This window comes from Polyodon spathula, chromosome 6, assembly GCF_017654505.1.
Source record: "Polyodon spathula isolate WHYD16114869_AA chromosome 6, ASM1765450v1, whole genome shotgun sequence".
NCBI classification, from domain to species: domain Eukaryota; kingdom Metazoa; phylum Chordata; class Actinopteri; order Acipenseriformes; family Polyodontidae; genus Polyodon; species Polyodon spathula.
Window position 1 is genome coordinate 38,286,293 of NC_054539.1, and position 72,089 is coordinate 38,358,381.

General features: G+C 39.2%; 1 protein-coding gene across 10 annotated transcripts; it reads right to left on the reverse strand.

Moving 5' to 3' along the window:
* Positions 1 to 8,723: 8,723 nt before the first annotated feature.
* On the reverse strand, positions 8,724 to 48,355 carry LOC121316551 (mu-type opioid receptor-like). 10 transcript variants are annotated; one of them, XM_041251593.1, is made up of 4 exons: positions 48,092 to 48,355; positions 10,985 to 11,334; positions 9,685 to 9,687; positions 8,724 to 9,391 (listed from the first exon to the last, which is right to left on the reverse strand). In XM_041251593.1, the coding sequence occupies exons 1-4, from the start codon at positions 48,331 to 48,333 to the stop codon at positions 8,865 to 8,867; spliced, it is 1,122 nt and encodes a 373-aa protein (XP_041107527.1). In that variant the 5' UTR covers positions 48,334 to 48,355; the 3' UTR covers positions 8,724 to 8,864. The 10 variants fall into 10 exon arrangements, with proteins under 10 accessions (XP_041107527.1, XP_041107525.1, XP_041107524.1 ...); XM_041251591.1 differs by lacking the exon at positions 9,685 to 9,687 and adding an exon at positions 10,761 to 10,765 and having other exon boundaries at positions 8,724 to 9,382; positions 10,975 to 11,334; XM_041251590.1 differs by lacking the exon at positions 9,685 to 9,687 and having other exon boundaries at positions 8,724 to 9,397.
* Positions 48,356 to 72,089: the final 23,734 nt, after the last annotated feature.

Consider the following 72,089-nt stretch of genomic DNA (forward strand, 5'->3'; position numbering starts at 1 on the left):
AAACCCACAAAAATAAATAACACAAACATCATAATATTTAATCAATATTTAAGCAGCAGCATCAGCATTAACAATCAGGTTAGCCACTTAACAGTTTGTTTCTGCTATTCTGAGAACCACTTTAATTTAATGGCATGGCATAGGGCATAGAGATGACCTAAACTGCACAAATACCTTTTTCATGATTTGTGCAACTTTTGCATAATATGTACACTTTCATAATAGATTGAGCAGGAACTGTGCACCTTTAATTGTATCTGTACAACAGTGCTACTGTATTCAAAATGTTCATTTGTATTCAGCCTATTATCATCCACTTCAGCTGACCATGCATTTATAAAATGTTGTTTGTAAATAACAAGTAATCTTACACTTTTTTTGAACAATGATGGTCAATTGTAACAAACTTCAGAATGTAACACTTACTTCTGTACCAAGTTGAGTATTACTGTAGCTTATCCCCAGCGTAATATCTTAGTCCCAATTGAAATGAAAATACCCAGTGAAAGAAGTTCGGAAACAACTGATCCCCAACTTCAGTTCAGACGCCACGGTTCTGCTTTCTCTGTGGATATTGGCAATGGTGGGGCGGCCACAGGAGAATAAGAGGAGTGCTGCATCCTTGTACTGCATATTTCAACTATAATTTTGAAGCTCTATTATTTTACGCGTTTTCTTAAATCTTAATTCTATTTTTGGGTATAATTATATTACAGTAGTATATTTCATGTGAAAATTAATTTTACTGTATGTTTTCAAATAAAACATATTTTAAAATATGATATTAAGTTACCCTTTCAGCACTGAAGAGAGTGAGATACAGGTGTCAATTAAACTTCTATAACACTCAATGTGAAGATTCAGTAAATTAAGTTGAAACAAATAATTAACAAAAAATTATAGAAAAATGTTTTTTGCTATTTTTTTTTAAGTGAGCTACTCATATTATGCCATACACAGCACTGCAGATTAATTTATAATGCATTACTTATCACAACACAAGTTATAGACGCTGCGCACATATCAATCAACTGTAGAGCTGGGTCAACCCTAGTCTAGCCAGTGCTTAATTTGTGCCTGCACCTCTTACGTTAAAAATCTCATACTTTGCATTATTGTCAGTGCTTGCTCCCCCGCAGGGTCATTTGTTTTCCTACCCGTATTCCTTAAGAGACAAAGGAAAGCTGGTAAAGTGACGAGAGCGTGGTTTCAACTGAGAGACTGCTGATATTGGATACAAACTGCGTTGCTGCATTTGCAGTGATATGCCCAGAGTTTTGATGCTGGGAGGGAGAGGAGGCAAGAGTAGACAAAAGCATAAACAAGACAGGGAGAATATAAAAATACAGTTCATTTTTACCTCAGAATCTAATAAGTTGGATTGTTATGGTTACATTGTAGTTTTATATTAGTCTGACAAATAGACCTAATATAAACCACCCACTCGATATATCATTGGTGTCGGGTCCAATACAAATCAGCTATATATCGAGGGCCGCGATATAGCGAGAGACCCATAGCAAAACAAACAGGTAAATAAAAAATACTGTTCAACCGCTCCCTTGTTTTATCGTGGGCGTCAGGGTCCAATATAAATCCTCTACGCAACACGCTTTTTCTCATTTTTCAGCACATCGTTTTAATTCATATGGTGGAGGGTAATTGCTTCTCATCAACTTAAGTCTAAAATTAATTTCATAAATCTTCCTCTCCATTCTCAAATGCCTAACCACTGCATTAAAATAATCCATTCACAACACAGGAGGTTTGTTGCTAGGGAGCCGACATCACTCTATGACTTTTGCTAGTGCATTGCTTAAAAAACGCTTCAGCAAATATATATTTAATTTGCTTTGTGTTATTTTGCAATCTGTATGTATATAATAACTGTATGATATTGACGCTAAGTTATTAATTGTTCTATATATTTTAGTTTGTGATGTGCAGTACACAATAAAATGAACATAATTCTAAGTGAAATTGTCTATGTATATTGCAGCTAAGGCAAGAGCAGTTAAACTGTAAAAATGGGAAGCCAACTCCAGCATCGCGATATATCCGAATCTGCAGTATAACGAGGGGCGAAATAACAAGTGTTGGGTGTATATTATCGTAGTTTTCGATATTCTAGAATATTATTTCTCAAGAAAATATTTTAGGACGTCAATACTAGTTGTTTTTTGTTACTTAAGGCGTTTAACATTTAAATACAAATAATAATAATAATAATAATAATAATAATAATAATAATAATAATAATAATAATAATAATAATAATCTGTTTCCACATATTACTAGGGAATGCTATTTTCTTTTAACAGTTTACATCTTGATGGTCTCCTAGTACAGCTCTTTGAAAATTATAATGTCAGTATTTCCAGTCTCTATTTACAGTGTAGCACGGAAACTGAACCACGTCAGTCCAAATCCTTTTATCTGTGATTATCGTTTCTACTGAACTGGCCTTCTGTAAACTGCCTTGTCAACAACAAACGAGTCTTCGAAACATGAAAATGTAAAATAAGATACTGAATAAACGTCAACGATACAAAAAATGATTGGTATTTATGTAATGTGCATCCTAAAATATTGTCTTGAGAAAGAACATTGTATAATATTGAAAACTACAATACTATACATATATCGGATTTATCTATTACACTGTTCTAAAAGAAAATAAACAATACAACTCATTAGATTCTGAGATAAAAATGAACTAGTATTTATAATTAGATATTCTCCGTCTTATTAAATGCCATCTACTCCCTCCCTGATTCAAAACTCTGCGCACAATCACTGCAACCGCAACCTTTCAGTTTGTATCCAATCACAACTGTCTCTCGGTTGAAACCACACCCTCATCACGCCCAAAGCTTCACTGGGGTGTGCCTCTTCAGGAATACCGTCAGGGGAAAAGAATTATGCACCCACCCAACACTCAAATTAAAGCTGAGTTTAACTCTTAACACTTTCTTTGGTTTCATTTAAAATTTTAAATCTCTACCCACTTTCCTTTAGTTACTGGTAGGTATGTATTTTTTATGCTGCACCCAAAACTAAAAAAAAAAAAAAAAATCAGTTTGTAATATTTAAATCTGAAGTATAATTGCAGATGAAGATGTTTGTTTTTAATCATTGTAACAGTTTATGAAGCAGTTGTCTTGTATGTCAGTTTTTGTAATGCTTGGTCACGCGTAGGGAGCCCTGTATAATATGCTGTGGTGAATATACATAAATCAAAATGTTTTGGTGCATTCCTGGAAAAGCTTAACTGTATGTTGTATATACAGTAATGTGTTGGTTAAAATAGTTAGAAGCCTATCTAACAAGGAAACATTCGCCCCTTTTTTATATACTGTAAGCTATTTTAAAATGCTACTGTAAATCATGCAAAAAACAACTCAGAACAATAATAAGCACTCTTGCTTATAAATATCTTTTAAAAATTATTATTATAATTTCTAGCTTTATTATGTTTAAACTGTTTTATTCTTTTAAGTTCATGGGGCGGGAGCCAGTGCTGCGAGAGGAAGGGAGTGTTTTTTGCAACTTAGGATTGGAGGCTTAGCCTCTAGACAAGGGAGAGAGTAAAGGAAGGGTCGGACTCCAATCTAGAGAGCCTTCCCTATGGAGTCCAGTCTAGCCCTAATGGCCTCCGTGCCCCTGAAAAGACGGTCCTCTGACTCCTTGAAGAGTCGTAATAGGCTTGGCCTCACGACTGGTTCCCAGTTAGTGATCAGGTTCGACCCTCAGAGGACGGAACGGCTCATAAGAAGCCATGACGTAAGGAAGAAAAGAGAATCTCAAAGAACATAAATAATTGTTAATTATAAAAGTAAGAGGGCTACGTCCCAAGAGGGTAAAGAAGGAAGTAAGACAGAGCCTTCTTTCTTGTGGCAAGATATAGTGCATCAGCTGCGAAAGAATAGTGTGGCCAGTGGTCCCCTCTGACCACATGAAGACCCTACAGAGTTACTGGAACTCCAGGTCGGGGAAGTGAGAGTCACTATCCCGCCCTGTGAAGACAAACAAAGGTCATGTGCCAATGTATAACATAAAAGCAAGAAGAGAAAAACAATTTCAAACAAAGTAACTAAAAATAGATGGTTAGGGGAACAAGGTATGTGTCGGCCATCTGCTGGGCGGAGAGGAAAAAAAACCTTCTATTATGGGAAAACCTCTGGTGGTTACACAACTCCAGTCATTCTCCTAACAGTGGAACTTCTTAACTCATAATAAATGACTCGTTCCAGACTCGTACCACGTCTCTCACCATGTATTAATGTTGTAGTATTTGAGAGGATGAGCGAACATATTAGATGGGAATTACCATTAGCCTTGACTGTGGAAATGGCTGCCATGATTGGAGGAAAGCTGGAGCGTTGAAAGCTCTGGAGGAGGGTTTCTTGCTTCTGAAATATATTTTTACGTTAGAATCCAGGTATTTGCAGTTGAGACGAGAGCCAGAAGGTGCAATATGAATATTCTGCCTTTGGAATAATGCAAACTGCGAAATTGAAGTGGCAGAGGGGAGATAACAGGTTGCGTTTAGAGATTGATTTTGAGACTTGGACGTTGTTAATGAGCTGACAAATGCGTTCCAGGATTGTAGCGTGGGAGGCTGGCTTCGGATGGGGCTAATCCTGAAGACAGGGAACGGAGCTGGTAAGGGGCTGGCCATTAATTCTTTGCCATCTAGACTTGAATTAGAGATTCTGTGATTCTGGGTTCGGAGGAAGCAGAATGAAGATATTTGCAAATTAATGGAACAGAGGGATATTATGAAGGGGGCCAACCTAGGATTTTAAAGTGTGGCAACTCTGTGACCGCAGTGCGGTACAGAGCTGTATGTGTGTGTGACTGCAGGGGGTGCAGAGCAGTGTGTGGGTGTGACTGCAGGTGGTGCAGAGCTGTATGTGCGTGTGACTGCGGGTGGTGCAGAGCTGTATGTGCGTGTGACTGCGGGTGGTGCAGAGCTGTATGTGCGTGTGACTGCAGGGGGTGCAGAGCAGTGTGTGGGTGTGACTACGGGTGGTGCAGAGCTGTGTGTGTGTGTATGACTGCGGGTGGTGTAGAGCTATATGTGCGTGCGACTGTGGGTGGTGCAAAACTGTATGTGTGTGTGACTGCGGCTGGTGCAGAGCTGTATATGTGTGTGACTGCGGCTGGTGCAGAGCTGTATGTGTGTATGACTGCGGCTGGTGCAGAGCTGTATGTGTGTGTGACTGCGGCTGGTGCAGAGCTGTATATGTGTGTGACTGCGGCTGGTGCAGAGCTGTATGTGTGTATGACTGCGGCTGGTGCAGAGCTGTATGTGTCTGTGACTGCGGCTGGTGCAGAGTTATATATGTGTGTGACTGCGGCTGGTGCAGAGCTGTATGTGTGTGTGACTGCGGCTGGTGCAGAGCTGTATGTGTGTGTGACTGCGGCTGGTGCAGAGCTGTATGTGTGTGTGACTGCGGGTGGTGCAGAGCTGTATGTGTCAGTGACCGCAGGGTGGGGCAGAGCTGTATGTGTGTCTGTGACAGTGGGGCAGTGCAGAGCTGTATGTGTGTCTGTGATCGCAGGGTGGGGCAGAGCGTAAGTGTTTTTGCCTTCGGATCAATGGGGAGAGGGCAAGATGTCGGATGGTAGCTTGTGATTGGGAGCCTGAAGCAGATGCTGTAACCAGGTTGTACTCTGGAATGCTGATAGATGGGGGTGGAAGGGGCGAAGCCCTGGCTCGCACTCCCTGAACTCCACTAAAGTTAATATTTAAAGGAAGGCACACTTTGGTCGTTGCTGTTTTGTAAAATATCTGTGACAGAACATGTACCCAAGTAATTACTGTATATGTAGAACCAACTGTGCCCTTTATTGATGTGTATGATATGCATAGTAGTATTTCATTTGGTTCCCTTAGATCGACCATTAGCTACCTGTGTTCTCGTATTGGAAACAAGTTTACACCAAATTGAAAAGGTCCATCTTGGAGGGGCTGCTGCACTGCAGATGTGAGATGAGGTTATTTGAACACAACCAAAAAAACAATTAATTTACAATGGAATAGCACACATCATAATTAAGTAATAATTAACATTCTAGATCAATTTAACACGATGTAATGTTCATTTCAGGTTTTTTAAATGAAAATGAAGTTTAAGGACAAATCAAAATAAAATAAAAAAAATGGAATCACCTTTCTTAGAACTTCATATATACAATGAGATGCACAAAAAAGCTTTTCAGTATATGTTGGTTTCGTTTAGGGATCCACTATCATTTTTACTGAATCACCATTCCTTAACTGTTACTTATTTACAGCGCTGTTTAAAAAAACAAATATGTAAATTACATTTTAAACAACCACACATAGAAAAAATACTGACATTATCATTATAAACCTGTTTTACAAACAAATACAAGGCACCCACCATGCAGGTATATCCTGACCACAAAAATAGCAGGCATAATTTAAAATGGATGGAAATAATCATATTGTGGTAAATAAGTGCATATATATCTGAATAATGTTTAAAATATGTTACAATATAATCATGTCATGTCATTTAAAATTGCAAGAGACATGCTTTACCTACTCCTAAGTTTAAAATTCAGTTTACCCTTGTTATACTGCCTCGGTTATTTCACTCTATTATTCCATAAGCTATTCATTTGGAACAGATGTGCAGCAATATAACCTGCATAATTTGCATTTGTTATGCTACCCACCTTTGCGGTTCACCATCTGTCAAGGCACCAAGCCAAGCAAATGTACATTAATGAATTGTAGTCTTACTCACTTTAGTACAATACACTCATGACTACTTATTCTTTGATATATGATCCTCTATACTGTTTACTTTACACGACACAGCAGTGTCATTTTTGTACTAAAAATGAAATATTCTGATTGCACACTATATTGCCATTCAGTCCTGTACTTGGCTGTATAATTATGGATGACTCTGTACTCTTAAGTCAATGCTTAAGTCTATTTCACATCCTTATTCTGATATACTGTACATTTAGTTATAGTTTAATTAACTTTGTACTTGGTAGTTTGGTGTTGCTTTAGGGCACATTGCAATCTAGAGACTAGAATACACACACACATACAGAAATTAAGTTTCAAGACCTGCATCTTCAGTTCTATTTATTATTGTTTTTCTTACCAGTTACCTTAATGGAGCTGTTAAGAACTGTCATTACAGGCAGACTGAAACTACAGTGGTTGTGCCATGCCTTTTTATAACGGTAAAAGATTGTCTTGTGCACACTTTTCCTCCTTTGCTCCTATACCTAAAATTTGACAGCAGTTTACCATGATAAAAGCATATGAAGGAGTGAAAGAACAGTAAAGGCACACATGGTACAATCGCAGATTGTTAAGCATAGTAAAACCATGGTTAACCACTATAAAGCACACTAATAGAATGGTAAACTATTAACTTGCTGTGCAAATTTGTCATGGTAAACTTTCATTTAAAAAAGCTAGTATTACTGCACATACAGTCTTAGCATAAACATTAGATAAATTACAAAGAGAGTTGGTTTAAACAAAAAACTGGACTGATAGGGATCAAACTACCATGTATATAGAACACATACTGTAATTAGTTTCAAAGCATAACTTTTTTCAAAGCTTAACTGTTCAGGTGCAAAGAAAGGTTCTGGATTACAGCCATAAGCCAAGCAGTTGTAACTCTATTTGTACCCCATGGAGATTTTTAAACAAAGGACAATTGGGAGTTTTATTACATGTAGCATTGAGACTCCTATATACTATTAATTCTCAGCTACCGATCCAGTTAATACAATTTAAATTATTTTAACAATGTACATTTGGGATAACACAAAGCCAAAAAATGGCTACATGACATTTAACATTGTGGTAACAAATATTAACTTACAGGTAACCTACATATTTGAAAAATATTAAAATTAAAATGATAAGTTAATGGTTAAAATGCAAATAATGTATTTCTGTCCCTTAAAGAAGAACTGTAAATAAAATACTAGGGAGAGGTTGAGAGGTCAGAGCTGCAGCAGTAAACACAGTGCTAGAAGCATGGCACTGAAAGGGGATGAACAAAGTTAAAGGAAATGAAATAAACCTCTCGCTTCTAATAAAACGTTTTAAGGTATAATGTTTGCTGAAAGAACCTGAACGATGGCGAAAGAAAAAGGGGATATCTGCATTTAAAGAAAACTTGCAAAATACACAGACTGCTTGATAAGTAAATAACTTTTTTTTAGCTTTATAAAGTTAATTTTCTGTTACAGGGTAACTGAAACAGACCTGGCACTGTTCTATATTTTGTTGCCAACAAGTCACCTTTGGAGTACAAATGTCTGACAAACTAACATATCTTCCAGCTTCAATGGAGATGTTAGGATTCAATAGGAGATGTTCCATTCCTCCATACTAATGCTCAAAATGACAAAAAGCCACCTAACATTGCTTGTATCGTGTTTTCAGCCAATCGCCTCTCTATAACGCCTGTCTCTCAATTAATTCACTATCAACAACTGAGAAACATATTTAAAATACTAAAAAAAAACTAAAAAAACAAAACAAAAAAAACTCTACATTTACTCAGTAAAAATATCATATCTTAAAAACAAATTAAATGTGACATTAATAATCTCCATGGGTTATACATTTGTAAAACCTCTTAGTCTCGGAGGATGCATTATTTAGATTCGGTTGATGCCTCAGATTAACAAGACAGGAGATCAAACTAATGCATCCTCCTTGAAACAGGGGTATATTATGTACAGTTGTTTTACTGTCAAAGCCCCGTTGTGACTTGAGTGACTTCTGAATTCAAGTCATCACTGGCATGGAAATGTGAGGGCAGGGATGACATCTCTACAGCTAGTCATACCTGATGGTTAGTCCTATCCACAGTCTGTGCACTGGAGTTGTGGTCTCGGTTCAGGTTACGGGTTTGGACGGAGTTCTGCTGCTCTGTCATTGAGGAAGTAGGGATACAGAACTCTTGGAAACACCTCTTGAAGTTCTTGTCAAGAAAGGCATAAAGGACAGGATTGAGGCAGCTGTTGGTATAACCCAGAGCAATACAGATGTGCCAGGTCACTGACTGGAACAAGGAGTTTGGGACAGTGACTAAAGCTTGGATAATGACAAAGATGTGGATCGGAGTCCAGCAAACAATAAACACAGCCACAACAACCAGGACCATTCTGGTGATTCTCCTGAGGTTCCTGTCTTTCTCCTTGGAGCCGGACAGCATGCGCACACTTTTTAAACGAAGAATCATGAGCCCATAACAGACGGTTATGATGAGGACAGGCATGATGAAAGCAAAGATGAAGACGCAGATCTTCAGTAGGTTTTCCCAGTACCAGGAAGGGTGGGGGAATTTCAGTATGCAGTCTGTAACACCTGCAACTAAAAATTGCAACAGCCAATGAATATACAATACATTAAAAAACTATGCCACCTGGCCCAACCTCAACCATAGGGATTTATGTATATTTTGTTAAAATAAACTAGCATCTGTGCTGTATAAAGGCAGCTTTAGTCCAGCATAGACAACATTCTGAAACTGGAGTATAATAGTACAATGACAATTTCTTAAGTTATCAAGAGAAATGCTGCAGTAGTTTTAAATAACGAATGTTATTCACATTGAATAGCATATTGAGTGAAATCTCTGAATGACAGAAACAGTAAACCCTCTGCAGAGCACATTGTACAAACCTACAAAATTCATTGCTATTCAGTCACCAAGAGACTTTATAACCAGCCACCCTATACATTGTAAAGTGCAACAATTATAAGATCACATTTTTTTAACATGCACACAGAAGGAACAACTAATTAGCATTTTCTTTTTAGAAAAATGATATCTGGTACCATACAAGGTTATAAGAAATTAAACTTCTGTCATGAACCAACTGTTTGCCCTCATGATTTATATGCTCTGGCCCCAGTGATTTATGTGTTTACTTTGTTAGCTATAACCACTTTAAAGGGGAAGTGTTTTTTTTTTTTTGTCACAATGGGTTCAAGTCAATAAATAATAAGTAAATAGAAAACTAACACTCTTATCTTTAGTAGTAAATTATATTAGTTCCAAATATTATTCTCCATAGAAGGTTTATGTCACCAAATTAATGATCCACAGTGCTTCAAATAGCATCTCCAATCTTTACAACAGCTATAGCTTAAACTGTGCAAGATCTAAACAATGTTTTAGCTGTTCATTTGACAATTAATTATAACATCTTTGCTTCCTGATAAGGATATATATATATATATATATATATATATATATGTTTTAATACACACAATTGTGTGTTCTCAGAGAGTAGTACCCGTAAAAAGAAGTTGTACTGCCACTGTAGTGAAACACCATGTGAGTGGCTTTAATATGATATTTACAATCATGAAAATGGCTGTTAATCTGTCGGACCTATTTCTGAACCAGACCAACACTTTTGTGCACAGAATAAGCTGCAGAAAAGGAAAGGTTGAGCTACTAACCAGTTCTCCTTTGTCTTTTACCAAAATGTGAAGAGAACCTGTGTAGCCATTTTAGAGCTATGACACTAATGGGATTTTTGGACCAAAGGCTGTTGGCTGATGAACCAAAGTTCATTCAACACATTTCCAAAGGCTCGAGGACAAGAACATTGTAAGAAAACATCATGGCTAATTCACGTTTTTAAATTTAAACAATGTTTCTTGTTAGTTACATTGTTCTTGCCTCATCAAGATATAAGCAGTGTTTACAAGGCAACAGTGGTACATATACTGTAAAGTAATTTGGATTTTCTGGAGTAAAACACACAAGAGGATATTGCTGTTTAATCATAGTTCCCAGAATTGAATACAACCTTTATAAAAAAGCACTTATAAACTCAAATGATACTAATATTAAATTCAGTAATATGTTTTTCAAACCACATTCATTCTCTGAACTACTTTGTGGATACATGGAATAAATTCATATAAAAAAGTACTTGCCATAGCTGTCATTTGTTGTTGTCGCCATTATCATCACAGGCAGTCCAATTGCAGAAGATAAAATCCAACTGCAGACATTAATAATTTTTGCATTTCTTGGGGTGCGGAAATCCAGGGCTTTGACTGGGTGGCATACAGCAATATATCGATCGACACTCATGGTGGTCAGAGTAAAGATGCTTGTGAACATGTTGTAGTAATCAATAGACATTACAATCTTGCACAACATGGCACCGAAAGGCCATGTTCCCATAAGGTAGTTAACACTCTGGAAAGGTAAAGTACTGGTGGCTAAAGCATCCGCCAAAGCCAAATTTAAAATATAGATGTTGGTTGCTGTTTTCATTTTAGTGTACCTGAAAAAAGAAAAAAGGTTGATCAAAATTCAATGTGATCCCCGGTACAGAGCAAAGACCACATGACAGTGTCTTGCAAAATACGAACTCCCTGAGTTACATATATTTACTGTGACTTCATTGTTTTGTCAAATTAAGACATAATACACTATGTTTTTTTTTTCTTTTTAGGTTATAAATAAAACCCACTACTCTTCACTCTTGCCAATTATTTTTGTTTCGGAAAAAGATTCCAGAGTCCCCGTTCAAATCATGTTGAAACAAAAAAGCTTTCAATTCAATACCAGCTGGAAACAATTTGATTGAAAAAGCCAAAATAACAAATTAGGGTTATCTCACAGTAAATACACTTAACATTACTTATTTCTTATTATGTTGTCATTTTAAAGCCATGTTAATCTGGAATGTTTTGTTTGTTTCAGAATATATATATATATATATATATATATATATATATATATATATATATATATATATATATATATATATATATATTTCTGTGTTTAAACCCTGGGAAAGAGTCAAGAGGGGGAGTAGTCATCTTACGGAGTTTTTTTTTTTTTCATTTGCAACAGACTGAAACATTATCTAGTGTTAGAAACTGATAAATACATTTTTTTTACCTATGAAATTACATTTTAGTGACAAGTCTAGGACATGTAAAAAGAAAGCAGTACCTTTGTATAGGATTTGTCTCTATTTTACGCTTCAAAGCTGTAAATTAAAGCGGTAGATCGATATCTAAGAACTTGTTGTGACCTATTGCTACTAACACACAATCAATATCCCAAGACACTGACAGCAAGTCTGTAATCCTGAAAATCTCTGGTTCAGTTGAAAGGAACTTAATGCAATGAAAAATATAAATTAAATAAAATACCCTTACTCAGTTTTACAGACATGCGTGTTATACAACATGAACAAGTAAAATAATAATAATAATAATAATAATAATAATAATAATAATAATAATAATAATAATACTGCAGTTGTCTGATCAGGAACTGGGGTGTCTTTTAAACTAGATAAGTCAGCTATTGTGGGGATTTGAACAGGTAGATTGAACAGATAAACATGAACAGATACATTCAGGGTTCATACATACAAATTTCAAGGACCATTTTGACAATTTCAAAGACCTAATTTAAGGAGTTTGACACTTTTCAATGTTGATAACTAACACCCAACTGTAAAAATAAAGCTTTTGACAATAAAAAGACCTAATTTAAGGAGTTTGACAATTTTCAATGTTGATAACTAATAAAAAATAAAGCTTTGCATCAAATGTAGAAAATAAAGCTTTTGCATTATTTTATTTAACAGTATAATAATAAAAATCTAAGTTATACTCACTTTGAATGTAGCTAAGCTCTGGACCAGTAAACGTTTTTATTCTATAACACTGAGTCAGTTTTGGCACCTACAGGTGAGTGTTTCATTCTAAAAGCAGTACAACAATTCAGTGTTTTAATCAATTTCCGAAGCAATTCTCCAAGAATTTTGTGTCTCAATCATAAGTGCCTAACTGTTCAAATGTGGACGAAAAACACAAACACTAACTGCCGAGTGTAGAGGCAAATGCATTATTTTTACAATTAAGAAGCTTTGAAAAACCAAGCAAACCAAGTTTTAGTAATTGCAAATCTACAAAATTGGGCAGGTGTTTCATCAGGACTAATACAAATACATGCAAGTAGCACCGAATGACACAACCAGTACCAATGGCATCTCGGCACAGTGCTACATTTAGTTATTATTTGGGTTCCAGGGACCAGGTTTGTTATAAGGAAGGGCATTATAGCGAGTGTGTACTGTATAAGTAAAAATATTTTAATTATCTTATGAATTCAGGCGCCTTTAAAGTAAAGTGGCACTTGCTGCAAAAAACAACTGCGACTCTTGTTGTTTTTTTTATACACAAATAACTTTACTTGAAAAACGTCTTAAACGGTGCAATCAAATTCCTTAGTTTGATTGAGTGAGCACATAAAGCTTGATATTGTAACATATGTGAGGTCTGTGAAGTGCAGGAATGCTTGGGGTAGGAGGGGCTGTGTTTCACATCAGTCAATATGGGATAGTGCACAATCAGACGGGTCGAACAGCCTATGGGCGACAGGCACGGACCACAGGAGCTGCTGGTGATTGGCCATGGATTGGGACATGGGCTAAATACCAATGACAGGGGAGTGGTTGTTGTAAAGCAAATAAATAGAGAGAATAATTCCACCCTGAGATTCCTTTTAAAAAAATAATTTGTTTTAGCGGCATAGGTCGTGGCCCACAGCGACCTGTTAATTGTTAGTTAACAATTGTCAGATTGTCTTCGATTATTTATATTAGTGTTTAATAAATATTGAGTCTGGCCCTGAATCCGACTGTAGGCTCTTTCTTATAGCGTTAAGGATTTTGCTGCATTGGTGTTCAGAAGCGGGGTATTATGGAATGAGATGCGCTCAGGAGAACGTATCTGGACAGGGCTAGAGAAGACGCCAATACAAAAACGGGGCAAGGTACCAGGAGAGAGCAGGGCGAGGAGAAAGACGGATCAGACAGAAAAGGAATACAGGGAGAGAGAGCACTCTGATTACCAAGCCATAGTCCAATGGCTTGGGGAATGTTTTGACAGAAGGACTATAAGACCAGAGCCCTGAGATGGGCACCTTTATGCTAATCGGAGGGTACAGGGGTCCAGTCAGCATGTGAAAACACCAGATTTGATGGGACTGGGAGCTGGGAGCAAGGAGCCCTTTAAAGACCAAATGGAATTGATAGCTAGTCTCCAACGCTGTGGTGAAGAGGAGCGTGCCTACAGTTAGCGGCAGCACTGAAGGGGGACTCGCAATTGGTAGTCCTGAACTTTGCGTCTGCACAACACGGGAGTTATTCAGTTCTCACAGAGATGCTCGACCACCGCTACAATGGCCTGTCAGAACCGAATGGCCTCATTTTTGACTTCCGTCGGTGGTTACGGCTACCTGGGGAAAAGCTGGAAAATCTAACCTGCAATTTGGAGAGGGAGAGACGCCGGGCTTATGCGACCCCCGGCGTACAGGAGGCTAATGCCCGCTACCAGTTCGTGGAGGTGCTCGGACCGGGCCACCCTTGAGAGTGTGGCAAGTCACTGCTGAAGAATGGGCAAGCAGCGACCCCACTGGCCACTGCTGATTTGGTTTCCCTTGTACGTGCCCTGATCATGAATAACAACAGGCCCCAGTGCTTCAAATCCAGGCTTTGTTGGAACTGTGGACGGAGTGGACGTATCCAGTTCCCTGGTTCCCGAGGGCCCAGCCATACCGACTGTCCTACCAATAAATGGGACACAGCAGGCCTCACCCTGTTTCCATGGTAACTCCCGTTACCCGCAACCCAACCGGATCTACATTCCACCAACCCAGTCTCCCTCAACCCAGCCATTCCGGCGTTTTCCAAATCTGATAAGCCTACTTGCCTACCCTACCCAGTCGGCCGCCCCATCTACAAACCACATTATGCCACAGTCTGTCAATCAGCACCCCTAGCGCCGACTTTCATCATTGGAAGGACGTTACTGCCCAATTTCTGCCACATTCCTGTGCAGATAGAAGGGGTGCCATGCATAGCGCTAGTGGATACGGGGTCAATCGTCACTGTGGTGTGCCCTAATGTGGTTCCAGCGACACTCTGCCTGGAGCCTACAGCAGTAAACCTGAGGACAGCGACGGGAGAGCTCACCCCCATGAAAGGAAAAGCTCTCATGTCCATTCAGCTTCGGGATAAGCTCTTTTGTCACCCGGTGTGGGTAGCTGCTGTACAGGACCCATGTATACTGGGGTTGTATTTCTTCCGTAGCACCGGCAGGCACTTAGACCTGGCAACTGGAGCCTTACAGGTTAGGGGTGGGCCCACACTCCCGACAGCGGACCCCAGGAGAGATCCAGTGACAGGACAGAGAGGTGAAGGGGAGGGGAGTCCCCTCATTCGATCACCCCCCACCATCTCATCCCAGTAGGCAAACACAGAACACACAAGAAAGGAACCCAAAATGACAGCTTGCGGCTTCAGAATAGGCCACCATAGTTACTAAACAACCACCTTGAGTCATCCCCACCAGCTTCCCTCCAAAGTCCATCAAACCCAACCTCCCAACATGGCACCACAACCCCTGCACAAAGACACTGTAAGTGCCACTCTAACTGCAGTGACAGCTATCTGGCATCACAACTGCGAGGGGCTTGGCCTGGACCAGAAGATCCAGCTGAAGCAACTGCAGTTGGAGTACAGGGGCAGCTTCGTAATCAGCGCAGAAGAGACAGGATGCACCCACCTGGTATAGCACACAATCAACACGGGGGCAGCAACTCCATTTAAACTGAGGCCTCGCTGGTTATCACTAGCCCGACACGCTGCCTCCGAAAGGTTGTTAAAATGTTCCGAAGGATGGCATGAATTAAGTAACAAGAAAGAACTCATACCAACACCCTCATATCAACGAGTCGTGGGACCTTGTGGCAGGTTCCTCCTGGTTCTCCTCCATCGACTTGCGGAGTGGCTACTATGAAGTACCTCTGGCACCCGACGTCCGCCCAAAGACAGCCTTTGTTTAGAGTCATGCTCTTCGGGCTGTGCAACGCCCCTGCCATTTTTGAGCACCTTATGCAGAGGGTCCTGGTTGACGTACCACCGCAGGAGTGCCTGTATTTCCTGGTCTGATGTCACCCACCAAGCCATCCATGACATATGGTGTCGTAGGTGGAGAAGCACTGCGGGTAAATTTTTGATTTTTTTTAATTTGGAAAAGAAAAAGTAAAAAATGGATGCGAGTATGCTGGTTGCCATGATGGATGTCTGGAACCAGCAGAGGAGGAGGGCAAAGAAGGAAAGGCAAGATGCCAGGGCCACGCAGTGGCAGGAGGAGAGGAGGCAGCAGTATGCCAACCTTGAGGAGAAGATGAGGAGGATGTTCAGGCTGTCGTTGCCATGGTCGGAGTGCCCTGCATTGCCGCCACCACTGCTGCTGTCTCCAGCCTTCCAAGAAGAGGAACAGTTGCCAGCCCGAATGGTGAAGAAGGGGAGGACTCTCCACTGCCGGAGGTGAGCAAAGGAGTCGTTGCCATCCCAAAGGCCACTGGGAGAAGCCCCGCTGTCTCCAGCACCACCGGGAGAAGCCCCGCTGTCTCCAGCACCACCAGGAGAAGCCCCACTGTCTCCAGCGACCGATGGAGAGCAGCACCACTCTCCAATGTTAGAGGAAGACTATCTGCTGCTTCCACCTCCACCACCAGAGGGAGAGTAGCTGCTTCTACCCAGACCATACAGGGTTGCCTGACCTGCACTGTCTGGGGACGCCATTTTGTCACTGCCTGAGGGTCCTCTGTTGCTGACCCCCGGGGATTTGTTTGCACTGGAAGAGGTTCCTTCCAGCGCTGTCAGCATTTCTTCTACCAACGTGGCCACTTCTGGTGGGGACTCACACTGCAGCCACCAGGACTGCCACCAGTCATGCTGTTGCTGTCTCCGCAGTCAGGAGGCCGGTTCCCATAACCTTTATTACAAAACCTGTGCGGAATGTGGTCGATTGGATGAACGATGGGATGGGATGGTTTGGGATGAACTGGACAGAAGGGTGAAAGCAAAGCAACCTACAAGTGCAACACATTTGTGGGAATTTCTGCAACAGTGTTGGGAAGAACTTTCCGAACAATATTTGATTTCCATTGTAGAAAGAATGCCACGAGTGTGTTCGGCTGTTATATCTGCAAAAGGTGGCTACTTTGATGATTAAAAAATTTAGATTAAATTTTGTTAAACAAAAATATTCCATGATTTCTTTTTTATCTCCAATTGTTTATTTGTTCTATGCTTTAATTTCAGAATACATTGAAACGTTAAACTGCGTACATTTCAATAAAAACTGGAAAAATGGAGGTGTTCTAAAACTTTTGACTGGTAGTGTGTGTGTGTGTGTGTGTGTGTGTGTGTGTGTGTGTGTGTGTGTGTGTGTGTATATATATATATATATATATATATATATATATATATATATATATATATATATATATAAATAGGGGTATCATTAGGAATTACAAATAATGATGCACAGCAGAACTTTGGTAAACTGTTTTAGTAACCTAAGGTATTTGAATGACTGAGGATACTCCTGCAGGTATTGAAAAAGGAACTATAAAGTGATAATTCACCTTTCTGATGTCAGAACAGTAAATTATGACTTTGTATTGTCAGATAAGTGTATTGTTACTTTTTGCATGGCTTAGGCTGTAATTATAGGTACTATCCATGTATTTTTTTCCCCACAGAATTAAAAGTTTCATCTTTGCCATGTTTTGTAGATGCCTACAATTACTGTTCATGTACCTTTACCACTTATCTTATTATCGTTTCCCACCAAGATAAATGTTTATTAGTTACAAATGTATGTGGCATAATGTTCCCGTTATTTAGCAATCATGCTATAAACATTGAATTAGAAATGGACAATATCTCCCCTAAGATAAATAAAGATAAGGAATATAAATAACATAACACTTAGCTCCTAGCTTGATCTTGCATTAGCGGTCTATAACAAAGAACACAATGACTTGTACTTTGCAGTGATTTACTTCAATACATGTATTTTAAACCCTACCCTCGCTGTACTGGTAATAAGTAAAAAACTGAATTGAAAGCTCTACCCCATTTGGACCACTTGCTTAATGTAAAATAAAGGTAAATTGAAGTGCATATGTCCAACCCAGTTATTCTCTGGGTAAAAAGAACAGGTGATATTTGGAACACCACTGTACTGTAGGGATTGTTCATTTACCCACCATGTACAGTATCAGAAGAAGGATATGCCCTTAGTGAGCAAGCAGTCTTAGTTATTTTGCCAATATATGCCTCATCCCAGCCATTTAAAATTCCTATTCAGGGATTCAATACAAAGATATTTAAATAATAAAGGCTTACAATGGAGTAAAACAGGCAGAAAATACTCTCTCAGCTGCCTTGCATTTACAGTATTCAGTATTCATTGGAAATGTCTACAGCCTGTTCAAGTCAAATACCGTATGTCTTACCCCTTGGTGACAATCAATGCTTAGAGAGTTAGAGTTTGAGACTCACGTTTCTTGGGTTATCATTTCAACAGCTAACAGTTGAACAGAATTGATGTGACATTCATGGAAATCATCCTGTCTGTTTATACATGAGTTTTCAAATCCAGTCCTCTGGGTCCTTTAACAGTGCAGGTCGTAGACATGCTTTGTAATGCTACACTGCTTTACATTGTACATGAAAAGGTAAGCTCCCATCCTCAGAGAGTTTAGAAAGTCTGGTGTATTTATGCAGAGGCACAGGGTTTGTATTAAAAATCTGAAACACATTTTCTATAAATGAGCTGTCCATCACATGACTGATTCAATTGTTATGCAATGGTGCCGCTGACTTGTACACATAAACAATACAAAAGCTGCACCTCCCTGTTGTAAGTCCATTTCAGTCCCATTCGTCAAGACAACAGCAGTGGTGTAGTCGAGTTGGAACGCACAGGAACACCATTCCAGTACTTTTCTCTATAGGCAGAAACTTGACTTAAGAATTAACTAAGAACATTTACTGATTTTTTATGAAAATGCCTATATAGAGCCTGACCGCTCTAATTTCGGTGCCTGAATCTAGTTTCTGTCTGGAAATCAAATTAATATTTCCATTGAATATGTTCTAGGAACAAAACAATCAGTGTCGGATTCCCTACATACTAGTTTTGATGGTACACTCAGAATCTGAGTCTCTGATAACTAGCTCGTATTTTAATAGGGCCAGCGAACACAGCGTGTGCGACTCTGGCTCCTATGAGAGTGCACGTCACCAATATAGCCATTTTTAAATCGCTGTAAGATTATCAGAGTTATCATGAATTAAAATATATAACTACATATTCATATACAATGATATCAACTACAAGTGCGTCTCAAAATATTTACTTATGTTTGAGCTGATTTTGTTTTACTAAGGTCTAAAGTCGCAACACAATGAAACGTGCCATATTAAAAAATATATAATTATTTCTTAAAATATAGAACCAACCCCACAAAATAAGATTGTTTTATTTATTATAACATTAGTCTTGATTACAAACTGCACACAAACACCCATAAAAACTCAATTTTATTATATAAATAGGTGATTTTTTTAAGACGAGCGTACAGTGGAGTTTAGACTTAGCCGCTGTGTCACATTGTCGGGCACCGGGGGGTACGCTCTTTATTTTGGACTAGCCACAAAAGGAACAATATTGTACACATTAAAAACTTTTTGAAAATTACACAGTACCCTTTGACCTTTTAATCCCTTTTGTCCGGAAGAAATCCCCCAATCAGAACATAAAAAATGACCTGCCAAACAAGAGCCAATTCTGGTGCGTTAAAAAAACATTTTTTTTAGTGTTTTCATTTTAGATATGTTTAAGTTAAATGAAAACTGTTTACAAAAGTCAGTTCATTGTTTATTTTATTAAAATCTAAAATTACGATTGACCTCCTGTGGCAAAGTGCCTGTCCCTGTGTATATTTTGTGTTATGTGTTGTGTGTTAATGTTGGTGTATAGTCATCGGTACACAGGATATAAACGGGTCTGTGTAACACGAGTGTTTAAAATGTATATTTGTATTTAGACACGAGGATTGCACAGCATTTCACGCGCAAGTAAAATGTAATAATATGTGAGCACGGGGAATTGCACTTTACTAATTCACGTGCAGTTGTACCGCGACTCCAATTGAATGATTGACTAGCAGTCGAGTCACGGTATAGATGCATAAAAGCTGCATGTTTTCACCCACTCGGGGTTTTGTGTTCGGTGAGTGGAGAACGGGATTGGAGACGGAGGTAATAGTAATAATTGTGATAAGTAATAGGTAAAATATCTGCTCACCATGTTTGTCTGTGTAGTCCGTTTTGTTTGCTTATTTTGGCGAATGTGCCGTGTCCTGTTTTTGTATTGTTACAACCGTTTATTTTCTGTCTGTCTGTTCATTCATTAAATGCTGAGTGAGACCATTCGCTCAGCTCCACCAAACTCCACCTCTCTCTGTCATTTATTTTCCTGTTTCTGGTCAGACATCACCCACTCTGGCTGTCTTTGTGACACCTCCCTACTTTTAAATGTTTGCAGAGTCAAATCTCCTGTACAATCGCCTGATGATTCAGTCATCCTTGTGATGCACTGAAGAGAACATTAGGGATTACTATTACAAACTACAGTACTACTTTTTCTTGTAAAAATGCTGACAGCAAAACTGCATCCTATGACTGTGGCCATAAACACGGGTTTAAAGCTGCTTTGTACATTGGTCACAGAGACTTGTCATTCATTCTGCCCTTGCTTTTAATGTTTAATATGTATTACAAAAGCTTAAATAAGTGCTACACGTTTATTTAAAATAAATTTAAAAAACCACCGGTAAGTAATGTTATAAACTATTTATTTATTTATCTGTTTTGCTTGTTTTTTTCTCACAACTTACAGTACCTGAACCACTGTGTTTTTTATTTTACTTTCTCTGATCCAGGAAGAAATGAAATATTCAGAACGTAGAGTACAATTAAATTGTCCAGAACTGTCAGCACATAGTCTTTAAAAATATATTTAAAAAGCTATTTTAATTGTATGGATACAGTTCTTAAATTGGTAAAGAATAAAAAAAAAAAATAAGTGAGCACTTGTGTGTTTCATAATTTTATTGGATGCAGAGCTGATTGAAACATGACAACATTAACCTGATAGATATTTTCAAAACAAGCTAAATTTGGCTGTGAAAATGTTATTCTTGCAGCACTAGCTTAGCCTAAAAGTCGCATGTGAGATGCATGCATTACCTATTAAATGTAAATCAAGTTCAATGCACAAATAAATTGTAAGTTTGTTTAATTTGTTTTAGAAAAATATATATATTTTAATTGGCATTAGGGTAATTTAATATATTGCACTACACAGTCGGTCGGTCGTTATCTATCTATCTGTCTACCCACAGAATTAGATTTTAATATTTGCCGTTTCATTTGAAGGCCTTTTGATTCTATTATTTGTTTCTTATCCTGGACGCCTCAATACTTTCTGGAGGGCAATGTATAGTCACTGAAAAAGAAATGACCTTTCTGTTAAAACCACTCCAAAGTAGGGAAAAGTGATTCATTCTACTTGTCCAGTAACCAAATCTGTTTTTTAGAACTACTTTGTGTTACTAAAATTATCCAGTGCCAGCAATCAGAACAATGCTAAACCCATACACAATTATATTGATCTTTTTCTGCATCACATAAGCTATATATTGTGACACACTGACAGACAAGACTTATTACTGGCTGAATAACTCAAATAGTACTTGTACAATTTATGGTCAAATGGACTAACCCTGAAAAAAATAAATTCTAAATCACGAACTGAATCACAATATTGAGCTAACCATCTTTCTTGGATCTCTTGTGTCCCAATACTTGTTAATGGACAGCAATTGGCACATGCATAGCATGCAGTTTTAACTACTTCAAAATAAAACCAAAATCTTAAGACAAATATAGAAGAGTCACTTAAATAATACAGTGCTTTGTAATGCAGTTGTCGCAGTCCATAATTAGGAGACCGTGTTCATTCTTTCTCGCCTTAACAAATATTGGCATTTTTGTTCCTGAAATGATTTACAATGCCCACAAGTAAAAATATACATTGTAGCACATGGTAAGAAATGAAGGAAGGAGACACACACAATTTGCTGGTACTGGAATCTGCGGTTTATTGGGATAATTATTCCCAGCTCCTGTTAGCCTGGTCCAAAAACAACAGTCTTGCATTCTCACAGCAGCACATTCACACATCATCTTGTCTCACTCAGCTCTGCCCATGCTGATGTGGACACCCTCTATATGCTTTCATGTCCCTGCCTCCCTGTTGACGTTCCTGCAGAAACCAAGCAAATAACGCAGAGTCTAATTCACTGAGGGACATGCATCAAGATCGACTGGCGCAAAGCTAAATTAGCAGAGCGTAAAGCAACGCTCTGTCAAGGCACAAATCTTACCCCATCCTGTATTAACTGGCCCAAAATGAATGAGGCATGGCGAAAACTGACACATTTAAATGTGCTGCACCGGTGCTCAAAATGGGCTACTGGTAGCATAGATTAACAGACTAATCTGAAAAATAGCGCCTTCCCTCCAAATGGGCTACCTTAATTGAACAAAAAGGGTAATGCGGACCCTGAATGTTTTCCCTTCTTCTCAGTACTCTCCCTCTGTTCCTGGCATAATGCTTTTCTTATCAGCTGCTTTCTCGCTTTTTCTTTGCACCCAAATAAGACAATATGAAATTTGACTTATTTGTCGACCCTTTTAGGGCCGGCGTTGCTGTTCTGCCGTTTCATGAATCTCATTTTAATATCACAGACTTCATTTACAAATGAGCCCCACCTACAATTTGCACATGCATATATTTAAGGCCTGACAAGCCTTAAAAGTGATGGCTAATGAGCAGCAGCGCGCATTGCATGGCGGAGTGCATTTTGGCAGTGCTAACACGGCCTTAACATAACGTAACATCATGTAACCAGCAATGCTTGGTAGGTCAGAGATTTAACATTTTTCAACCCTGGGAATAAACCTGGAATTTAAATTATCTTGCTCAAGTTAATTTAACCATTTGAAACAGCATCTGCTGTTCTCAATGGGCATCTTAAATCTATATTTGTTTCCAGACTGCCTCTGAGACTTTAGGTAGCCTGTCACATGTAGATATAAAACAAACTGTAAAAATAAACACACATGTTAACAGCTGTTTGGTTTATGTACAAACCTGCAGTATCTCGCCCTTTGGTGGTAAACCTTTTTAATTTGCATATTACACATTTGCTGTTTAATGATTTTGGCTCAATCCTTCCCCTATTACTGCTTTATATCCATAATATAATAAATATGAATGTGCTCCAGTTTCCAGGTTACCAAAATGTTAGCCTGATTGAGTGTAAATAAATGAAGCGGAACAGATGGCTCAATTGCTATCCTACTATGATTAACAGTAAGAGTTCATTTCTAGTATATCAGGGATTCTGCTACCAACAAATCTTCCTTTCAGTGAAAAAAAAAAAACAAAACAATATGACCCATAGAAATCAGATTAAACCAGTCATGGTGACAGCAAACATCAGTAAAAACAAAAAACAAACAAAAAAAACCCTTTAAACTGAGAACTTAGTCTTGATACTATTCTACCAACTCATCCATTTTATAAGACAAGTTGAATTAAATACATGCTAAATACATTTGATATTTTGAATTGTATTGAAGTTTTAAAGTAAACACTCGTTACTTTATTTACAACAGACAGTTCTGCACTCTACAGTGCGCCTAATTTGGTTGCATATGCAACTAAAACATTGCTTGTGAGACCTTTCATTTTAAGTGCATGTGTGTAGCATGACATTCCAAATGTTGACTATAAAAAAGAATGTGAAACATAAACCAAAGTGATATTGTCAGGAGCTTGTTTCCATTGACTTCCATTGTATTGTGGTCATGACATTTCAATTTAATGATAATGAGAGGAGTGTGATATTAACCAGAGTTAAATAAAGCACGCTTGACTGTATTTTTGTGTGCTTGGAAAGGTTTAACTTGAACAGAATCTAAACACATCTGATAGCTGACTCACAGAATCTAGCCACGATGAAGTTGAAGCCATACAAAATAGAGCCGAAGGTTTCACTCGAATTGAGCAATGAAGACATGCCAGTCGTTGAAACCCATGGAACTTGTTCATCGGAGAGTAGAAAAAGAACATACAGATTCAACCCACAGTGACTAAAAGATTTTCCCTGGCTTAATTTTGATAATGTTAAAAGATGCATGTTTAGCACGTTAGATCAGAATGCTGGGAAAGTGATGGCAGACAAGAGTTAATTTTCAACGGAGAATCAGAAGTTCCAACATTAATGTATTAAACATAGTGCATCAAAAGCAATACGAAATATGCAGAGATGCCTACGTACAAAAAAGTCATGCCGACCACGAGGATACCGTCCAGGCTGCCATAAACAGGCAAGTAGCAAACATAGCAGACTTTAACAAAGATGCTATGAGGCTTTAAAAATGTTCCATTGCATCTTGTACTGCAAAAAAAGAATTGCTGTGTACAAAATTCACTCAGCTGATTTTGCTGCCGTAAAAAAAAAAAAATCTTAATATCAACCCAACGTAAGATAATCATGTTTGCTGTGCAGAAATTGTGTGTGTTGTCTTTTTCTGATATAAAAAGCAATTTTGTTATACAAAATTTTCAAAGGTGACAGTGTAGCAATGTTCTATGATCAAACTAAATTTGGATTACTGTCTTACTGTTTCTCAGTTAATGTCTTATTAAATAAAATAAACCCATTACCTTACATGAATGCATCAAATTGATTTAACTGTGCCTTTACTTTAAAATATTTTATATGTTTGCCCTGTTTATTATACATGTCCTGGACTGAATAACCATATAATATATATATGACCTTCGATGGACAAGAAAAGAAATCTAATTTTTACAGTATTTACACATGTCCTCTGCACATCCAATACACACTAAAAGGGCAATCCTAAAGGGGCTAGGAATAAAAATACGAAGAATATGCTCTAAGAAAGTGACCATGTAAAACAAAGACGTATTAAAAACAAATCTTTAAAAAAAGAGGATACAAAGAAAGAATTAGAGACAGAGTTAAGAAAAGTGGATAAACTAAAAATAGATGATCCACTAGATTATAAAAATAGAGATAAAAAGGTCAAGAGAGTCCCAATAGTAATGACATACTCTAAACTTTTGCCCAATATTTCTAAGATAGTTTGGAAACACTTGCGGATTCTACATAATTCAGAAAAATTGAAAACAGTATTTCTTAAGACCCCAGTTGTAGCATTCAAAAGAGAAGCTAATTTAGGTGATATTCTAGTTCACAGTAAACATAAAAGAATAATTGACAGAACAGGTTCTACAAATACTTGCACTAGTACATGTAAAGTTTGTCAATACGTGGACAACGGTAAAAATACAATTAAACATAAGAACACCACATATCCACTAAAAATGAACCAATAGTACAGCACTTCACCAGTCAAGGACATGACACAAATGATGTAAAGTTTGTAGTATTAGAACAGCTAAAATTAGACAATGTGACATATAGAAGAATAAAAGAAAGTAAATGGATAAATAGACTGAACACAATTATGCCAGCGGGACTCAACAGAAAAGAACAAACTAATTAATTCCAATAAATATATAAAAGTTAAAAATAATTAAATAAAATTAATTCAAAAGTTGTGCATGCTGATGCGCTGGGGAGACCATATCAAGGCTGATCCTCAGAGCCAGCATTGCATGATAATATAAATATAAGTTTATATAAAATAATGTTAATTAGAATTAATATAGATTTAAAGATAGAAGTAAAAGTGATGTCACATATAGAACACCATTACATCATGTAAGAATAAATCATGGATTTGAATATAAACAATAACAAGTAGTTGTCATGTCGTCAAACACCTATAAATACCTCCAATGTTTTGATTCAAACACATGCTCCCTTGAGAAATATATGTACATGTGACGGGGAACTCCCCATCTACATGAATATGTTTGGAACTGGCAGGGAGGGGGTTAAATTCCTCCCTGCCAGAAAAACATGTGAGAATGTGGCTGGAGCTCTAATAGAATAATTATTGATTAATTGGGCTCCAGCCACAGGGGATAAAAGCCAGGGAGAGGACCTGGCTGTGGCAGTGTGTGTGTTTCAGTTTGTTTTTGTGTTAAAGAGCTTAGTATTTTAAGAAGAAAAGAGTATCTTGTTTAAAGACCTGGAACTTGACCATTTATTTTTGTAAGTTCACTTTGATTATTTATTTTTGAACATCTTTTTGTTGGCCCTTGTGCCTGTTTATTTGATTATTTTATTTAATAAATAACTTTATTTTGCCTTTACTCTGTCTCTGAGCCTCAATCCACTCACCAGCCTGGCACAGTACAATATATTGAAACGTTGGGCAGCTGGCTCTTTACACTAAAAAAATCTATAATCTAAAAAATAAAATAAAAAAGCCCAATGGGAATTTGGTGTTTTTAAAAGCATTTTTATTATTTTATAAATGTAAAACATTTTCAGAGAACATCAGTTGTTTACAGTTACGTACCTCGCTTCCTTCTTGTACTTCTGAATCTAGCAGTACCTGAGACAATGTTACAGCTACCCGAGAATACTGTGGCTATTGATAAGTAATTGCTAAACATGCCGTCGTAGTCCAGTCAGAGAAAGTAATTCCACTTAATTACCTCTATTTGAAGAATTGATGCATTTTAGGTATTTCTGGTGTACACCTCCATTTTTCTGAGAAAGTTCTTGAAAATCGACTACAATCTCTGTTTATTACATTTTTTTTTATTTGTAAAAAGTATTTTGAAATATTACTTTGAAGTTCTCAGTATAATTCTCCATAAATGTCTCTATAATAAGCAATATCGTGAAGTGTAGCTATGCTTAACCCTTTGCGGTCCTATGTCGGACCAGGTCTGACATCATCAAAAAGACATAAAACACAGGTCTCTACTAGTTTTTTTTCTCCTGAAAAAGTCGAGAAAAACATTCAATGGCTGAGTGAGACCAAATGAAGCCGAAAAAAAGGGGGTGTATCCGATAGCCCGATGAACCACAGAGATAACATGGACACAAACAAAGGAGATAGCTGCTTCCGCATCCAGCACTTGAAGAATATCACAGACATCTGCAGAGCTTTCTGAGATGTTATAGTAATAAAATAATGACCTGGATCGCATTATTGAGGAGTTTGGTGATAAAACGAGTGATTAGGAGAGGATTTATCAATATGTACATCTATAGAGGTATGTGAAAAATACAGCGAACAAGGGATGGGGCTTGGCTGGAGATGTAGTACTGATGTTGTTTTGCCATGCAAAGTGTTTTAAACCTGTTTTACTGGGGGGGGGGGGGTTTAAACGGTGTACGTAAAATAAACATTGCGTGTGATAATAAATTGGACCTGACAAGCACTGAATAAATGGACTGCAAAGGGTTAAACCCTACCCTAACATATTTATGTCCCACCTCTGCTCACTAATGATTGGACAGCTGTATAACCAGGGGAAATTTATGACTCACACTTCTGCGCCCTGTTCACTTATGATTAGACTGCCACAGGGAAAATGCAGATCTTCAATTGGTCGATTTTATTTTATATAAAAAAAATAAAACTGCATGATTACATAAAAAAGAAAAAAAATTTGCTGCGATCAACTCTTAGTTGATTAATCAGTCTAATTACTCTATTAAATCGGAGCAGCCCTAATACACTGAACAAAAATATAAACGCAACATGTAAAGAGTTGGTCCCATGTTTCATGAGCTGAAATAAGATCCCAGAAATTTTCCATATGCACAAAAAGCTTATTTCTCTCAAATTTTGTGCACAAATTTGTTTACATCCCTGTTAGTGAGCATTTCTCCTTTGCCAAGATAATCTGTCCACCTGACAGGTGTGGCATATCAAGAAGCGGATTAAACATCATGATCATTACACAGGTGCACCTTGTGCTGAGGACAATAAAAGGCCACTCTAAAATGTGCAGTTTTGTCACACAACACAATGCCACAGATGTCTCAAGTTTTGAGGGAGCGTGCAATAGGCATGCTGAATGCAGGAATGTCCACCAGAGCCGTTGCCAGAGAATTGAATGTTCATTTCTACCATAAGTTGGTAGTTAAATTTGGCAGTATGTCCACTCAGCTTCACAACCGCAGACCACGTGTAACCACACCAGCCCAGGTGCTCCACATCCGGCTTCTTCACCTGCGGGATCGTCTGAGACCAGCCACTCGGACAGCTGATGAAACTGTGGGTTTGCACAACCGAAGAATTTTTGCACAAACTGTCAGAAACCATCTCAGGGAAGCTCATCTGCGTGCTCGTCGTCCTCACCAGGGTCTTGACCTGACTGCTTTCGGCGTCGTAACCGACTTCAGTGAGCAAATGCTCACTTTCGATGGCCACTGGCACGCTAGAGAAGTGTGCTCTTCGTAGATGAATCCCGGTTTCAACTGTACTGGGCAGATGGCAGACAGCATGTATGGCGTTGTGCAGGTGAGCGGTTTGCTGAGTGCCCCATGGTGGCGGTGGGGTTATGGTATGGGCAGGTATAAGCTACAGACAATGAACACAATTGCATTTTATCGATGGCAATTTGAATGCACAGAGATACCGTGACGAGAGCCTGAGGCCCATTGTCGTGCTATTCATCCACCGCCATCACCTCATGTTTCAGCATGATAATGCACGGCCACATGTCGCAAGGTTCTGTACACAATTCCTGGAAGCTGAAAATGTCCCAGTTCTTCCATGGCCTGCATACTCACAAGTCATGTTGGTCCCCGGGCAGTAAGTTTAAAAATGTGACATTTGACATCATATTTATCGAAGTGTACTGCAGACATTATTTCTCTGCTTAAAAAAGTAACATCTGTCGTCTTATTTATCAAATTGTAAATGTACGTTTAAGTTTTTATAAATACATTTTATTTAAAGCGCTCACTGTGTTTGGATGTGCAGTGTGGTTTTTAGCAAAAATAAATATTTTAAAAACATTATTTCGTCAGTATAATTTATGTTTATGTAGAGTTAAAACCACTCCATGCCAAATGTTTATTTCCTTCCAAAAATGTTGTGTCATATTGTGGCGTAAGCAAATATAAGCGTTTATTCTACGTAGGCTCAAGTTTAATTAAGTTATTAAATTGCTCGGTTGTGTTTTTTTTTTTTTTTTTAAATAAATGTTATGGGGAAGTGGGTACAAACAATTTTATTGATACAAAGAATACTGTTTATGACGTTTTAGTCAAGTCTATGTGTTGGAATATCTAGTCCTGTTTTAATATATACAGAAAACTGATATGTTTTTAGTGAAAGATGGTGTTTTAAGAGTTTTATAGATAGATCATTTGAGAAATGCACAAAATTACTGGCTTCCTATACATACTTTCATACGATCATACAAAGAAAGACACGCATTATGAATGATAAATTAGAGTGCAGTACTTACAGATCGATGCTTGTGATGCGGTCTGTTTTTGTTTTTTGTATATTTTATGAAAATTAATTGTTTTAGATTTTGCACCTTTTTTGGGGTGGGCCTAGGCAGTATAGAGGGGATGGGTTTGTGACTTGACAGCTGTAATAATCAAATTGCACATAAAAATAAATCTTAATGCTTAATTGTTTCTGATATGTTGTAAACAACATACAGAATATCGTAATTATTTCACTTTCAGTAATATTTGTACAAAGAAAACCTATAATGTAAATATCTGACAATTACAAACTTAAAATGACAACTCTGATGATGGTTTAAACTGGGAATATTAAATAATATATATTGTCATATTATTTAAAAAGTGTTATTATAATGATTTAACACAAATATTAATGCACATAAAAATAAATCGCACAACCATGTCTTTGTAGTACCTTAAAAGTTAACCGCTATTATTAAATAAAATACAACATGATACAATCAAGTGTTATTAATATTATAACAATGTGTTTTCAATTTTAACCTCATATAACATAGCTTTAATAAAGATCCTGACAACATTTTTAAAAGTAAAACAATTTTCTGAATTAAAGTTTATCGACAGAAAATGGAGATGGCTTAATCTTGCCTTTAAATTCTAAAATTTGCGCGTGCATAGAAAGACTCAAAAAGGCAAACACTAACTTATTTCAAGGCTAACTTATTTCCTGTGACACCGCAACTTACGTTCTGCAACTTTAAACTTGAATTACTGAACCTACAAAACCCCTGATCACATAATATTGTAACATTAGGTTTCTGTAACACCTTTTATCGGTCTTTTACCGCCCTCTGCTAGATATTGACTGAATTACTTATAATTATCCCAGTCAAACAAATGTCAACGGTGTTTGTAAACCGGTGAAAATCATTCAGAGAAAACAGTATTAGTAATAATACTGAATTCCGATTCCGATTTAAATTCAAATACATACAGTTCTTCAACTGAATCAGGTGTCAGCGAGTGTGTCAGTGAAGACATAAGCAAAGAATATTTACCATCAACATCAAGTGACAGCGAAGAGGCGGCACCAAGCTCTGTGCGTTGCGCCATGCTTCAAGCAGTATCATATGCTGAAGCGTTAGACATTCTCACTCCCTCTGCCCCCACAACCTGTTTACCCGGATATGATTATTCATCTCTCTCTCTCTCTCTCTCTCTCTCTCTCTCTCTCTCTCTCTCTCTCTCTCTCTCTCTCTCTCTCTCGTTGAGGTTGTTCCACCCTGTTGTTTATTGCTTCTTGCCTACCTGTTATTTTTTTGTAAAAACCTTTCCCTATGACTACATTAAAATATACATTTGTTTTATTTATTTAGGGTAAAAATTATTTGTCTGTATTTCATCAATATTCATTATATATTTCAGCTGGTTTGTACGTTGTACTTGTAATAATCAAGCTCATGCAGAAGTCAGAAAAAAACTCACTCCAGTAGGACATGCAGTGCATTTTAGAACTCACTACTCAGAGTTAACTGCCCAAATGATAATTCAAAACAGAAAGATAGAAGACCCCAAAAAGGAACTGGTACAAAATACACTAAAGATAAGACAGAAGATTTATCAAGTAAAACATTAATCACATTCCTAAAAGCAGTATTGAGTAAAGGACTTTATGTACCATTTGTACTGACTAAAAAATACTTTGATAAAGATAAACTGGCCACCGAATTAAAGGAGTGAGAGAAACACCTGAGATTATCAGAATTTTTTTTTCAATTAACATATCTTAGATTCAGAGGGTAATTATGAGCATGAGATTAAGGTTAATAATACAAGCACTTGGACTCCTCCAGATGGAATAGACAATAGACAAATGGTTAGATATGTATATTAAAGCAGTTAAACAAGTAATAATAGTAAGACAAAAGGAAATGTACATTTTTAATTTGTTAATTAAATAATACAGAGACATATGAAGAAGTTAAAAGTAATAATAAATTGGTAAAAGAGGTTAAGGAAACTGCGGTGAGACTATACAATAAAGGCATTATATAAAAGAATTTAAAAAATACATGCAGCCACATAATACAAGAACAGGCCTAGCAAGAGGAAATCCTAAAATGCACAAAGAAAATCACCTTATGCGAATGATAGTCAGCATGATTGATAATCTAATACATAGTAGCTGAAATATTAGAAAAACAACCTAGTACCCAAGTGTCCCTCTTAAAGAAACTTTAGAAGCTTGTCAAAAAGCACTAGATAATAGACTATATAAATCAATACTACTGGTGGTAGATAATGCAACATGATGCCTGGAGGCAGTTCCATTGAGGTCCACTAGTGCAGCTGCAATTGCCAAACAATTAGTGCAGATTAAGGCTAGCGTAGGGATCCCCAAGGAGATTTTGACTGATCACAAACCAACTTTCGGTCTAACACGCTACAGCAAGTGTATAAAATATAAAAAATACATCCCATCCCTGTTTATCATCCACAGATGGATGGTTTAGTGGAACGTTTTAATCGACCCTAAAGCAGATGCTGAGATGTTTTCTAACTCCTGTTTGCAGTGAGAGGTGCTGCAGAGTTCGACAGGGTTCTCCCCCTTCGAGCTCTTGTACGGCCGACAGCCTTGCAGCATCCTCTATCTGTTGAGAGAGGGGTGGGAGGAGAACAAAGGCTTGTCTAAAAATGTAGTGCAGCATGCGCTCCTAATAAGAGATCACCTGGATTTGGTGGGTCATTTGGCCCAGGACAACCTCAAATCGGCTCAGCACCTGCAACAGCAGCATTACAATAAAAATGCAAGAATTCGAACCTTTCGACCAGGAGACAAGGTAATGCTGCTGCTTCCCTCCTCACAATTGAAATTATGTGCAAAATGGCAGGGGCCATATGAAGTGATTCGGGCTATATGGAAAGTGAATTATGAAATTAGACAGCCCGATCGCCGTAATGAACGTGAAATTTACCATGTAAATTTATTAAAGCCCTGGCAGGCAAAGGAGGCCTTATTTATAGCAGGGTGGTCAAACGAGATTTCAACAAGAAAATAAAAAAGCAACTTTTGTAAGTAATTTTATTCTTAAACATATAGGAAATAAAAACAAACCAAAAAATATTTTTAAACATATAAAAAGGCTTTTTTGCCTACCAAATTTAGCATCTCTTTATACTTGCCTACTTCAAGCATTCTTTATTAAAATTCATAATGTATTTGAACAGAAATAATAACATTTAAAAGAAAACAAATATAATCCTAGTTAAATGACTGCGTTAAACTGGAGGGTTGATGTTTTATATATTTAAACTGTCATCTTAAAAACAGCGCTTCCTAATATGGTCAGATGATGCAGAGGGGCGGCACCGACGCAGTCCGACCGACAAAAATGTAGCTTAGTAATTTTTAAAGTCACATGATCTCTTAAACAAATACATCGGAAACAAACTATTAATGGCTTTTACAAAAGAGAATATATTATATTATTAGTAAAATAAAAAGTAAACCGTATCATTTTTTAAAAATACATTGTAGGTGTTAAATCCACGACGCAGCTGCATTCAATGCACAAATCACTATTCATCTGTCCTGTAGTTTCACATTTTCTTTTAAAGTACTTTACTTTTCTGCTTTCCTTTTTTGTTGCTGCATTTAAGCTCTTTAAATTTAAAATATTTAAAATATTTAATATCTAATTTATCATTTCTATTTCTAATTGAATCAATTACTAAATCTATTCCTAATTTTGTACAGCTGCTGGTTTCCCATTCCCAGCTGTGGTTCTTGTCTTCACGGTCACATGCTGCTGCTGCCGAAGCGCTCATTGGTGTGCTTCGAGTTCGCTGCATGTACCATGTGACACAGGTAGCAGTCAGTGAGACGGTGCGTATAATATTAACGCCCTCATATCTAAAAACTACCTGATCCGATTGGCTAAATATTTAATGATGATGATACTGACACCTGAAAATACAAATCATGTAAATCTTACGATGGCCCTGATTGGTTTAGATAAAAAAAAAAAAAAAAAATCAGAGTGATGAAAATAAATCAGTTTTTTTCTAAATGACCCACAAAGAAAGGTGCGCACAGACTTAAAGTTTAGACTGTAGTCTTCTTATTGAATTTGCAAATATGAATCAAAATTGAGCGCTGACACGGTAGATTAAGTTTAAAAATATTTAGATTCGTTGCCATGGAACTGCACAAAATGAAAAGTAAAGTTGACAGTGACACAGTGCTCTGAGCGGAACTCTCCATAGACAGGTCGGTGAGAGCACAGTGCCGCCCACCCTATTTATAGCCCCAGGCAATGCAGAGGATTATTTAGGCCCATGTCTAGAGACCCCTAGCACTAAAATAATTTCGATGGCGGAACAATTGGTTCCAGATTAGCAATGGGAGCTGCGTAAGCTTATTGAGCTTATCGAGGATCAAAAAAGACGACACCAACCACTTCTGTGTACATTTATGGAAGGTAAACGCTATTGCCAAGTTTGATGCATACCCTATGCCTCGGGTCAACAAACTGCTAGATAGACAGGGAAAGGCGAAGTTTATTTCTACTCTGGACTTGACAAAGGGATACTGGCAGATCCCCTTAACCCGCAGTTCTAGAGAGAAAAACAAATTTTCAACCTCTGAAAGGCAGTTTAATTTCAAAACCATGCCGTTTGGACTACATGGTGCTCCCGCTGCCTTTCAGACACTGATAGACCAGGTTATATACCCACATCATGAATATGCAGCAGCATACATTGATGACATGGTGCATTTGGCAAGGGTTCCAGCCATCCTTCAGTCTTTAAGGGTAGCCCGGCTATCAGAAAAATGAGCGTTTGCCAAATCAGAGACTCAATATTTGGGATTTTTAATGGGGAATGGAAGAGTGAAACCCGTTGTCACCAAAATCCAGACTTTGGTAGACATGACGATCCCTAAAACCAAGACTCAGACGAGGTTGCTACTGGGAATAGCCAGTTATTACTGCCGCTTTATCCCCAAGTATGCCACAGTGGTTAACCCTTTAGCTGACCTCACCAAAAAGAGTGCTCTAAATTTCATTAAGTGGTCAGCTGAGTGTCAGGGGGTGTTTGATACTGTTAAGCAAAGACTGCCAGGCCCCCACTTTCACCACACCAGATTTCACCAAGAGATTCATCCTCCACACCAATGCGGCAGATGTGGGTTTTGGTGCAGTCTTGTCCCAAAAGGTTGACGGGGTATCAGAGTAAATCAGCAAAAGGATGCTTCCTTGGGTGCGCAACTACTCTGTAGTCAAAAAGGTGTGTTTGGTCATTAAATGGGGTATGTAACATTCATTTGATCTTGTCACAGCCCATGCCCCACTCAAGTTGTTAAGCACAACGATGGATAGCAATGCCCAGATAACTTGGTGGTATCTGGCATTGCAGCCCTTTATGTACCACATGGTACATTGTGCAGGGAAAGACCACCAAAATACAGATTATCCCCCCGTGAGGGAAGGGTAAGGGAAAGGTAGCTTCAACAGAGTATTCCTTTGGTTAGAGTCTGAGCAGTGGGATATGTCACAGAAATACAATGACTCTTAATGGTTAATTTCCCTCCTGACCTGCAGCGCTAAGAAATGGGAACAGAATACTCTGGACTACTTGGCCTGACACTTCGTTCCAAGGGTTAAAAGGAAGTCGGTCATGTAGAAAAGAGATGTAGCTTCGGTACACTAACTCATTGACCGGGAAGGGAAATTATGTGGCAGCTGCAGGTTGGAGGAGCGGCTGCAATCATTTACCAAGGGGTCATGAGTGACTGTATAAATAGGGGTCGAAGCGATGTTATCTGTTCCTTTGTTTGGTTTATGAAAAGTGACCCAGAAGGACCTGTGTTTTGTGTATCCGTATCGTGAGTGTTTGTTCTATTTGTTGCTTGTTATCACTAGACAGCTAACACGTTCCGGAGCTGTCGCCAGAGGCCAGCACAAACCTGGAACAGCACTGCACTTGTATCGCAAATAACTGTATTTGCACCACTAGCACTACTTCACACACTAACGGATGTGTATGTGTTTTGTGTGTGTGTAAAATAAAAACAGGACTATTATTTGCGGGGCAAACCCGAGGATTATAAATGAAGTAATACATGCTGCTGTATTACTTATCTTTATTATTGTTTACTGTTTGTTTTGCACTGGACACAAAAATCATTAAACAAAACTTTGTACTTGGATTATAATGGTCTGTCTGTTCACTGATCACCTGCACACTGTCAACCACTTTGCCACAGTGTACAATAAGAACAGAGATTTTCATCCATCAAGCAGAAAAAGGTAAATAATATCAGAAGCGCATACATACTGGAGGTCAGCAGGATGTTTTTTTTATTTGTTTCAGGCAGATTTCCATGGGTAGAATTTATTTGAAATAAGATGAATTCAGCAGTATTTTTGTTAAAAAAATGTGTAACTGACTAGCTAAGCTACTGTCTAGGGATGGGAGTTTTAAACGTTTAAACATATAAACTCCAAAGAAGTGGTTAAATGTTTAATAATATGCTAGATGTATAACCGTTCACGTGATAAATGTCACCAAACAAATATTTTTTAATGTATTGTTTTTAGTAATTTATCATCAGTAGTCCATCGCATATCAGACTGCTCTAGTGCCACAGTAAGGGAGGATATTATAAAAAGGAAGGGGTTTGGCGATTGTCTCCATGTAGCTTTTCTAATTGGTGCAAGAGAAAGATTGACACTGAGGCAGGTTTTATTCTCTGTTAATCTGGCACTTCATTGGTGCACTGTGTGTGTGTTCATACCTGTAGTAGGTGTGGTATGGTATCAATTCCACGGCAGGGTAATAACGTTAATGACAAGCGTTTTTTCTGAGTACTATATTTAAAATGGCATCTCTAAACAAAGGAAGCCACGTTTGGAAGAATGCCAAACAAAACTGTTGTATCACAAAAACAAGTTTAATGCTTTACCATTTGAAATGAAATCATTCAGAATTATTGTGGATGGAGCTACTGATGGCAATAAAAAGCAAACATCCATAACAACATTTGTTAAAGAATTGGCTGAACAGGGCGTGATCACGTTATCCCCTATGAGGACAGAGTGTGTGAATCGTGAATGCAGCAGTTTTGAAATCAATGTAAGATTATCCCAATACTGTGACAACCCATAAAACAATAACAGTTAGGCTGGAAAAAGAAAATCATGCTGCAGCTGTTCATACAAAACTTTCAAAAGGGAGAAAAAGTTTCAAATTACCACAGACCCGTAGACCCCATTTCCCAATCTTCCCACAGGTGAAAGGCTTGTTTCACTTGAAATTATTCTGTAAACTTTTTGACCTAATGGTCGTTTATGTTTAATAGTTTTTATTTGTATGGAACTACTGCACTAAAGTAAAGGACCTCTGAGACACTTCAAACAGGTAGACCAGACATCTCTTTTTATAATTTAATGTAAAGCTGTGTGGATACATGAATTTGAATACTTTACGTTATTTAGTAATACTCGACCATATACAATTAACTGCACAATAAGGCAAACATATAAATTTATTGATTGTGTGTTAGTTTGGCATTAAAAATAGGACTTGTGCAATGTCTGGGAGGTTTTTGTACACTAATACAGTATGTTGAGGAGAGTGGCGTTTGATTCTAGAACTCGGAAATTGTAATGCTCAAGTACTCGTCTCAACCAACAATAGATCTCAAAAATCCCTACTATCAAAGACTGCAAACTTTGCAATCTGTGGCAGTGGTAAGCACAACTCGCATTCGCTTTCCTATAGCCATTTTGCATTAGCGCTGCACAGTGGGTGATGTTCACCTCTGTTTATTCTTTTTTTTTTTTTTTTTAAAACCATATAATTTTGGGGCAAAATCTACAACAAAAAAACAGAATAGGTTACTGTTTTTTTGTTGTTAAATGAACCTTTAGAAACACTATTCTAAAAACATTATACTATCTGAAAATGTGTTCAATAAGTATAAAGTTATCTCCCCACTAGCAACTTTACTTCCAACCATAAATATCAACATTTCAATATATACTTTGTAGTTGAGTCTTTGTGATGTTAAAACGCTAATTAAATAATGTGCTTATTTAGGGTTTATTTGCTTACAAAATACTAACCAGGGCTGTCAGTATATGCATGTAATATAAAGAGTGTTGTTGTGTATGTAGATATGGTTTAAACATTTAAACGCTCACACTGCAAAGTGTTTAAACGTTCATAAAAATATACCAAAAGCACATCCCTACTACTGTCACATTTAACTCTTCCTGCCTACCCAAGTTGTAATTATTAAGGCTGGTTCACACTGGACATACAACTCATACGAACGCAACAAATGGACACAGCCCGTACTCACAATGAGTGAGCTTCTCCCTGCATTAATTCATTCTGATTGGTCAATGAGACAAGCGTGTGACGTGACCTGGGAGCTCTAAATGTTTGAACTTCTGAAACTGAAAAAATAAAAATGCAACAAAAATAAAATAAAAATGCCTACCTTTTCCAATTCTGTTATTTTAATGCAAATTATAATAATTATTCTTTTAATAAGAAGAAATATCAGGAGATGGTGGGTGAGACCTATTAATCTTCGGTTTCAGCGAGGAGACTACTCCAACCTGGTCCAGGAAATGCATTTGGGGGATAAGGAAATTTTTTTTAGAATGTCTCCACAGAGGTTTGACTTGCTTTGGAGTTTAGTGGAAACTCATCCTCAGAAAAGAAACTACTCAACCGAGAGAACCGATTTCCGAGGACCAGAGACTAGCTATTACATTAAGGTAAACTGATTATTTCTCTCAACATAGTACATTTTGATCGTGAAATGTACACAGATTTGGTTTTCACAAAATGAATACTTAATTATAACGATTCTTTCCAGGTATTTGGCTTCAGAAGACAACCAGACTTCCCTGGTATTCAGCTTCAGAACAGGGTGATCCGCTGTATGTGCCATCCTACAGGAGATTTTTGAAGCGCTGTGGTCTGTCTTGCAGCCGATATATTTAGAAGAACCACAAGGTGATCGATGGCTTCAGATTGTGGTCGCTAGAGTGACGGGGGCAATTTAGCAGAGTCTGGGTTGAGAAAGGCGCTGGAACAAAATAGTCTATCAGTACCATCACCAAAAACCCTGCCAGGCTCTTCAAAGAACACTCCACTGGTAGTTGTTGGAGATGAAGCCTTCCCCCTGAAACCTTACCTAATGCGACCCTACCCAGGAAAGCATTTGGCAGTTCTGCAGAATATTTACAATTAGAGGCATTCATGTGCCCTTCAGGTTATTGATAATGCCTTTGTTAATTTGGTGTGCAGATGGGCAGCGTTCAGCAGGCCAATAAAAATGAAACCAGAAAAGGCAACATCTGTTGTGAAGGCAGCAGTTTGCCTTCATAATTATCTTGTTATGTGGGATACAATTTTATGATCAGAACAGCGTTACTGCCCTCCATCTTTTGCAAACTGGGAAGACATGAGTGGTACTCTGCACCCTAGGAGCTGGAGAACAAGGTGCCTAACACCAGTGGCATGCAGGAGCTCAGAGTAGGCTCAAACATTTTCTTTTATACATAGCTACTTTGTTTCTTTAACAATTACAAAAAATAAAAATAAAAAATACTAAACACCCACAAGATGGATAGCAAGTAACACGTGGGATTTATTTATTTATTTATTTTAATGGGACAGCCTTTTATCTTCCTGGTGTTTTCTAATGAAGACATTTTTTTATTAAAGAAAATTGTAAAGATTTAATTAAAAAAAAAAAAAAAACTTTGACATCGTAAACAAATAATTTACAATAATTAAAAATAAGAACAGTTAAACAACAAAACAACTACTGTTCAATTCCTGCTTCAAACATGAACTCACTCATTTTAATTTTTAATAGTGCCTTGTTACGAGTCTCCAGCCTACAGAGTGCGATGGCCATATTCCTGTTGTACAATTCACCCTCATCGTTTTCTTGACGCTACCCAGGCGTAATTACCCCTCGCATTCAGTTGTTGTGCACAAGCTTTTACTGAAATGCAATGATATTAAAATGATAACGTCATGAGAAAAGGAATGCACTGAAAATGTATGGTACACAAGGGCGCTGGAACTAGGGGGGTGAGGTAGCACCCTCTTGGCTTTGCATGGCTTCCATCATATACAGGGGTTACAGTTTTGTTCAATGGCTTTCAGCACCTCCACCTTCAAAATTGTTCCACTGCCACTGATGGTACAATCATCGATATTTACTAGAACGATTATATTTTTTGCACCCAATTAATCGATTGCTATTTTGAGGCTTAACTGACAGCCCTAGGGTGTACTTTCACTACAAAAAAATTTGCTGCATGACCCAGCTGTGCTTCAGCTTCAGCTCAGGGAAGGATGGCCTGACATTCTCCTGTAGAATTCTCTGTTATAGAGCAGAATTCATGGTTCCTTCAATGATGGCAAGTCATTCAGGTCCTGATACAGTATCCCCAAATCATGACACTACCACCACCATGCTTGACCGTTGGTATGAGGTTCTTACTGTGGAATGCAGTGTTTGGTTATCGGCAGACATAACGGGGCCCATGTTGGCCAAAAAGTTCCGCTTTTGACTCATCTGTACATAGAACATTGTTCCAGAACTCGAGGATCACCCAAGTGCTTTTTGGCAAACTCGAGACGAGCATTCATGTTCTTCTTTGTGAGCAGTGGTTTCTGCCTTGCTACTCTGCCATGAATCTCATTCTTGCCCAGTGTCTTTCTGATGGTGGAGTCATGAACACTGACCTTAGCCGAGGCAATAGAGGTCTGCAAATCCATGGATGTTTTTCTAGGGTTCTTTGTGACTTCCTGGACAATTTTACACCTTGCTCTTGGAGAGATTTTGGCAGGATGTCCAATCCTGTGGAGATTCACTACTGTCCCAAACTTTCTCCATTTGGACATTATGGCTCTGACTGTGGTTTGGTGGAGCCCCAGAGCCTTAGAAATAGCTTAGTAACCCTTTCCAGACTGATAGGCATCAACAACTTTTTTTCCGGAGGTCTTCAGGAATTTCTTTTGATCATGGCATGATGTGCCTCTAGAACCTGTGTGCTGACAACTTCACTCTGATGGTAAGGGACGAACTTAGTCAGATTTATATTGGGCTGGGCTGGCCCAAATCAGGCCTGATTATTAACCAAAGTATTCAAACAACTGACCCTAATTATTCGTTTAATTGGGTTGAGTTAACTATGCAGGGCAATAACTTTTTCATACCTGAAGATTGCAAGTTTGATTACCTTGCACACCAAACAAATAAAAGAAGCACCAAACTTTGGTGTCATTTTTTTCTCTTAGACTCCCTCTATAAACAACTACAACCCACAAAAAGATCAGACCAAATTCAATGTGAAAAATGTGCAAAAATGCAGAAAATCGGACAGGGCAAATGCTTTGTCCCTCAAACTTCTTCATCTTGCCGTACATTCTGCAACTAAAATATGGTTGGTTTAGACTTTAGTACAGGCTTATACAGTAGCATTTTCCACACATTCACTGTTAGAAATTTTTTTCTAAAATAAAATACAATTGAAAGTTAACATGCAGTAAGTCTTTTGACAACACAGTGTTTATTTTATGGATGCTCTATATGAGTCGGTCATTCTTTATTTGTTTATAGTTTTCAGAACAGTGAATATGTGGATATAGAGGCTACATTGTGATCAGTGAGAATGTAAAACATATACAGCCTCACTTGCATATAACTTGCTTCCTACAATTTTCAAATATTTAATTTCGTCCCCTTGTTAGTTTTTCATTCTTTTATTTACAGCCTGCTGTGCTGATGCTTTATTCAGTTGAAGATTAAATATCATGCCACCATTCGACTTCACGGCAGTCGCGATAGCCTGCCAGGATTTTTCTTTTTAATGTTGTCTTTATAATCTGGCCCTATCACATCATACAGCCATGGAGAGCCACGTACTTGCTCGATTAGCATTTCAACATTCATTATCTATTATGAAATTATTATTTTAAAATTAAAATCATTACGCCGTTTGAACTTGCAAGCAGTTTGAACTTGAACTCGAAAATGCGAGTGGCGTCACAGACTTAGCGCAGAATAGCTGAGATCTGGCAACTGGTCCGCTCGTAGCGTTCGTATGAATTGTATGCCCAGTGTGAACCAGCCTTTAAGGTGACCGGTCAGCTCTGTGTTCACCGTGACAGGCTGAGACAGTTCAGGTTTACAGAACCATTATCACCAATGCATTTAACAGACAGGTGAGTAGGGTTGATTGTAACATAGCTTATTTCAGCACATGAGAAACATGAGAAACATAGCGAACTCATGCAACTGGAAACGCATCTTCTAACTACACAATGACCTATTTACTTTGATATGAGATATATTTTACATAATAAATATAACTGATAATAACAACAGATAAACTATTGCAATAGTGTCGTGCTGTAATGAATATGATCAGCTTAATCGAAAAAAACTGCAGGGTAAAAACAGGGCCTGACTTTCAGAAGGCGCATTTTTAGAGAAAAAACAGAGATCGCATTGCATTTGCCCTGCCAGTTTTTTTTCCACCTAATCATACGTCTCTATTTTCAACAGAGGCAGGTTAATTTCTCCTACTCACAAAGCCTTTTCCAACTTCTGCTTAAGACTGATTCAATTAAAGCGACAATTGATTTTCAGGTTCCTTAACAAGCAGATTAGGTCACATTTCAATAGTCTGGACTTCCATTTAACTGGAAAACAGCAAAGAAGCACACATGTTGTGGCAACAATGGGAGAAAAAAAAGAAAAAAAAATTCTCCCAAGTTGACCTTTTGCACAATGAGATTTTAAGCATATCAAACTGGTCTTTTCTGCAGAAGGTCCGGAGGCACTGCTAAATTTAAAATATGGAAGGATATAACTGAAAAAATAAACACAACCCCCATAAAAAGGTTAAATAAACAAGTCCAAAACCAGGCAAAGAGGAGCGCATACGCAACTGGAGAATTTGAATGGGTTTTAGATTGCTCCAAAGTCCACGTTTTTTTTTGTTTTTTTTTTTATATTCAGCGACCTAAAATCTAATATTTCACCTCTAAAGCTTACTTATTGTTACTTTGTTTCTTTTTATGGATGTGGAACACAGGTTTATTTACCAGCCAATAAAATTAAATGGATGCACATGTGATAAGAACAAGAGACCCGGTCCTGCAAGCAGCTCACTCTATTCAGCCTAACCGACAATGCAAGCAAACTAAAGATCCCAACGAAGAAACACAATCAAAACCAGACAAAATGATAGAATTCAACGAAAAGCTGACCACTCAATTAAACTCTCTCTCTCTTCAAAAATGGACTGCGGTCTCGAGAATGGATTCAATTGAGAAGAAATTCAAAGTCCTTAACTCTGATCTAAATGAAGAAGGCCTCCGACTAGATTCCCAAGAATCTAAAATAATGGACCTTGAAACAAAGCTACAAATTGCCATAGACGAAATCGACCAGCTTGAGAATCGCTTGCGTCAGAATAATTTCAGAATCATCAACTTACCTGTACATATCGAAATGAACAGCATGACCACCGACCTGGTTTCTATGATGGCCGACAAACTCACCATTCAGCTGGAAGAATCAGACATCGAAAGGGCTCACAGAATCGGACGAAAAGACAAGGCTGCAACCTTTCCTCGCATGACTATCTTTAAACTACACCAATCCAAAAAGAAGGATGATAGATGAAATGACAGCCGTATTAGTCCAGAGATGATAGACAAAGATATTTGGATATTTATTTGTCTATCAAAAGAAGGTTGAAATTCTCAAAGCCCTGAGATCAGCTGACGAGCTCCGTATGCAAAATTGGACTATGAGGATAGTCCCAGATCTGTATTCACATTACTGCCACATCTATAAGCGAACCTTCAATCACTTTCCAGATTAACTCTGTTTAAGTCGTTCCAATATCTTATTCTATTTTATCTATTACTAAAACATTATGTCATCAAATAACGCAACTACAGATCAATTTCAAACACAATGTCTTCCCAACAATATCCAGTTTGTTACCTGGAATGTAAATGGATTACATGACGTAAAGTGCTTGATCACTTAAACTTTCTGCTGATAGTCTTTAGAATTACATTTCAAAAAAGAAGAAATAGAATATTTTAAAAGAAATTGGGTGGGGGAAGCTTTTGCTATTGACAAATTGCACTAATAGTCGTGGAGTTCGGAGTCTCAAACAAAAATACACCTTTTACATTAATATCCCAACATACAGATGCAGAAGGAAGATACTTAATTCTCAATGGTTACCTACATGGTGAAATATATACTCTAATCAGTCTTCCCACCTCTCAGATTTGTCATTTTTAAATAAATTGCAGATTATAGGCACAGTTGAGACTGGTGTTCAGGACCAAAATAAACCTCATCCTCATATAATCTGGGCGCAGTTTTAAAGCGTATTGAAGAGGCATAATTCTCTCATATACAGATAAAAAAAAGATGTGCACTAGAACAAAAAATTAAAAGAAATAGAAAAGATTACTTCCAACTTAGAAAAAAATCATAAAAAGCCATTGAAAAACACTAATAAAACCAAACTTCAAAAACTGAAATTACGACCAAAAAAAAAAAAGTTGAATGCAAACTGCGCAAGCGACTCGTATCATGTAGGCATAACCAATCTAGGTTTTCAAAATGCAAAAATGGCACACTTGCCACTTTTGTAAGGGGGAATTATGTATTTACATATTTAACAACAGTATTTCAAAATTAAATATTAACTTTGAATGTTTCTTAATATCATTTTAACCCCAGTTTCCAATTCTAAAATACTTTCTATACAGTGTATACAAAAAAAACCCACTTGTTGAATTATTTGCATTTTTCCTAATCCACGTGTATGTCCATTATAACCCATTCCTCTCTGAATTTGCACAGGTGCTTTTTTTCTTTGGTGGAGTAGGCATTATAAGATACTCATTCCTTTACCGATGCATCACTATCACTTCAACTTTTAGAGTCAGCCATTTCGCATAAACAAAGAAAACACTGAAATTAAAATATTCTACGAATTGTAGTTTGTTTGCTGTTGCCAAATCAGATCAGTGTCAGGCTGTTTGGGAAGATGTGGTGTGAGTGTAAAAAGTCATATGATAGTGGCACTGTATAGTTTTATGTCTTAGATTGGCTATCTAGTGTGTCAATCATTCTGGGGCTGTGTGGGCACTGCAAATAAACAACGTGTATTTTTATTTTTATTTAAATTATAAAAACATGATTACTGTTCTATACAACATATTTTTAAACTACATGTGAATGTTTTATTCCATTTATATGGACTACCTGTACAATAGGATTTTCAATCAAATATAAACAAGTAGCTATGGTGACGCCACCAATAAATTATGCAAATGAGGACCACTGAAGGTTTGAACCTTCCTTTGGTAATGTGTGCTGAACCTTCAAAGGCCAAAATGTACCCTTCGCTGCAGCCCTACCAAAAACCAAAGGTGGTTTGAATCTTCCAAATCTTGAGCTCTATCAACTTCTTCTAAAGGCTTCTACCTTTATCATATCAAAAATGCCTCAGAGGAGGAACTGTGGATATATATTATATAACTCTCAAATCCTAAAACTCTCTTTCCTCAGCTTTTCTCAAAAATCAGAAGTCACAATACAGATATCTTCATAATTAATAATGCAATCTGCTCTTGGTTTAAAATGAAAGATTTATTAAAAGAACCTCAAATTTCCCAGATCTACACAAGTCTGGAATAATCCCTGGTCAAGATCCAGGACAGTCAGTCCCCTTTCCTGGCCCTCTTGGAGAGCTAACAGTATAAATCAGATAATGGATTTGGTTAAAAACAATTCAATTTTGACACTTTCTCAATTAAAAGATAAATTCAAACTCACTGATTTTTAAACATTTAGATATCTTCATATTAGAAACTTTATTATACATAATTTTTCAACAGAATACTATAGAATTTTTCAACGTATACTAACTCATCTTACTGGAAGACTATATAAAACTTTGATAAATTCCTCATGTAACAACTCCACCTTAAACAGAATATATGATAAATGGAACCTGGCTCTGGGTTGTGATAATGTATCTCTAAACTGGAAAGAGTGAAAATCTTTGTTTAATACAGTATAAACTGATGACTAGAATTGACTACACTTGTACACATGTCCTACACAGTTTTTATAATAGCATTCCAGATACTTGTTTAAAATGCAAAATACAAACAGATTATCCAATACACTTTTGGGGACTGTTGGAAAAAGCCTACTACAGATGGTACACCCGCTCTCTGCCTACTCCATGATTCAATTCATGACTCAAACCTAAGATATCCCCTTGGCTAGATAGTGATGTTCTCTTCACTTGTTTTGAATAAACTAATTCTGCAAAACTGGAAGTCCAATTTGGCTCCTAAAATCCAGCATTGGAAAAACCTAGGCCCCGATATTAGAAGCAATGTGCAATCCCCAAGCACAATTTGTGCCTCGCAAAAAATGTGTGCTTCGCACAAAAACTGATATTTTAAAACACAGGACAAAGCAGTTGCGCGAAAACTGGACTACAGCAGTTTTTATTCAATTCGCAAATGAATTTTACCTTTTTAATTCATCCCTTTTTTTACTATCCGCAGAAAGGATTGTGCCACGCAAAGACATTTCGAAAATGGCAAATAATGCGCATTAATACATAATGGCAATTTGTGCCGAGCATAACCCTGTGCGAGGTGTGCAAACCTTTCGAATATCGTGGCCCTAATGCTTTATTATTTAAACATAGAACGTAACTTAGCAGAAGATAAAAACAAATTAGTTCAATTTGAAAAGATCTAGTGAGGTGCCTCCAGCACTCCAACTCCTAAAAGGGGAACAAAAAGCCAAGGTCGAACTGTATTATCATCTTTGTATATATTTTTTGATTGCTGTAGAACGAGTTGTATAATATTAATATGTGATGGTTTGCTTAACATCAATAATGTGCTTTTTTTCAAATTGATAAATTATATATAAATCATATCTTTGATGGATTGTTGCAACCTGCACATAGAACTCTAATGAATTCACTTTGATTGCCTTGCAATGTGAACCCTCCCTCCCATCCTCTTCCTAATTGTAATTAGAATTTTTTGTTTGATTTCGTTTTTGTTGTTATTTGTGCTGCAAAAAGTAAAACAATAAAAACGGTTAATACACAAATATATATATATATATATAGATATATATATCTATATAATATATATAATATTATATATATATTCTGGGACGGAAAGCACAGAACCTGCAGTCGTGATGCACAGTCAACCTCTACGCCTCTGTAAATCGGAGACATTAGATAAATCATCCACGTAGGTGACTTTACTGATTTATTATATATTATTATTATATTATTATATTATTATTATATAATAATAATAATAATAATAATAATGTGTGACTATAGAAATGAAAGCAAAACAATCCTTCATTTATTTCAATATAACAATGTTTTTCATGAAATATTAATATTCATATTCTTTACATGCAATAGCTGAATATTTCTGTATGTTTGTGAAAACTACTAATACAAAGCGTAATTGTGTATTTAATATATTCTGAAATTAGCCAGCCTCCACTTAGATCCCCTGTTCGAATTGTCTGAACAAGGCACTGTTCTCCAGGATAAATGAGCCAGGGTACTTGGCAACTACATCAGTGCATCACACAAAACTTGCATAGTTAAAGAATGACGATGTTTTCTGTTTCGGAAAGCAATTTCATTCCTTAAATGTGGGGATATTGCAACATGTGTGCAATCTAGTACACCTAGTATGTTTGGGAAGCCAGACAGCTGTATCTTTGACATAGAAGACATTTGCAAAAATAGTAAAAATCTCTCTTCTGATAATCCAGAATGTCAGAGCGGGAAAAAAAAAATCAATAAAAGCACCAAACCGCCTGTTTCTGGCACACTTTGGCGGCACCCAATGTTAGTAAAGTATTATTACATCATGATCTGAATATTGTGCTGCTCTGCCAGGATTGAGCATGGTAAGTGCACATTTAAAGTTAAATTTGTATTTTAATATTAAAATTAATAATACATGTTCCTAATCATTAACACATAATTGCCAAGTTATGTTGTTGTTATTATTATTATTGTGTTATCAGTAGTAACCGTGTACAGCCCTATAGACTATATTGTAATTCCCGGAGTTTACAGTCTTATTATGTACAGCTGGAAGATTATTTATTAGGTTTATTATGTACAGGTCGCGTGGGCATCTAAATTGACTTCACCACAGCACATGAACTGGCAGATTAATGAAAATGACGACCACGTTTCAAATGTTACTGATGAAAACTGAGACGCAACTTCTAAAGCCCAGATGTGCTGCTCATGCACTACTGCTTGGGAGTATATAACCATAATAATCAAACGGTCCAGCACAATGCTACAGGTTAGTCATTTTTTTTTAACAGTACCTTAATTCAGTTACATACGATTTTATTTACCAACTGTGGATCTTTTAGTACTGGTACCTATTGATGCTGTCTTGGGAGTCTTCGTTGCCATAGAAATACTACCATATATCTATATATGCGTAATAGAAAGTGTTACAGAGATAAATTATGCACATATATGTAAGAAAAAAAAAAATCTTACCTGATGATTACATACATGACCAGCACATTTCCGACCAGCCCCACCACACAAACTGTAGAATACAAGGCTGTGATGATGACAGCAATAATCACTGGGGCTGAGTCACTTAGCATGTCTGTTCTGTCACATTTATTTTCATCCAAGACGGACATGTTCGTTGTGTTTCTACAAAAAAAATTGTTAAAAAGCATGGAACCTGCAAGCTGATCCACTGCAGCGGATTCATTGCTAACGTTCTCCATGGTGAAGTGAAAGTCTGCTCCGCAATGCAAAACCTCAGCTAAACATTGTCTAGTTTACACGTCTCCCACAATTTACACTGAATGCCTTCATGTGCGTGGGACATAGGTCCTCACTATCAGTTATCATGTATTACAGTATCGTTCTTGCTAACAAATTCGCTGTAAGTAGTAGCTCTAAATCCTGTAGGTATACGAGCATACAATAACCAAGAGAAACATCCAGCGAACGCTGATCACTTTCTCATCTCGTTTTCTCATTTTATCCAGCTAAATGACGTCACTTTGTAGACCACATGATCCCCAGACAGCCTTGCATTCGCAGTCCCAGGGATTTTTTTGGATTTTTAAAATATATTTGCAGGTGAGAGAACCCACACGTTTAGTAAAATCTTCACAACATCCTACTGAATGTGACTTAGTAGTAATTCAAATAATACATAAATACATGACAATGAATTTCCTGATTTTGGTTTATTTTATAAATATGCCAAATTGAAAATGGTTTAGACGTGTACAGTTCCTAAAAGGTCAGCCATCTTAATGATTTAATAATTATATATTTTAATTAAAATATTTCAGAATAAAAAAAAAACTAGAAACATGTAATGTCTCTTATGGACCCTTTCATACCTAGTTTGTTTGTTATTAATAATAATAACAATAATAACAATAATAATAATAATAATAATAATAATAATAATAATAATAAAGGACAAAGGACAGAGGACAGGAGTGAGGGGACAGAACAGGAATGAGAGAGACAGTCATAGCAGGACAGGTGAGATAGGTAGGTACCGGAGTAGTGGAAGGGTACAGACCTGTCTAGTAGCTAGCGTCTTCCAGAGCACTGCTAGATTTGGATTTTCTTCAACAGCCTCTCATCGCACCTCACTTTGCAAGGGAACTGGTTAACAGCTCCTAAACTGCACTAAGACCAGACAATACTTAAGCAATACCATAGTTCCAATGCACTGCAATGGGAGCACACAACTATAGAAGCTCTGTGGAAACCAATCAAATTGCAAATCAACCTCTATTCAATTTAACCGTACTCACCTGGCACTAATTACAACAGTGGATCACTCAGTTAAAACACCTTGATAATGTCACTTAAATATTGATAATGTAAAGAGTTGGAATGAGGCCTGTAGTAGCCACTGGGAGGAATTTGGAAAAGATCCTCACTATACCTGTCGTTGCTCAGACTGCCACAACTCAGACTGCCCTTGGACGTCTGGCTCTTCCATGGCTGGTGTTCTAAGACACTGTAGTCCTGGAGCCATATACTTAACACTAAATATGCATCGAACTCAGAATTCAACACACCCCAACCATAGTTTATACTTTTTTTTTTAAATTTGTAATTTAAGTGCAGGCTGCTTAACAAAGGAAACTAGAATCCACTTACCTATTTCAACACTGATTCAAACAGCATCATAAATTCTGTCAATTAAAGTTGCCCACTTGGTTCTTTACTAAGAAAGACAGGTCTGCGTCCCCTTTCCCACAATACACCAGACAAGAGCCATATTCAATTAATAACAATATTTTATTAATATAAATTAAATAATCTTAACACACAATATGGCACAAACTCTTAGTATTTTGTTTCTCTCAGTGGTATAAAGATTAAAAAAGTAAGGACATAAAGATGGTCTTGTTCATTTACCAGGATCCCACTAGTCAAAGAGGACACACATTAAAATGCATATTGGCTTACAATAGGTACACCTACTTATTAAGAAATGCAACAACAATTACAACAAGCAGCAAGTTAATTTCTAACTGCAATCCAGAAGTAAGAGGATTTACAAAATGCAAACAGGCAGCACAAGGATCACCGGATCGCAACAGTAATTAAAATGCATATATGCAGTGCCTATGTAACTAAACCCAATGACGATTATGACAATGAGCAAGCACAAATATTTTTATTCATTCATTATTTTATTCACAAGCTTTACAAAACTCAAGCTTCACGGCTACGAAAACTCCCGCTCTACAGTTTAGAATAGCTGTGATGCCGACGCTTGCTGGTGTTCCCTGTGCTGAGAGATCCTCCTGCTTGCTCCCAGAGCTGCGTGACCATAATCTATTTAACTGGGAGCGCTTCATCTGGAATGAAAGAGAGAGACAATGAGGGACAGATGTTGCTTATTACTTAACCAGGGAGATCGTAGCAACACAACGTGCAGATAAATTGACAAGCCGAGTGATAAAAATGAATTACATACTAACTTAGTGTACACAGAAACTATCAAATCATTATTTTAACCAAGTGAACACACGTTAGCACCATAATTAAATTAAATAAATAAACACACGTTAGTGATATAACTAAACACACAATAGTACAATAAATTAATTCATTAAACACACTTGTTACACTTGCAAACCAACTAAAATGCTGCAGTTTTGCTTCGATTTGTTTCACACCAGAAGAAACGAATTGCATTTTTCCTCCAAGTGAGTTCAAGTTCGCCTTCTAGACTGTAATCGCACCAGAATGCGTTTGTTTTCACACTACAATTTTTAAAGTAACTCTGATTGTCTGGTCTCGTGCACATGACCAAAATTATATCTTCCTGTTAATGCCCAGACGGATTCATAACTAAACATAGAAGGTTCCACCAGTGCAAGGCTTGTGATATTAGTTTATTCAACATCTGCTATATTTTACCGTGAAAATCTCCATTTCTTGTGAGATTCCAGGAAAACTTTGTGAAATCAAGCCCACTTGCACGTGCAAACACAAGTTCCTCGTGAAAATGTTAATTAGCTCATTTAAGTCCTTTCCTAAAGCTGCTATCAAAGTGAAATTAATGTTTTGTTTGCAAACGGATTAATGTTGCCATAACCCCAATTTGTTCTCAGTCTTCCCTAGAACTTTGCATAATGCTAATCATACACCGATCTAAATGTGTTTGTAAAGTATCATACAGATTGCATTGACCAAGTTTCTGTTTAAAACATTACTAAAAATGTTTGACAAACTACATTGTGGGCTTGTGAATTCAAGTGGTTACACCTACTATACAGTACTTCAGAATACACTTGCAAATAGCTTTCCAAACAACTGTCAAACTGTCTTTATTATAAAGTATTATTAAGTACTATGTTTAAATGTGTATAACTATACTCCAATGCAATTTCTCCTAGTTACTTATGTCTGAGCAAAACCTGTGTCCATCCGTCACTTACGTCCATTGGTGTGATGAAGAGACTCGGGTGTTAATATCCATAAGGGAAGAGGATATGATGAGGCAGCTTGATACAATGCACTAAACGAACATTGTTTAATCCACTCTTAAAATAAAATGTGGTGTGGAATTTTCGCATCTTATTTCTTGGGAATCAACAATACTACTCAATATTCCAATTCTTTGTTAAGCAGAAGCAGTCATACAAGTACAGCACAACTGAGGATGCTATATTTGGCATAAAGAGATACAAAACAAGCTAATGAAACAAAAATGTAATACAAAATAAAAGTACACCGTCAGGTTACAAAAATAAAGATAGCCGTGCATCTCTAATAGCAGGACCCTCTTCATATCGCTGTTTTACAATTCTGAGGTAGCTGTTCCTCTGCTTGCCTGAGCACCTCCTTACAGTCCTGGCACAGATCGTGCAGGATTGTGAGAGATCAAACGATTCTTGGTGTTAGATCTCCTTCCCAACCTGTGAGGGCACTATGTAAAAGGAACAGAGTATCCTTAACTAAATGGCACAACAATTTATTCCTAGGGTAGGTGGAAGTCGGTCATTTAGGAAGGGGGCTGACCTATGGCACCCAAGCTCAGTGACTCGGATGGGCGTGGCATCTGAGGATTGGAGGAGTGGATGCGCTCGTTAACCTAGGGGTCATGAGTGAGGGTATAAATAGCGTTTGTAGTGAAAGTGATCTTTTCCTTTTGTAAATGGTTGGAGATAACCTTGAAAGGAGTAGCAATTGCTGAGAACCGTGAGTGTTTGTAAAGTGTCGGCTGTAACTGTTGTTTGTCTTTTTAGACTATCAGTAACCCAATCCGGAGCTGGAGTACAAGCCAGCATTAACCTGGACATCACTTTTCACCCCAGCATTTCACGGAGTACTGTAATCACCACTAGCACTTAATTTCACTCACTGTCTTGTGTTTGTGTTTCATGTTTAGTGTGGGTGTTTCAAAACCTGGACTTTTGGTTGCGGGTCAAACCCGGGGATTACAGTTATGAGTGATACACACCGCTGTATCGCTCCAGCATTTATTATTTACAGGTGTTTGCCTTAGGGCTCTGGACATTGTTATTATTATCAATAAACACCCCTGCACCTGAAAGTAATTGTCTGTGTGTTTGTACTGCACTGCACTCACTGCTTTGCCACAAGGATACAGCAGGCTGTAATAATTTGGGGAAGAAGCTCATGGTTCACTTCAGTACTCTTCAGTAGTATCCGCCCTCTCCCTTGTAATAGCCCAAACGCCTGTTCAACCACCACTCAGATTTGGCCTAGTTTATTATTAATAGAGATCTAACATCTTGTTTCTGCAGCCAGCAGGAGTAAAGGAATTGGCGTTTGAATCGACAGGTGGTAGGAAAACAAAGATAAAAGAGCCATTCAATGTAAGGGCGAATCTCCCGTCTTTGTTTTTGGTATCCATTCTGTCATGTATGTGTTTTTAAACTAGTATTTTAAAAGGCACTGGGGTTTTCTAGGAGTGCTGGAGAAGGGGTGTATTCATTTTATTGTTGTTTTTTGTGAGCCCCGCCTCCATGCAGGTATTGAGCCGCACTGCCCTTTAGTTTTAAATTGTAATTCTGTGTTTAGTTATTGTTTTAATTGACGGTCAGTGCAAACCGCTTGCCGTGACTATTCTAGATCTGCCCTGTTTGTTAAGTATAGTTTACCATCTGTAGTTAATAAAATGATGTTCACTGCCCAACATAATAGTGTGGTCTAGTTTATTTTCCTTCTGGTATTCTGTCTGGTTAATCCAACCCCGATCACACAAAAAATAAAAAATAAACAGAGCCCTTCCTGGATGCGACACACAGACGAAATAGGTTAGAATGATTAGCAGGCCACATCATCAACTGCAACAGCAACATAATGCATTTGGCACAACTATTGCACAGAAGTGCAGAGGTGGTTGCACACTAGCACTAATATGGTGATATAATTTTAGAATGGATAATCCGTTTGTATTTGTTCATGCCATTGTAATTCTACTGGTATTTCAAAATAAATAAAATGTTACTACTTTGTTACCTTTCTGTGACAGAAATATAATGAACCTTGGTTGTAAATCTCCCTCCCAACCTGTGTGGGCGTTAAGCAAGGGTAGAGTTCTTTGGACGGGCTGACTTGACAGTTCTTTCCCTGGGTCGGGAAGTTGGTCGGTCTGGAAAAAGGCGAGACTCTGTTGCAAGAATATATCGACCTGGAAGGGAAACAATGTAGCAGCTGCAGATTGTAAAGGCAGCTGCATTCATTTACCAAGGTGTCATGCGTGTCAGCATATAAGGGGGGTGGAGAATCGTAATCCGTTCCTTCTCTTGGTTTGTGAACTTGAACCTGAAGGACCGTGAGACACAGTAACCACTGCTGAAACAGACCTGTGTTTTAAGAATATTCGTGAGTGTTTTGTTTGTTTGTGTCTGTTAGTAATCGTCTGTGTTTGTAAATAACTAGATGGCTAACTTTTTCCGGAGCTGTTGCCAGAGGCCAACACAGACCCTGGACAGCACTTCACTTGTATCACTTTAAACTGTATTGCACCACAGTCATTAATTCCCACACCAAACTGACTTGTGTATGTGCTTTGTTTTTAATGTGGGGATACAATAACGGGACTGTTATTTCAGGACCAGCCAAGGGATTATAAAGTAATACACACCGCTATATTACTTACCGGCGTTATTATTTACTGTTTGTTTTGCCGTCTGGCACTGGACATAAAAATAAAACAAACATTTTCACCTGGATTACAATTGTCTGTCTGTTCTTTAATCACCTGCACCAGCAGATTATCAACCACTTTGCCACACTTCCAAACAGTGGTTCAGTTGTATGCAATTGTTTCTCCCTTGTGCTACTTTAGCCCCTTGGTACAAAGTACCATTGCATTGTCCTTTAACATAATTTGGTAAGGGGATCTTTTTTTTCTTTTATAAATGGTAATTATTTTTCTTTAAACAGGTCTGAGGAATCCAGTCAATAGGTATTTACAAAAAAAAACATTTTACACTGTAGCAGGGCAGCAGGAGAGAGCCCTGCACATTATTAAAAAGGGGGCAGGGCAAAACACTGCTATAAAATGTTATTGTATGTGGAGGACAAGCGAGGTGCCATCTGCCACATTATTGTTTTGTTTTGATTTTGTATTTATTAAGAATGGGGTACTCCCCGCCCCTGTGCATATTTTGTATTTATTTTTGTATTATGATTTATTTTTTTATATATATATATATATATATATATACACATACACACACACACACACACACAGTGCCTTGCAAAAGTATTCAGACCCCTGACCAATTCTCTCATATTACTGAATTACAAAAGGTACATTGAAATTTCGTTCTGTTTGCTATTTTTAAACACTGAAACTCAGAATCAATTATTGTAAGGTGACATTGGTTTATGTTGGGAAATATTTTTAAGAAAAATAAAAAACTGAAATATCTTGCTTGCATAAGTATTCAACCCCCACACATTAATATTTGGTAGAGCCACCTTTCGCTGCAATAACAGTGTGATGAGTCAAAGGGGTTTCGGTCTGTGATTCAGCCTCCCGACAGTAGAAGGCATCAAACCAACTCGGGACTTCCCTTACCAAGATCTCGTGACCATGACAAAAGTCATCTTTATGAGGGACGGCACCTTGGTGAGGGGTGGAAGTACGAGTATATAAATTCCAGCCATTGGAGTCAAGTGAATGATAAGGACACTTGTCAGTTGGGGATTGGTGTTCCTGAATTGGGAAGTGAAAATTTTACTAATATTTCTTTTGTCTTTTTTTGTTTATGTCCAGGGACACCGAGAAGACGATTAAGGACATTTTTCACTACCTGTTTTTGGGATTATTACTCCAGCACCCCCTCCCTCATGCCATTTTGTTTTCTTTGCTATTTGTTTTATTTTGTGTAGAGAAAATAATAATAAATCAATTTATTTCTTTACACACAAATTACTGTCTGGACATTCCATTAATACACTCTCGCCTCACACGTGGTGTCAGAAGTGAAAATGGATCCAGCTACAGTTTTGGCGATGTTTAGGGAGCAGGAGGAGAAGCGAGAGGAAAGAGAGACACGACGCCAGGAACAGCTCGCCCAGTTCTTTGGACAGCTGGTGGAGAAACTATCAACATCTCCATCAACATCAGAGATAGCGGTTGCCCGGATGTTTGCAGCACAGCCAAAGCTGCAGAAGATGACTTCGGAAGATGATCCGAGGCTTTCTTGATTACCTTTGAGAGAGTGGCGGACACCGCAGAGTGGCCTAAGGAACATTGAGCCATGAAATTGGCACCTTGCCTGACAGGGGAAGCTCAGGCAGCTTGTCGAGCCCTGACGGCCACGGATGCAGGGAATTACGATAAAGTAAAAGAAGCCATTCTCTCACACCTCGGGATCACGGAGGAAACATACCGGCGCCATTTTCGGGAATACCAGCTGTCCAAGGGGATGCGTCCCCAGTTGCGGGACAATATCTATGGATCAGTGCACCCGGTGGCTACAGCCAGAAGAACATACACCCCAAGAACTGGTGCAGAAGTTAGTCATAGAACAGTTCACGTCTATACTACCGCCAGGAAATCGAGAGTGGATTAAGAGGAATCGACCTACCACTCTTAAGGATGCCATCCTCCTGGCAGAGGCATATGAAGATGCGAACAAAGGAGCCAGCTCAGACCCCACTCCTGCCCCTAAACTAACTCGGACCAACCAGCCAATGAAGCCCAGATGGGGTAACCAGACCTTCAGACCATGGAGGCTGAGGTTAGCCCCATCCAGGGCAAGAGAAAAATCCCCTAACCTGCCGGTCATTGACTCACAGGACAGATCAACTCCATTGATGCCTCCTATCCTAGTGTGTTACCGGTGTAATGAGCCCGGACACATTGCCAGGAATTGTCCAGTAATGAAGGTGGACCTGGCGAAAAGATCTTGGTCAGCAGTAACAGGTAAGAACACTCGGGAGGGCCCTTATCAGTTAAGAGTACAGGTTGGTGGGAAGAGTACTTACGCATTTGCGGACTCTGGGTGTGCACAAACATTGATTCGGCAAGCTCTCTTGGATGGGGTAGCCTGGGAGCCACAGGGTAAAGTGGCTATCTCCTGTATTCATGGAGACACTCGGGTTTATCCCACCACTAAAGTTAGACTTACTGTATGTGATTATTCAGCTTAAGTTAAAGTGGCTATAGCGCAATGTTTACCATACCCTGTTCTCCTGGGAAGAGACTGGCCGTTTTTTGATCGTATTTTAGGTCGGGAAATGGTCTTAGTTTGTACTAGGAGACAATCAAAGCAACAGGAGAAAACAATTGGCGAGATTTTTCCCTTGCAATCCGACCTGTTTAACCCTAAAATCCGCCCAAGAAAAACAAGAAGAGAGCGTCGGGTGGAAAAATATGAGGGAACTCTAAGACGACAAGGGGAGGGGTCTGACGCAAAAGTAAACCAATCGCTTAAACAGCAGGTTAAGGGAGTAGGTATTCAGTGTAACCGGGGCTGCAAGGTTACTGAGGTGGAAGGTCATGTAATAAAAGACACTCCTCTCGGTGTACCTAACCATTGGGACTGAGATATTGATTTGGGATATGAACAACAAAATGATCCCACGTTACAATATGCTTGGAAACAGGTTAGATATATTGAGGGGAAGGATATGCAGGAAGGACAACCAGTGGTATTTCTGCATTTTTCTGTATCTGGGCACTTATTATATAGAATAACCCTGGCTCCTGGGACGGGACAGCTCATAAAACAGTTATTGGTTCCTGGGCCTTTTCAGTCAGAAGTCATGAGATTGGCGCATGACATTCCATTTTCAGTTCATTTAGGAACTGAAAAGACCCAGGAACTAATTCTGGCCCGGTTTTATTGGCCTGGGGTTTATGATTTTGTGTGGAAGTATGTATTGGAGTGTCCTGAATGTCAATTAGCTGCCCCTAAGTCAGTTTGCCCCGCACCTCTGATTCCACTGCCAATTATTGGGGTATCGTTTGAAAGGATTGGTGTAGATTTAGTAGGCCCTCTGGAGGGAGCAGAGTCAGGATATTGGTATATTTTGGTAGTAGTGGACTACTCAACACGATATCCAGAAGTTGTTCCCTTACGCTCTATGAAAGCAGAAGCTATAGCAAACTAATTGGTAAAAATATTCTCTAGGGTGGGAATCCCGAAGGAAATTCTCACTGATCAGGGCACTAATTTTATGTCGGGCTGTATTCAGCAATTATACAAATTATTGAAAATCTGTTCAATTAAAACCTCAGTTTTTCATCCTCAAACGGATGGGCTTGTTGAACAATTTAATCAGACTTTGAAAAATATGTTGCGTCGCTTTGTAGATCAAGAAAAACGCAATTGGGCCAAACAGCTTCCCTACTTGCTCTTTGCAGTTCGTGAGGTAACACAATCCTCAACGGGGTTTTCCCCGTTTGAGCTCTTGTACGGTTAGCAGCCGCGGGGTATCTTGGATCTCATAAGAGAAGGCTGGGAAGAACAGTCAAAAGAGTCTAAAAATGTAGTAAAATATGTGTTGCAGTTACGCTATCGCTTAGAATTAGTCGGTCGATTGGCACATGACAATCTCAAAGCGTCACAGCAGAAGCAGCAACAAAGCTACAATAAAAAAGAGTTAGACAGAGACCGTATCGCATTCCAGAGAGTCGGAGAGATTCTGTTCAGAGGGAGGTGGAGTGTATGTTGAAACTTGGGGTAATTGAACCTTCCCGAAGCGAGTGGTGTAGCCCAATTGTACCAACAGACAAGCCAGATGAGTCACTACGATTATGTATTGATTTTAGGAGGGTGAATGCTATCTCCAAGTTTGATGCATATCCCATGCCTCGAGTGGATGAACTCTTAGACAAGCTGGAGCGAGCTCGGTTTATTTCAACTCTGGAGCTGACGAAAGGATATTGGCAGATTCCATTAACGAAAGCCTCTTGTGAAAAAACGGCATTTTCAACCTCAGAGGGTCTTTTTCAATTTTGTACTATGCCGTTCAGACTTCAGCTGCGTATATCGATGATGTAGTCATTTATAGTTCTTCCTGGAGAGAACATTTGAATAGATTAGAAGCCGTCTTACAGTCTCTGAGGAAGGCGGGGCTCACAGCGAACAGGTCAAAGTGCGCTATTGGAAAAGAAGAAACAGAATATTTAGATTTCATAATGGGTAAGGGTAGAGTGAAACCGTAGGAGTTGTTGGATTCACCGGTACCTACCACGAAAACCCAGGTGAGATCACTGTTAGGGTTGGCTGGTTATTACCGCTGCTTTATTCCACACTTTTCCACTATAGCGACCCCTCTCACTGATCTCACTAAAAAGAACGCTCCAAATAAAGTTAAGTGGAGTACAGAGCGTCAGACGGCCTTTGAATCTATTAAAACTAATTTGAGTCAGGCCCCAGCATTAGTAAGTCCGGATTTCAGCTGAGAGTTCATCCTGCAGAAAGATGCATCACAGACTGGTCTGGGGGCGGTTCTGTCCCAGGAGAGAGATGGTATAGAACACCTGATATTATACATCAGTCGGAAGTTACTGCCCAGAGAACAGAGGTATTCGGTAGTGGAGAAAGAATGCCTGGCAGTGAAATGGGCCGTGGAGTCTTTAAAATACTATCTTCTGGGACGAGCCTTTGTACTCATCACAGATCACGCTTCTTAAAGTGGTTAGACACAATGAAGGAGTCAAACGCTAGGATTACGCGGTGGTACCTGGTGCTCCAACCCTTCACCTTTCAAAAGATTTTTATTCCCGGGAGGGAGGGAAAAAAGAAGGGTTAATGGTTTCTGAGTGTTCCTTCGGCTCCACTCTGAGGGGTGGGATATGTGATGAGTCAAAGGGGTTTTGGTCTGTGATTCGGCCTCCCGACAGTAGAAGGCATCAAACCAACTCGGGACTTCCCTTACCAAGATCTCTTGACCATGACAAAAGTCATCTTTATGAGGGGCGGCACCTTGGTGAGGGGCAGAAGTACGAGTATGTAAATTCCAACCATTGGAGTCAAGTGAATGATAAGGACACTTGTCAGTTGGGGAATGGTGTTCCACTGACTACAGAGATGGGACGTTGCATACTAAAGGGAACATACTACTTTGTTCGGGGTTGGTCCAAAGGAAAAATAGGCTGAGTATCAGGCGGAGGGAGAGACAAAATTTGAGCAGCGGGGTTTTTGAATTGGGAAATGAAAATTTTACTAATATTTCTTTTGTCTTTTTTTGTTTATGTCCGGGGACGCTGAGAAGACGATTAAGGACATTTTTTTACCTGTTTTTGGGATTATTACTCCAGCACCCCCTCCCTCACGCCGTTTTGTTTTCTTTGCTATTTGTTTGATTTTGTGTAGAGAAAATAATAATAAATCAGTTCATTTCTTTACACACAAATTACTGTCTGGACATTCCATTAATACACTCTCGCCTCACAAACAGCTTTAAGTCTTTTGGGGTAAGTATGTACCAGCTTTGCACACAATGTCGGAGTGATTTTGGCCCATTCTTCTTAGCAGATTTGCTCCAGGTTGTTCAGGTTGGTTGGACGACGCTTGTGGACCGCAATTTTCAAATAGTGCCACAGATTCTCAATGGGATTGAGATCAGTCCTTTGCTTGGCCACTGTACGACATTCACCTTTTTGTTCTTGAGCCATTCCAATCTTGCTTTGGCCTTGTGCTTGGAATCATTGTCCTGCTGAAAGGTGAATTTCCTCCCAAGCTTCAGTTTTTTAGCGGACTGAAGCAGATTCTCTTGCAGTATTTTCCTGTATTTTGCTCCATCCATTCTTCCTTCAATTGTAACAAGATGCCCAGTCTCTGCTGATGAGAAGCATCCCCACAGAATGATGCTGCCACCACTATACTTCACTGTAGGGATGGTGTGTCTTGAGGCATGGGCGGTGTTAGGTTTGCGCCACACATAGCACTTTGAGTTTTGGCCAAAAAGCTCGATCTTGTGGTCTCATCTGACCACGAAACCTTTTCCCACATCGTAGCTGGGTCACTCTCATGCTTTCTGGCAAACTCCAGACGTGCTTTCAGATGCTATTTTTTCAGCTTCTTTCTTGCCACCCTCCCATATAGGCCAGTGTTTTGCAGAGCTCTTGATATCGTTGACTGGTGCACCATTACTCCACTCCCAGCCACTGAACTCTGTAGCTACTTCAAAGTGATTGTTGGCCTCTCTGTGGCATCTCTCACAAGTCTCCTTCTTGTTTGAGTGCTGAATTTTGAGGGACGGCCTTTTCTTGGCAGTGCCTGGGTGGTGTGATGCAGCTTCCACTTCCTGATTATTAATCCAACTGTGCTCACTGGGATATCCAAAGACTTGGATATTATTTTGTACCCTTTCCCTAATCTATGCATTTGTATTACTTTATCTCTAACTTCTGTAGAATGCTCTTTGGTCTTCATTTTACTTCAGATTCACAGCCTTACCAATGATCCTTCTACAGTGGGGTTTTTATCCAGAAAACGTGACAGCAACTTTAATCGTTCACAGGTGGAGGCCAATGGTAAGGTAATTGTGTCCTCGTTTGGGCAATTTCTTTCATCAGTGCAAACTGGGAGCTTCCACAGCATAGGGGTTGAGTACTCATGCAAACAAGATATTTCAATTTTTTTATTTTTCTTAAAAATATTTCCCAACATAAAACCAATATCACCTTACAATAATTGATTCTGAGTTTCAGTGTTTAAAAATAAAATATCAAACGGAACGAAATTTCAATGTACAATTTGTAATTTGGTAATATGAGAGAATTGGTCAGGGGTCTGAATACTTTTGCAAGCCACTGTGTGTGTGTGTGTGTGTGTGTGTGTGTGTGTGTGTGTGTGTGTGTGTGTGTATATATATATATATATATATATATATATATATATATATATATATATATATATATTGTAAGATGGCAGGGAGGGGGTTAAAATCCTTCCCTGCCAAAACATGTGAAAATGCAACTTGCTTTAATTGTTTTATTGTTTAGTAATCCCCTGCACCTGGTTTTAATTGTAAATTAGAGCCAGGTGCAGGGTATTTAAGAGAGGCAGTTAAACTGCTCATGGCTGCTGAGAGGTGGGCAGCAGAAGGTGTGCTCTGTTTCCGAGCAGTCAAGAGTGAGGTACAGTGTTTTTGTTTGTGTCAGGTAAACGGCTTAGCTGTCCTACGTGTTAGTCAGGGACCTGTTGGTGTATAGTCAGAGCTCCAAAACGGAGTTAGGTTTTGTTTGTGTTTGGTTTATTTGATTTGTGTTTATTAAAAGTGCGCGCAAGCGCTGTTAAAATCCATTTCTGTTTCCTGGGTCTACTTCTTAAAGGGGCAACGAACCGTGAGAGTTGCGCAATCTTGTTACAATATATATATATGACAGTGAAGCGCTGTATGTTTTGTCCTCTGCCAGTAATTAAAAACCTTGTGCAGAAGGTGACCATCTCCCGAGTTTAATTAGTTGTGTAATTGTTGCTAATCAGGAGATGCTCACCTGTTTAAAAAGCCTGCAGCTCTCCATGTTCCGGGTGGGTGTTTGAGAGGAGAAAGAAACAGTGATTAAAATAGCCATAGGATCAGTGAAGGCAATCTCCTCACCCTGACCTGTGTTTTGAGTTTGTGACTTGTTTTTGTTTTTCTTTTTGTTTTGCTCTGTGAGCAGTGTTTTTGTTCAAATATTTGTTTGTTTTTGTGTTATAAATAAACAGCGCACGCCACGACTTTTGCCTTGCAGTACTGGCTTATTGCCTTTGTTATTCTTTCTGCTTCTGGCCCGACGTCACCACAAAGCCAGCCTGTCACACGTGGTGCTCATAGTGGGATCAACAGCGCCGCCTGGACTCAGGCCAGAGCAGAGTACTGCAGGTGATTTTTCTTTTCAAGAAAAGGAAGGAGAGGTATGAGAGCTGGCTGAGGGACCCCAGTACCCCCCTGTGTCTAAAATCAGATGGGAGACATCTGCTGGGGGACAGCCACCTGGATATCCTCATGGATTTTGTCAAGCTGAAGCCAGAAGTCCAGCAGAAGGCCATCACCAGAGGATATCCAGGGCTGATGTATACCTTGCAGAGGATGACCCAAAGGGTGGACATGGAGATGGATTTGGAGTGGGAGTCCAAAAGTCTTGAGCCCAGAAGGGGGGAGTCGGTGCATCCACAGCCCAAGAGGGGGGAGTCAGTGCGTCCAGAGCCCAGGTACCCAACAGCAGAGGGAGAATACCTGATAGTTCCGCCTCCACCAGCAGAGGAAAAGTGCCTGCTGTTTCCGCCTCCACTAACAGACGAGATGTACCTGCCACTTACACCTCCACCGCCATGGGAGGACAACCTGCCGCTCACAACTCCACCGCCATGGAAGGACTACCTGCCACTTCCCAGCCCCTACCACCTTTGCCATCAAGAGGAGAGGAGCAGGAGCTACCTCTGCCTCCACCACCACCATTGAGAGAAGTGGAGCTCCTGCTGCCACGAAGAAGGGGGGGTAGGTCAGGAGACCAGCCCCCCCAGCAGCACTTTCGCTGCAGGAGCAAGTGTGGCCGGAGCCCCAGAAGAGGGGAAGGTGAGGAGACCACCTCCACCACAGCCCCAACCACCACTCCTGTGCCACAGCCCGGCGCCAGGGGGTTGGATCCCTCGGCTACATGTCTGGACCTTTGGTTGCTGAGCCTGACTCCCAGGTCGCGGCACCACCAAACACAGGAGGTTGTTAGTCTCCTGCTCCGTTCCCACTGGTAGCCCTGACATCGCTCCACGATTGCCTAGGCTCGCACCTCTGCTTGGGGCTGCAGCTGACAGGTCGCCTGCCTGCGCTCCCGACGCCCCATCTACAGCACCTGGGTCCCTTGTCGCCAGGTCTCGGTCCCACCAAGAGGGCGACTATGGACTAACCCTCCCTCAAGGATCGGAGGATAAGGACAGGATAAGGGAGAGAGGAGGTGGATGTGGGGGCCATGAGTGCTGCGCACAAAGGGGGGGGGGGGGGGGGGACGTGTAGCAGGGCAGCAGGAGAGAGCCCTGCACATTATTAAAAAGGGAGAAGTCCAGAAGTCTAGCAGAAGGCCATCACCAGAGGGTATCCAGGGCTGATAGATACCTTGCAGAGGATGATCCAAATGGAAATAAAATAAAAGGTTTAAGAAAACAGCACATGGCACTTGACGCCAAAATAAACAGACAGATAACTAAAAAGAATAGACACTAACACACAGGGACAAACATGAAACAAACAAGTGCCATGCTGGTCCTCCAGCATGACGCAGCAATTGATTTTATTTACTTTAACTTTATTTACCTTACTCTCCTCACTCTCTCCCGTTCTTTCACCCTGAACACACAACCCAGAGTGAGTGAAACATGCATCTATATAAATTGTTGTGCCTGGATTCAATTACTAATTAATTATTCACTTGAATCCCAGCACGTGAATTAATTTGTGCTACCATAGTATGAAATACTTTAAATGCACAACTGAATATTTTATATGACTCCTGCTACACAGACCCATTTATATCATGTGTGCCAATACCTATACACCCACATTAATACCGGGCTTAAGATGCACGATTTTTGCTGATCGCTGAGGAGTCGGCAACTAATTAACTGAGGTAACTGGGGACTGCGACGAAGTGCCTGCCCCTGTGTGTATTTTCTGGTCTATGTTGCGTGTGGTGTGTTAAATGTTGGTGTATAGTCATTGATACACGGGATATAAACGGGTCTGTGTAACACAAGTGTTTAAGATGTATATTTGTACTTAGGCACAGCAAGTAAAATGTAATATGTGAGCACGGGGAATTGCACTTTATTAATTCCCGTGCAGTTGTACCGCGACTCCAATTGAATGATTGATTAGCAGTCGAGTCTCGGTACAGCTGCTTAAAATCAGCATGTTTTCACATACTCGGGGTTATGTGTCGGTGAGTAGAGAACGGGATAGGAGATGGAGGTAATAATTGTAATAGTATTAAGTTAAATATCTGCTCACCGTGTTTGTCTGTATATTCCGTTTTGTTTGTCTCTTTTGTTTTGGCGAATGTGCTGTGTTTTGTATTTTTGTTTGTCACAACCTTTTTATTTTCTGTTTATTTATTAAATGCTGAGCGAAAGTATTCGCTCAGCTCCACCAAACTCCACCTCTCTGTTGCTTATTTCCTGGCTCTGGTCTGACGCCATCCACTATGGCCGTCTTTGTGACAGGGACAAAATGGTCGATAAGTGTGAGAGGGTCAACGATGCCCCGTTAATAGCTTCTGCGATGTCCTGACAAATTTCTAACATGTCAGAAAACTTTCGTCCCCGACAAAGCAATTCACGAAGTGTGTGAAGGGCTACGGGCCGATTTCTTGACGAATGCTGCCAGCAGCCAATGGGACAAGCTAACAACAATAGCGACCGGGAGAAATGTTGTGCCCCTCTTTGACATCATAAGTGACATTTCCTGTCATGATCGCTCATTGAAGATACCTGGTAAGTAAATAATTGTTATAACGTGTTAACGCCAAAGCAGATACTATGTGTGCTCTCCTGGCAATCCATTTCTACAGTTACTCGTATTCAATATCCCTTTCAAACCCCTACTGTATGCTTGTATTGCTAATTTATTCAGAATACGAGGAGGAGGTGCACGTCTGTGTGTGTGAGAGAAAATAGAGAATGTAGATTACGTTGTTGCACATTTAAACCTATAACAAACTTGTAGCCTACTATTAAAGTTGTATTCTAGTCTGTTCAATAGCACAACACTCGCTCGTTGTACAAAATATTTATTAGTTTAAAAGTCTTCAAATTATTCATTAGAATTTGGTATTCTGATGAAGATCGCTTGACGGCCAATCTCCATGCCAATCTTTAATCTAATTTTGTACTATGAGTAAGTGTTGCGCTTTCTGAACAGATTAGATTTTATTATTTCGGTTGCACCTGGACTCTTGTTACATCATCAGTCCGTACTGGCCACGTCTAAGCCAATTGCGCGTCCAAATTGATCTTCTCCATATTTTCTTCTTTTTCTGTGCAGAACAATGCACAGACAACAGCGATCGCCTCCTCGTTTAGTCCACGATTCTCCCGAATGATGTCTACGATTCTGAAATGAAAATAGGCGCAGTCTGCGACAAGATATCTCGTGCAGTGTATGTAGCTTGCATCCCGATTTACAGTGAGAAATCGTAGCTCCATGTGAATGGCGCTGCGTCTCCCGATTGCAAAAATCGTGCAGTATAAGCCCGGCTTAACACACCACACACCACACGCAACGTATAACACAAAATCCACACATGGGCATGGCACACTGCCACGGATGGTAACGTTTGTTTTTTTTTTTGTTTTTTTTTTGTTTTTTTTTTTAAATGGTGTTTTAGTTTATGTGAAACCAATGTGCCCTGTAGGGGATCGAGATTAACTATGACAGAAATACTATCGTCAATGTGATACAATCGTGATGCAGTTAAAGGGGATTTGTGCTCTTAAACGGCCTCTTTCAGTAGCCATAAAACAGGTACATCAAACTTATTAAAACATAAATGTGAAACGGAATCGGGATCACGATTCAGAGCTGACGGTAGGCATAGGCTATAGGCGGCTGTCTTTTGTTGTTGTAGCTGCAGCTTTGCCGCTACCGAAAGTATTATTAACTTGAGTGGTTAATTTTTTTGTAATGTAAAGTGTTGTTTGTTTTAATACATGTCACTGTCTATTGCACTGCTGTTCTTGTAAGACTGTTAATTTTAACATGGTTTCTGAACACAAGTAATTAACATCCAATTATCAGGAAGACATCCAAAAATTTAACAATCTGTAGTTATTAATATTGTAAAATAACTGCAATAAAACATTTACATACAAAATTACACAAGTTGGCAAAACAAACAGAACACTAAACAAGACAGTGGATAAATCCAACAAACGGTACCGTGCTGGCACTTCCAGCACGCTGTAGCAATTGTTATACTTTTAATCTACTCCTTCTCTCTCCCGTTCTCCACTCACGAACCCACAACCCCGAGTGAGTGAAAACATGCAGCTCTTAAGCAGCTGTAGCGAGACTTAGTTGCTAATCAATCATTCAATTGGAGTCTTGGTACAACTGCACGTAAATTTAAAGTGCAATTCCCCATGCTCACATATTATTTTACCTGCACATGAAGTGCTGTGCAATCCTTGTGCCTAAATACAAATATACATTTTAAACACTTGTGCGCATAACCCATATTTTTATCCCATGTATTTTATACATAAACACCAACACTAACATACTACATACAACATAAAACCCTAATAAACATAAAGGGGCGGGTCACTTCGCCACATATGCCCCCTTTGTGCGCAGCACACCTGTCTTCATTGGCCACCTCCCCCCTCATTCCCAAAGTCCCACTTTATAATCCCGGCCCAGGAAGAGGGGCAGCAACAGGCCAAAGGTGGCGGCCACGGTGGGAGGTCCTCCCACCCCAACAGCTATAGTAGCCAGGCCGACTGTACACAGACCGGCTCCTCCGGCCAAGGCAATCCTGGCCGTCGCTGGGCTGTCTGTGGGAGTGGTCGCCTGCACTTCTCCCCCTTCTCTGTAGCTGGCAGCCCCCCCTTGTTGGGCTCAGGTCGCCAAATTCCCTGCAGCAAAAGGGGTGCGGGGGTGCGCGGGGGTGCCGGGGGTGCGGTGCGGGGGTGGGGTGGGTGGTCTCCCGACCTCTCCCGACCTCTCCCCTCTTTTTTTAATAGCCAGCAGCTCCCCCTTCTCCCCCTTCTGGTCCCCCTTCTCTCCCCTCTTTTTCCCCTCTTTTTATAGGTCCTCCGGCCACCAAATTCTCCGCAGCAAAATTGCTGCGATGGGAGGTGGTATCCTGACCCATCCCCGTTCTTCATAGCTGGCAGCTCCCCCTTGTTGGGCTCCAGCCAGAGTATTTCCTGCAGAACTCGGGAGGGGAGCCCCTGGCCATAGAGGCGGCAGCAGGAGCTCCACTTCTCCTTGTACCCTGTAGGTGGGAGCTGCAAGCAGTCCAGCAGGAATTCACCCTCTACTGGTGTAGGTGGGAGCTGCAAGCAGTCCTCCCATGGTGGTAGTGGAGGCAGAGGCAGCTCCTGCTGCTCTGCTCCTGGCGGTGGAGCTGGCAGAGGCAGTGTGTAGTCTCCCGGCGATGGAGGTGGGAGCGGGCGTATAGTCTCCCCCTGTTGCAGGGGACTAGTGCGACTCTCCCTCACTTGCAGGGGACTGGTGTGGCTCTCCCTCTGGCAGGGTTTCTCCCACCAACGCTGGATACTTGGTAGCCGACAGCAGGAGAGGATCCTGGAGAGGCAATGGCAGGTACTCTCCCTAGGCGGTGGAGTTGAAACAAGCAAGCATCCTCCCTCTGCTGGTGGAGGTGGGAACAGCAGGTATTCTTCCTCTGCTGGTGGAGGCTGTGGTCGCTCTGCCTTCCCCTTTTGGGCTGTGGAAGCACCGACCCCCCCCCCCCCCCCCCACCCCCCCCACTTGGGCTGTGGATGCACGATTCTTTCCTCTTCGGCTGTGGACACACCAACTGCCCCCTCTTGGGCTTAGGACGTTCGGGCTCCTCCCACTCAGGCGTAGGACATTCGGGCTTCTCCTGCTCTGGGCAGTCCTCGTCCTCATGCCCATTGGCAATGCACAGTGTGCACTAACTTGGCTCTTTTGGCTTCCTCCTCACCTTTTCCCCTCTGCCTCCTTCTCCTCACCATCCTCTCCTGGGCCTCCAGGCGCTCTGGCTCCAGCCGCGGGCGTGGAGACTGCCCCTCTTCTGTATCCGGCCACTCCATGCCCGTAGCGTTTGCACAGGAGGCACCATCCCCCCTGGTTCTCCCAGGCCTCCACAAATGCATTCAGGTCCTCATCAGGAATTTCCCTGGATGCAGTCATCTTAAACCAGAGCACCTGCCCTGGCTGCTTGGGAGGTTGCTGCATTCTCTGTCCACTTTTACCCATTTTTTTTTTTTTTTTCAAACACACACCAAAAAAACCACTCCTGGTCTGACACTTTGTGGCGCTGTTGTCCCGTTTCTGACACCACTTGTGAACAGGATGGCTTTGCAGGGGTGACGTCAGACCAAAAATGCAGACTCCAAACATTGATGAAAGGCGGTGAATCTGTGACGCTACGATGTCCAGAGCTTTATTAAATAATAATTGCAAACAAAAGGTTTAAACAAAACACACAACAGAAAATAAAGGGCATGTTGGCCAAACAAACAAAAGGGACAACACTAAACAAGACAGTGGATGAACCCAACAAACAGTACCGTGCTGGCACTTCCAGCACTCTGTAGCAATTGTTATACTTTTAATCTACTCCTTCTCTCTCCTGTTCTCAACTCACGAACACACCACAATGAGTGAATGAAAACATGCAACTTTTATGCAGCTGTACTGAGACTCGATTGCTAATCAATCATTCAATTGGAGTCTGCATGTGAATTAGTAAAAGTACAATTCCCGTGCTCGCATGTTATTTTACCTACATGTGAAGTGCTGTGCAATCCTCGTGCCTAAATACAAATATATATTTTAAACACTTGTGATACGTATCCGAAGCTGTTGCTTGGTCTTTCCGACGTATTGCAAATTACATGGGCTGGGCATGAGAGAAGGTAGATGACATTAACCGAACCACAAGAAATACATTGCTTCATGTGGTATTGTTTATGTGTTACTGAACTAATATACATGTCAGTCTTTTTTACATTTAAACAAGACGCTGTTACAGGAATGAAAGGAGTCCCTCTTGTAATTCGCCCTCCCGACTGCTGGCAGCGCTGTGCAGAAAGGACCGAGACCGAGGAGAAAGGCTGAGTCAGGGTTTGGGCAGATCCGCAGTGGTAGCGGCCACCTTAACTTGGGGCAGGATCTCATGGTCGAGCTCCATTATTACAATCAGCTGTGCTGCACTTGACGATTGGCTGAGGTGGGGTGGTGCACTGATTGCAGGGGTGGGGCTCGGCACTATTTAGGCTGTTGAGTTGTGCCATTCGGCCTCCCTATCCTGAACCGAGATGATTGTGCTGCGTAAGCTCTGTGAGTTTGTTTTTTTTGTTGTGTTTTTATAGCCAGACTGAGGATTCCCAGGCCGGCTGTCTCGGAGCCCGGACTTCACTTTCGATCCTTGGCATCTCCAAAAACTACCATTCCTGCTTGGGAGAGGGAGCCCAAGCCACCTGCTGATCTTGGTGGATTGTTTGTTTTGCATTTCAAGTCTCTGCTTACCATAGCTGGTAACAGAGGCAGTTTTTCTGTTCATTGCAAATTGTGTGGAAACCCACTGCTTGGGACTTTGTATTTCTGGGTGTGCTATAAATAAAAATTCAACCCCAACTACATGTTTCCTGTCTCCATCACTTCTGGGTCACATCACTTCCTCCCATAACCCACCACAGATGCACCATTGCGGCAGGGGAAAAAACCAATTGACCCATCCAGTGCCATATTTGTTCTTGTTAGCATATGCATCGGCATGTACTAACGCATCTATCAAGTTCCTTCCCCTAGAATATGTAAAGGTATTAAATCTTTTTACCAATATTGTCTGTAGATAAGACATCACTGTTTTTTTCAAAATATTTTTTTCTCCAAGCTATGTGGAGTATATGTTGTACAGCAAACAGGAGAAATTGTCCTTTGTACCACTAAGAAGTTGAGATCTATCTTGTAAACATACCTTTCTTAGTGCCTCGTTCAGCCAATATTTTGAATATCTTCTTCCAAGAAATTGTTCATAGAGCCTCTGGACTTCATGTCCAAAATCTTCATCTTTTGTACAAATATGTTTCACCCTTAAAAACTGACTATATGGAAGGCTTCTTTTCAGAGGCACAGTATGATGGCTAGAGGCATGCAAAAAACTTTTTTTTCAGTTGGTTTAGTATAGAGGGTAGTTAAAATGACACCCTGGAAATCTAGTGTCTAAAAAAATTCATTTCTCTACAGTCACTTTCCAAACTAAACTTAATATAATTAACAAGACCATTAATATAATCCAAAAAACCTCTCAATTCTAAATGTGTCCCCTGCCAAATCATAAAGATGTCATCTATGTATCATCTCCAAAATACAATATGTTCTGTGTAAGGGTTATGATAGTAAATATAATTGTGTTCCAGAAAACCCATAAACAAATTAGCATAATTGGGAGCAAAAGTTGCACCCATAGCAGTGCCCTGTATCTGCAAATAAAAATCTTTTTCAAATGGAAAATAATTCTTAGTAAGTACCATCTGTGCCATTTCAACAAAAAAATTGGTTGAGGGGTTTTGTGGGCCGCCTTGTTGATTTAGAAAAAAAACCATAAAGATGGCAAACCTTCATTGTGAGGGATGTTTGTATATAGGCTAACCACTCTAACGTAGCTAAGAGTATATCATCTCCTTCTAGTTCTAACTTGGACAATTGATCAATAAAATCTCCAGTGTCCTTAAGATAAGAGGGTAATTTGACCACTAATGATCTGAAATGAAAATCTACATAATTAGACAACGGCTCTGTTAAAGAACCAATGCCAGCAACTAATGGGCGTCCCAGTGCTGTAAAACATTAACAATACACAAACATTGTGTTTTTAAACACCAAACTATAAATAACATTGTGTAACAATTTTTATTTGTATTTACAGTATAATTGTAAATCCTGAAAAACTACTCACTTCTAAATCATTTGTAGTCATCTTTGTATTACTTTAGTATAAATACATGTTAATTTGGATTCATATGTTGTTTTTTTCTGACTTTGTGAACGAAAAGACACACATTTCCCCGTTTTCCCATTGGAAATAGTGATATTTTGAAATATCACTGTCCTGGTCACAAAAGCAAAGTTTGTGGGGAATAATAGCCATTTTCTATCTTTTTGAGGCATAAGCAATTAGGAAATAACACTTACTACCCAGGAACAAAAATTGTGTTACACAGTGTAATAATACAGAGGGGCAGGGTGTATCCCATTACAGCATAGTACGATGACAGCATAATGACATCAGAATTCTAGAAAAAGGGTGACAAAAGTCATTTGTAAGTATAGCCATATTTCAAAAATATATTATTTGTAAACCAAACCAGACAAAATAAAGTTTATCTTCATCATTATCGGTTAGTGCCTTACACTTACAAAATTGTGTGTGTGTGTGTGTGTGTCTCATATTGTTTTTTTGTTTTATTTTAAAGGTTTTAAATATAATTTGTGATATAGACATGCCATTTTATAATGAGTTACTTTTTAATAAAAGTAATTTAACAAGTTCTCATTAAGCTTCACAAAGGTTAAGTGCTGCAATGGCGGTCAAAGAGCAGATGGAGATTAACTATTATTGTGTCGTAGTCCATGCAAATAGAAACTACATTTTAAACCCCAAGCTTTACTGTAGCTCTATTCTGTGAAAAGGCTTTTTGAAAGATTTCTGTTGCTAAGCAACCACTTTTTACAAATACAAAAAATATTAACTCTTTACATATTTTCATGCCTTCATACCATTTGTAGTGTGTTAAATGTAGTATCATTTTTATACACAGTATTTGTGTAAGTAATTGTTTAATTTGCCATTTATAAGAAA

What these genes read in the sequence shown, in the direction of transcription:
- LOC121316551 (XM_041251587.1), bottom strand. Translation starts at nt 48,333, where the DNA reads ATGGAGAACGTTAGCAATGAATCCGCTGCAGTGGATCAGCTTGCAGGT. An exon ending in GTCATGTATGTAATCATCAG is followed by an intron (nt 11,335 to 48,091) that starts GTAAGATTTTTT and finishes TTCTTTTTTCAG; the next exon opens with GTACACTAAAATGAAAACAG. An exon ending in AACAACAAATGACAGCTATG is followed by an intron (nt 9,398 to 10,978) that starts GCAAGTACTTTT and finishes TGCAATTTTTAG; the next exon opens with TTGCAGGTGTTACAGACTGC.